The sequence below is a fragment of the Lytechinus pictus genome, chromosome 17, assembly GCF_037042905.1.
Source record: "Lytechinus pictus isolate F3 Inbred chromosome 17, Lp3.0, whole genome shotgun sequence".
Classification (NCBI taxonomy): Eukaryota; Metazoa; Echinodermata; class Echinoidea; order Temnopleuroida; family Toxopneustidae; genus Lytechinus; species Lytechinus pictus.
The window spans coordinates 21,542,156-21,602,502 of record NC_087261.1 but is presented as its reverse complement, the minus strand read 5'-3'; the positions used below and the strand labels follow the sequence as shown (position 1 = coordinate 21,602,502).

General features: G+C 37.1%; 1 protein-coding gene across 1 annotated transcript; it reads right to left on the bottom strand.

Moving 5' to 3' along the window:
• Positions 1-9,427: 9,427 nt before the first annotated feature.
• On the bottom strand, positions 9,428-54,763 carry LOC129280113 (uncharacterized). Its single transcript, XM_064112033.1, has 18 exons — positions 54,596-54,763; positions 53,884-54,095; positions 51,569-51,700; positions 50,177-50,348; positions 49,362-49,490; positions 47,667-47,756; positions 46,792-47,036; positions 44,903-45,014; positions 39,137-39,261; positions 37,177-37,384; positions 33,374-33,536; positions 32,100-32,292; positions 30,451-30,599; positions 21,286-21,368; positions 19,652-19,763; positions 15,969-16,111; positions 14,241-14,358; positions 9,428-13,710 (listed from the first exon to the last, which is right to left on the bottom strand). The coding sequence occupies exons 1-18, from the start codon at positions 54,632-54,634 to the stop codon at positions 10,715-10,717; spliced, it is 5,421 nt and encodes a 1,806-aa protein (XP_063968103.1). The 5' UTR covers positions 54,635-54,763; the 3' UTR covers positions 9,428-10,714.
• Positions 54,764-60,347: the final 5,584 nt, after the last annotated feature.

Sequence of the window (60,347 nt, the reverse complement as noted above, 5' to 3'; positions counted from 1 at the left end):
GAAATGGAACGTTTTAGGCACCGAGTGAAATGTAGAAATTTGATGAAGAGGATACATATCTAAATGATTGATCATAATAATAATAATAATAAAAAAATAATGATGAGGATGGTGATGATGATAATAATAATAATAGTAATTCCTGATTTGTTTCAAATCGAGACCTAAAAACAGAAAAATTCTAAGCACACTTCCATTGTATTCATAAACAGATCGTTTCTCACTCTCCGAATATTGCGAGCGTAAGCTGGATTTTTTTTAATATTTAGAACTAAAAAGGGACGCATTTTAAGGACTAGCTGCTTGTAGGAATTCGTGAAGATCTCACGAATCGGTTATTTCGAGCGCGAGCTGTAAATTTGTTATATTCAGACCTGAAAATTGACATTTTAAGGACTGTTTGTAATAGGAATACATGAAGGCGCATTAAGGCAAGCACGAAGCGCAAGCTGTAGTTTATTTTATATTCCGACCTAAAATGTGAATATTTTAAAGCACTTTGTCATTGAAAATGAGATGCGTGTCACCGAGTGTTCAAAATAAAACTCAAAGCGCGAGAAGGAATAATTGTTCGACTTGAAAAGGGGATGTTTCAAGCGCCATCTAATCCTCTTGGACGGTGATTATGTATAGCATTAATCGGTCAATTCGTGAGCCGAGAAAAGTAGACACATTCCCCTAAGCAAATTATGTTCCATCAAATCCTGAATTTTTTTTTTCCACTATGATAACATTTTCCTCCCGACCCACCCCCCCCCCCCCCGTTTCTAATTTATTTGTTTGGCCAGGCAATTGGGGGGGGGGGGAGGCAGGGGCATGTATAATGTGTATACATTTTAGGTGATTATTAATAATAGTAAATTTACTTAAATCTGACCAACTCTATTGTGTGTGGGTTTTTTATGGGGGGGGGGGGGGGTGCATTGACATCTCACTTGCCATAAAATTGTCCCATCTACATGAATCGTTGATTTCGGGTGAATGAATTTTATATTTTTGTGGTGGTGTTTTATTCTGAATCATTAAAAATCTTAAGTTTGGTTAAAAAATGGAGGTAGATACTTCCCACTTCATAAATATTCAATGACCAGACTGATGGTGTCATATTATCTCCACTTATTCTTTTGTATTTCATTATATGAATTATGATTTTTCAAATTTTGTCCATCAAGAACTAAAAAAAAATGAATTGACAAACTGATAAGCGCACTAGATAATCACTGTGTAACTTTTTTTTCTATAAGGGAGACATATATCATACACTCATGAAATAATTATGATTTCATGTAATAAGATAAGAAAAAGGAGAGTTGGTATGTGACATCAACAGTCCATCTTATGAAAATGTGCACAACTCTTAGCTCTTTATGCGCCTTGAGCACAGAGTGGATTTGGCGCTTTACAAGTCACATTATTATAACTGTTTTCACAAAATATTACTAAGGGTCAAGGCCACCCCAGAATAACGTTAATTCTCCTGAAAATATAGGGGAAACACGTCCTCGGGATTTCCACCTATGGTAATGGAAATCTTAGTAATTGCTGTGAGAACGCTATATCCCACCAACAGAAACTATCTGTATCAACACAGGCAGTATACAGTGCGTCCCAGAAAAAACGAAACCGAAATTTAGCGATGATTTATCATAACTTAATCATAAATAAAATAGACAAATGACCTACCAATGTAAAGCTTAGAATCTCCTCTTTCATCTGGTATTACTTAGATTATTCCTCATTCACGCATGATTGAGCAAAAACAATTCGAAGAAAGGATGCCAAAAACTCATTTGGCGGGGGGTATCTGAATTTCAAAAAGAAAATCACATGACTAAAAAGTTCAATATCTGCTCTTTTATTTGAAACCTAAATCACAGAAAATGGTCAAGTAGTAAAAAAGTTATGATCCCTCGAAACAATGCTTGTATTTCCATAATTTCATTAAATAAACGTGTTTTCACCGGTTTCCCACAGAAGCTATCGCACGGTAACAAAAGACTTAATGCATGGCTGATCGTCAACAAAACGGAGTGTCGAGTGAGTTTGAACGCTAGCCTGTAAAACCTCTTCATTTTATGAAATTATTGAAATTCAAGCCTTATTTCAAATAACCAGAACTTTGTTAAATCTTGACCATTTTCTGTAATTGAGGTATCAAATTAAAGAGCAGATATTGGACTTTTAAAAAATGTGTTTTTCTTTTTAAAACCCAGATACGGCCCGCCAAGTGACTTTTTGGTATCCCCTTTTCAAATTGTTTTTGCTCACTCATGCGTGAATAAGAAATAATTTAAGTTATTTCAGATGAAAGAGGAGATTCTAAGCTTTAAAATGGTAGGTCATTTGTCTATTGTATTTGCGATTAAGTTATGATAAATCATCGATAAATCTCGGTTTCGTTTTTTGTGGGACGCACTGTATATACACCCATTAATCCTAGTCCTACATCTACTCAAACCAAACACCCTCGAGAAAAAGAACACACGACTATCACAATTAACCCTCATCAACTGCCTTACAGTTCCACCGGTTTATTGCCAATGGGTCTCATGCCAGTTCATCTAATTACCAACTCATCTCCTATCATTTGGCCTACCATCAGTTCGTCCACTATCCACATGGTTTAGTTGCCATTTCGTCCACTCACCATTTCGTATAGTAACCAGTTGGTCCAATAGCCATTTAGTCCATAAACCATTTGGTCTATTTAAAAAAAGTGTTAACTGGGCTAAATGAATGAAAAGAAAATGGGTATTAGACCAACTATTCATTAGTAATGGTCATAAACGAACTGGTGATTAGACAAAGTGATACTTGGACCAAATGGTTGTTATACGAAATGTTGATGGACGGAATGGCATTAGACTAAATGAAGGTAGACCATGTGACGAGTGGACGGGTTGGCAAAAGACGAATTGGCAGTTTACCGTTCCACCACCAAGGGTGGTGATTAAAAGTGTTCCTGCAGCTATACATTATGTTGGGGTGTTTGCAAATGCATTATGATACATGTCAAGAAACAGACTGTTGGACTATTGACTTGTTTCTCACCAATAGTTTTATTTCATCTATATTTTTGTCTTCAGCTATATAATGTGTTGCTATGTCATTCTTAAGAATACGTCTTCTACCTCATTTGGCCCTCACCATAAAAACACTGAGGTGATTTACATGTTTGAAAGACACTCAAAGTCTCATGAAATACAGGGCCCCGTCTTACAAAGAGATGAGATTGATCCGATCAATCGCAACTATGGACGGCCAGCAACGTCAACATATAAAATACATTTTTTTTTCTAGATTTGAATGTATATCCATAAATTCATTGATTTCTTGACAATTTGGTGCGCGTTCTCTTTTGTTTACAAAGGACATTTGCAAATTTCCTGTAGAAGTATTATGACACTGATGAATTTCCATAGAGTTACGATTGATTGGATTGATCGTTACTCTTTGTAAGATGGGGCCCTGATTTCATGTTGTTTCTAAGATTCTAGGGAAGACCAAAATTGTGCAAAAAGAAACATTAAAACTATGACATTTTTCTGGGAAAATATCAAACTACCAAATATATGGTGGCAGGAACAGATATAAAAGTGAACAAACTTGAATAAAAAAAAAGAATACCCGTACTTATTCTATATTATATCCCTTACTTAAGATTGTTGTATTGAGAGTGTACACAAGGAGAAAAAGAATAGTTTTACTACGAAAAACGTTTGCCATGAAATAGTTCATTTTCCTTGCTGACGTCACGCATAGTCCATTTTTTCCCTAGGGAAAAAGTGAACTATACGTTTTTTGACCCCGCCCCCTACTCGATTCGCGAGCTGTGCGGCGCGATGCGAGCAGAGCGCTGCTCAGCCCAACGGTACTCTCTACTGCATGCCACGGGAAACTTTCGGCGAGCTGCACTAACCAGGTGGGCTCGCTGAACAGACGATCAATACGGCAAGGCTTATTGTTTTCTCAACTTCTCAACGATTGTTCCATCATCGACTTATTAAAAATCGTTTTGCTGTAAAAGTCGGGTATCAACGAAGAATATCGTATGAAGAATATACATGAGTGGAAGGGATATAAAACAAATATACAATGACCCATTCTCGGAACTGGCTAAAACTATTTGCACTCAGGAACATCACATAGTACTATACTCCCTCGGGCCGATGGCCCTCGGGAGAATAGTACTATATGATGTTCCTTCGATGCGAATAGTTTTAGCCAGATCCTCGAGTGTCATTGTATATTTGTATACTATGGCCTGTATTCTAAAGCCTAGTTTAACAAGCAATTTCACGAGAAGCCAAACTTTCAATGAAGTGCTTTCCAGCACCCCCACTGGTCGTTTGATCTACCAATAACTTTACCTAGATAGGGTTAAGGTTTTATATTGAACACAATTTTTTCCTAATCGGAAATTCGATATTAAAAGAATGTTTAGATTTTTGTCAGACACCGTATAGCATTGATTTGTCTCTATTTGCTAGTTCATATGAAATGGTATAGTTCTTGCAGTTGATCACACTTGGATTCATGAAATTGGAAAAAGCAGATATCAAGCATATAAACAAGTTGATTATTTTATGGAATCGCCCAAATACATTTCGTTAAAAAAATTTAAGTGAAAATAATAGTCACACTTTTAATATAAAAAGTCTCAGCCATAAATTAATACATAAGCTTATATACAGCTATATATAAAACACAGCCCCAGAAACATTGGCAACTATCTGTGCCTTTTGCGTACCTCATATGACAAATCTGAAAGACCATTTTTGAATAAAAAATGTAGCTATGTTTTGATTGCATATCACAAAAGTACTGTTCCTTATCCGGACATATGACATTAGTACTGTTAAACAACCTGGATATTTATCGCATTATACATACATGAATATATTGAAAACAGCTTTTCTGTACATGTTGAAGTGAGATGTTGACACGAGTTGATAGCAATCCATTGGATTTAGTAGCAAGCAAAAGAGAATTGAAATCCTTGTACATACATGTACTATTGAGAAGAATATTCACTTAATACAATTATTTTGAATTGAGAGCTGATCAACAAATGTAATAATTTTTAACTTCATTGGCTAAATATCCACTAATAATCTAATCAAAGATAAAACATATTACCGTTTCCTCGGTAAGCCAAACTTCTAAAAAGTTTCGACAATCTTTTCTTGATGCATGAAAAATACAGAGTAACTATCTCATAAAATTGAAAAGACACATGAAAAAAAATCACTGAAATTGTATTTCTGTGGGAGAAATATGAACCAATTATTTTCTAGATATTAATTTTGACTTAAGTTTGCATAAGAGTAACTCCCGACAATTTATTTCAAGAACAGAGAGAAGAGGAAGAAAACCTAGAAATGCAAGAGGATAAAACAAAATAGGCATTGAAGATAAGAGGAGGAACGAGGGGAAGGGGAGGAGGAGAAAGAGGAAGAGAGGAGGAGGATAAAGTGGGAGGAGAAGAGAAGGAGAGGAAGGGGGGAGGATGAGAAGGAGGAAGCGAAGGAGATAAAGGAAAGGAAAAGGGAGAGAAAAAAAGAAGTAAAAATGAAAAGGAAAATAAGGAGTAGGAGGAAAAGAAGTACGAGAAGGGAAAGGACAAAAAAATGAAAAGGAAAATAAGGAGTAGGAGTAGAAGGAAAAGAAGTACGAGGAGGGAGAAAAGGAGGAGGAAAAAAGAGGGAAAGGAAAGGAGGAGGGAAAGGAAAAGAGAACAAAATGAAAAGGAAAATAAGGAGTAGAAGGAAAAGAAGTACGAAGAGGAGGAGGAGGAGACAAGGGAGATAAACGAGGATGGAGGAGTAGGAGAGATATGAAGAGAGAGAGGAAGAGGTGAAGGAGGAGAAATAGGAGAAGAAGATATGATTACGATAAGCAAAATCAGCTACATCTATTAAAAAAGAAATTACATGTTTTCTCAATGGCTCTCTGGCTAGACAAGCAGAATGAGAAACAAAGAAAAACAAACAACAAAAGCTAATATAACTATATTGCTTATACCACATGGCAAGTTTGACTGAAATTAATGTACACAGCTAAAACTTACAGAAGTAAAAAAAAAAATCACGAGTGACAAGTCATGGTTGAAAATATGTAACGCAAAGTAAAAAAAAAAATTGATAGATCTCTCTGTTTAACATGTACATACTATTATGTAAGATTTCTATATGGTCAGTCACAAACAACAATACGACTTATTAAAAATAAAAGCTATTAAGCATCTACAGAGAAAACTAATCACATATCTGAAACCTTTTATCAATATCAAGACACAAGGAAAATGAAGCAAAGATTGATATCAATAAAGTAACAAATACACATACTAGGTGCTAAACCAAGGCAGTGAATTGTTCTATACACAACAAAAAAAGTAAGTCCCCCCTAAATCAAATTGCTGTAACTTTTGAACGGAATTATTTTGAGATATGATATTTCGTAGGTGGTTTTCTACACTCATTAAGCAACCTCTGGGGAAAAATGAGATTGATCGGTTGAGTCATGCATGAGTAATTAAAGATTGAATTAAAAATGACCATTTTTGAAAGTCACAAGAGTCGTTTTTCAGATTGTGCAAATACAAAGGTGGGCAAAAGTTGTTTTTAGGTGAATTTTATGGTGTTAATGCTGTTTTACTATCCATCATTTAGCCACTCCACACACAATTTTGATATCGTATGTTTATGGTTGAGTGAGCACAATAATGCAGGGGCCGCGGGGGGGGGGGGGGGGGGGGCTCAGCCCCCACTTTTTTCCAAAAGCATGTACAAAAATGTAAAAATGACCATACGATTGTGATTTTTTGCATGGTTAGCCCCCCCCCCCCACTTTGAAAACCGTTCCGCGGCCCCTGTATAATGACGTATCATCAAAGGGGTTTATGGCAGTATCCTCTACAACTTGTTAGATCATGTTAAAATTTGAAAATGTTTGTGGCTCCCCCGATTATAGGCCCCTCCCCCATTTTAAAATTCTGGATCCACCACTGATTTGTCCATAAATTAAACTGATCATGAGAATTTGTAAGAAAAAATACATTTATGCAGTATAAAGAGTATTCATTCCTAAGTTTTCGAATGTGCTCGCTCAACCATGCAAATTTTAAAACTTCGGAAAGTGTGTGGTGATAGAAATGATGGATAATAAAAACAACATCAATTAAAGTCACATTTGAAACCGAATTTGCCCCCAATATTCACTTTATTACCATTTAAAATGGGTCTGTGACATTGAAAATACCAAATTTCCCACTTTGATGTGTGCTCACTCATCCATAAATAAACAAATCGATTTCATTTTTGCACAGAATTCAGCCCATAGGTTGGTAAACATTACTGCCAAATTACATTGCTAAAGACAGCCTTGAAAAAAAGTTCCACCACATTGAATAGGGGTAACTTATTCTTAAACATATGCACCAATAATGTACACAAGTCTATGAGAGAGGAAGTCAACATTTTAACAAATATGAAATGAGGGTTTGTTTCATGGACGGTTTTTGTTACTTCTGCCAACAGTTATTTCATGAAACTTCGCACATGGCTTCAGTGTAACACTATCCAAAATGTGCGCACACCAAAATAACCATTTGATACGGCACAGAGTGGGGCCAGGGCCTTGAACTTTCTTCTCATTTGCATAATTTTCGAATATTGTGTACTCACTGATGCATTAAACATCGGGATTTTCAAAAAAATAAAATCAAATGAACCATGCAAGGAGGTTTGTGATAGATATCCATAGTTACAAATTGCATTTTTTCCAATAACGTAAAAAAGAGCTAATCACATTCCACATGTTCATTCAAGCGTGAATGTTCAATTAAACGCCTTTGAATCATTGAAGCATGTTAATTGGTCATGAACATAACGAAAAAGTTGAGAAAATATCATTTTCAGTTACCAAAATGAAACAATACTTGCCTATGATATTTGAAAATCGTATCTTTTGTTTTCAATAAATGTTCATTGAACCGTGAAACAATGAATATTGTTGAAGATACTCTTCCCAAACATAATTGTCATCATATTCTATCACTTTTATTGATAGAAATGTGTAAAAAATCCAATTATAGCAAATTTGGACTTGTGTTCATTCAACCGTGAAATTTAGCCAGAAAAGTTGTATCGTCTTTTAGAAAGTACCTTTTACAAGCCTTCTGACTATTTTTCATGATGAGAATGTGGAATTAGTTCCAATAAAAATGGAATCAAAGTTATGACATTTGGCTTGTGACTTTTGAAAAGTGACACTTTTGCCTTCTGACGGTGCTCACTGAAGCATGACGTAAAATACGTCCATAACATTTACTCAGAGGGTAGCCTATAAAATTACCTACACGCTCATGTAAAAATATATTAAAAACTCGCATTGGTTCGGAAATTATTGATGTTTGTTTAAGGGGGGACTTACTTTTTTTGTTGTGTATATTTGAAGATATGACCAACTGGCTTTGTCTATTCAAACATGCATCTATCGGTTTACAACCAATCACATCGCAAAGATGTACGTTTCTACATTGGTGGATGTCAAATGCAGTATTTGTGCTGGTGTTGGACACACAATTTAGATTGATTTCCCGAGCTAAAAATCACTTACTGTCTTACATGTATCTTTCTTACGGATGAAGTAATGAAAAAACTAAATGCGTCACAAAGAAAATAAAGTGATCTTAGAAGACAATATTATGCATATTTTTTTATCATAAAAATAGTGATCAACATTAAAAAGCTTTTATGATACAAGTTTCATATCAAAGTCTTCAGAAAAAACCCTTTCTATTACATATTTAGTTTTAAATGACAAGACATTTGTCAAAATTATCAAATGTTATTTCACACTTTGCAACTCTCCATCCAGGTGTTGAATGTGTATACACAAGCTTTATCTCATATGCAATAAGGGTTACAGTATACAAATTCAATATTTGTAAAAAAAAATAGTGAACAATCTAAAAAGGACCCAAAAAGGTCATCAGTCATGCATCAAACTGTGGATAACTTAACCCTAACTTACCTGGGATATTTTGTGAGTTTAAAGTCCAGGGGAGGGGGGGGGGGGGGGCCTTTAGTCACCCCCTTAAGATCTTGGCCCTGGATTGCGCGATGGCAACAAAAATTTGCACATTGGTAGAGAATGACATAATCTACCCCATTGCATAGGTAAATTGCACTAAATTCATATATTATGCGAATATATTTCTGAAATAACACTTTTTGCTCTAATTCACTAAATAAATCTCCTAGGCTAATTTTTGGTGAAAACATTTTTTTGTGGCATTCCTGAAAACGACAAATGAAAAAAATTCAATTTCCAAAATCAATTTCTAATGTATTTTATTATTTTTTTTTTTTATTTATTATGTATTTCTTTGTTTTTTTCATCTTTTTATCTTTATTGTTTTTTTGACAAAATCAGGGACATCATTTCAGTCATAATTAATATAAAATAAAATGACTGTTGTCAAAGTGAGAATAATCACTCATTTATGAAGTTTAGATGAAACAGATTTGGTATTGACTTTGTACATGATATATGCATTTTAGAGCAATTTTGGTCTGACATGCACTGACATATTGTTGAGTAATTTCGTAACCGCGTGCCCAGGCATCACAAATTTGGTCAAAAAATTTGTGTAAAACTTAAAGGTAAAAAGTCAGCGAGCGGCGCAGTCAAATAACTTTGCGCTGTAGATATATCGCGAAAAACGCTGAGGAGCGGGCTGAATAGCCCCCCCTGTAAGTTAGGGTTAATAGTAGAAAATGCTATGTGAAACACCAACTTCAACATCTCACTTTCTTTAGATCCAGAATTTTGACATAAAAAATAGCTGTATGTATATCATTCGCGAGATAAGCATTGATTGAAGCAGTTGCATAGTAGAAAACACTACTCCCATCCCAACTTTCGCAACCAAATTTAGCTCGAGGCCTCATCATATTTTAGCTTCTTATTCTCAATTAAAAGCTGACCATCAGACTTTCTAAAAACTACAACCTTTGTAAAACTTCCAGGATATATGTTTTCTGTTAACAACTAGAAATTGACTTCTACTTTGGATCAACAATGATGTAAAAATACAAATTTATATATTTACTCTTTTTTTTCAAACCTTTACGTTCCTACTCTTAAATATTACAATCAGCTGACAGGAAGATTGTTGAAAAGCCCCTTGCTCTGTCCAAAAATGCTGCTTAAATTTTAAGAAAATGTTCTCTATTATCAAGTATGAGAATGTTTACATTGTACCAAAATTGTATATTTTCCTGCATTGGATTTGAAGTGTAAGTGGAGCATCTATTTGAATCTATAATATCCAAACATGGCAGTCTGTCCAGAGTCTTTGAAAGACTTCCTGTTACTTGTTAAATCAGCTGACCAGAGGACTGTCTGCAGGCTACATGTTTTCATCAAGAAACACGGTGCTCAAAAGTTAGTGAACCCCACCAGAAAATTGACATTTTTAATGTGTTCTTCTAGTTCTGCCATGTTTTAGATAAATAGTGAAGTCAGGTGATAAAATACAACATTCATTAGAGTTTAATTCTCTGGGCTTGTTGGGCATTGTAGTGTTGTTGTCTACATTCAACATGAAGGAGTGGATATTGTGATGGGGTTCAATAACTTTTAAGTACAACTGTATACTTCTATCAATCTATGGTACTGAAATTGACCCTTCTTCAATATCTGATCTTTACCAATCCAACCACGGAAACCCATTGCCCCCAGTCCTTGCTTTCTTCTTTGGCAAACTCCCTTCCTCCTGCTCTTCTGCTTCTCGTTTGAATACCTTATGCTCGACCTGACATTCAGATCCAGGCATATCATCTGATGGATCTTCAAGGAAGGTAATGCTACTGCCACTGAAGTCACTGCGGGCATCAAAATATTCATCATCATCATCATCATCATCACCATCACCACCACCCCCACCACCATCATCGTCATCAACATCAACATCAACATCAACATCAACACCATCATCATCACCATCATCATCATCATCATCATCATCACCATCATCATCATCGTCATCAACATCATCATCATCACCATCATCATCATCATCATCATCACCATCATCAACATCATCATCGTCATCATCACCATCATCATCATCACCATCATCAGGATTATCACCATCATCATCATCATCATCATCACCATCATCATCACCATCATCACCACCTTCATCAGCGGTAGCATCGACAGAGCGACCGCCATGATCTCTCCTCAACGACTTCTTGGGGTACTCAACTTCACATTCCAAGCCTTCTTGCTCGACTTTACCAGTGGTGTTGGAGAATCTGGAAACAATATTCTCCTTCAGTACCCCTGATAACTTCTTCGGCCAATCAGAGCGATACCTGGCTTTCTCGTCTTCTGCACCTTGAGCGTCAGGACGATCATCTTCTTCATCATCATCACCATCACCACCACCCCCACCATCATCATCGTCATCAACATCATCATCACCATCATCATCATCACCATCATCAACATTATCACCATCATCATCATCATCATCACCATCATCACCATCATCATCACCATCATCATCAGGGGTAGCATCGACAGAGCGACCGCCATGATCTCTCTTTAACGAGTTCTGGGGGTACTCAACTTTACATTCCAAGCCTTCTTGCTCGACTTTACCAGTGGTGTTGGAGAATCTGGAAACAATATTCTCCTTCAGTACCCCTGATAACTTCTTTGGCCAATCAGAGCGATACCTGGCTTTCTCGTCTTCGGCACCTTGAGCGTCAGGACGATCATCTTCTTCATCATCATCATCACCCTCACCACCACCCCAACCACCATCATCATCACCATCAGCCTCAACATCATCATCATCATCACTATCACAAGCACCCCCACCACCATCATCAGCCTCAACATCATCATCATCATCACTATCACAAGCAATCCACTCACCATCATCAGCATCAACATCATCATCATCATCACCACCATCACCACCACCCCCACCATCATAATCATCATCAACATCATCACCACCTTCATCAGCGGTAGCATCGACCGAGCGACTGCCATGATCTCTCTTCAACGACTTCTTGGGGTACTCAACTTTACATTCCAAGCCTTCTTGCTCGACTTTACCAGTGGTGTTAGAGGATCTGGAAACAATATTCTCCTTCAGTACCCCTGATAACTTCTTTGGCCAATCAGAGCGATACCTGGCTTTCTCGTCTTTGGCATCTTGAGCGTCAGGATGATCATCTTCTTCATCATCATCATCCCCATCACCATCGCCACCACCTCCACCATCATCATCATCAACATCATCATCACCATCAGCCTCAACATCATCATCATCATCACTATCACAAGCACCCCCACCACCATCATCAGCCTCAACATCATCATCATCATCACTATCACAAGCAATCCACTCACCATCATCAGCATCAACATCATCATCATCAACAACATCATTGCCATCACCACCACCATCACGATCATCAACATCATCAACTTCATCCCCATCATCATCAGGGGTAGCATCGACAGAGCGACCGCCATGATCTCTCTTTAATGACTTCTGAGGGTACTCAACTTTACATTCCAAGCCTTCTTGCTCGACTTTACCAGTGGTGTAAGAGGATCTGGAAACAATATTCTCCTTCAGTACCCCTGATAACTTCTTTGGCCAATCAGAGCGATACCTGGCTTTCTCATCTTTGGCATCTTGAGTGTCAGGATGATCATCTTCTTCATCATCATCATCCCCATCACCATCGCCACCACCTCCACCATCATCATCAACAACATCATTGCCATCACCACCACCATCACCATCATCAACATCATCAACATCATCACCATCACCATCAGGGGTAGCATCGACAGAGCGACCGCCATGATCTCTCTTCAACGACTTCTGGGGGTACTCAACTTTACATTCCAAGCCTTCTTGCTCGACTTTACCAGTGGTGTTGGAGGATCTGGAAACAATATTCTCCTTCAGTACCCCTGATAACTGTTTTGGCCAATCAGAGCAATACCTGGCTTTCTCGTCTTTGGCATCTTGAGCGTCAGGATCATCACCTTTTTCTCCCTGGGACCGCATCCAATCTATTTTCCCAAGACTCTCATCCCTACATTCTGCATTTTCGTTGTCAAATCTTTCCAGGTTGCCATGGAAACTGGAGACAATTTTTTCCTTGAGTGTTCCCGATGGCTCATCTGCACCATCGGCCTGATCCTTGACCTTGCGTGTCTCAGCACTGTCTTTGCCAAGAGCTGTATCACCACATCCCTGAGGCATCGGGTCTTTATCCTCAAGGCTGTCATTGCTGCATACCATATTTCCTCCGACACACTCTCCAATTAGACCCTGTGAGCTGGACACAAACTTCTCCTCTCCTGCTGCACGGCACGTCTCCTCTGACTGATTGGAGGATGTGCTAATCAAGTCAATAACATCATCAAGGGTCTCACCTTGGACAGTGTCCCGTTTGCTTTCAGTAAACATCCAGTCTACACTCTCCAGGCTACTACTACTGCAACTAGAATTGTCTTGCTCACTCTTGACACAGCTACGGGAAAACTCCAATCTGCTACATATCTTCTCAAGTTTTGATGCTTTCTCTGTTGGACACAGTACAGGTGTAGACTGGGAATTGCTGGTCGGCCCATCAAGATAATGGTTTGGTAACAAAGGTATTTCTGAAATGTGCAAGTAAATATATGGTTAAGGACAGCCATGATAATATTGTATCCATTATTTTAACAGGGTAATGGCATGGGGCGTATCAAAGTGAAGAGTGTGCAAGAATGAGAGGAGAAACATAGAACAAGGTCAGTCCCAACCCCCTCCCCTTCCGGCTCACCCCTCCACTTTCAAAAGCTTTCTGTGACCCCTGTGTTAGCATCATGTTCTAGTGGTTCTGACTCTCCAAATACAATTACAGTGTTTGAATCCTACTCCAGGCTTTAATTTCCTTTGATAAGAAATAAATTCAAATTGTCTGCACTCGACCCAGGTGAGGTGAATGGGTACCCGATAGGATTAATTCCTTGAAAGCTTTACCGCCTAAATGGCGGCTCAGCCACGGGTAGGATAATGGTATGATACCAAGTACAAGTACCCTGGTATTAACTTTAGGTAAAGTATATGCTTATAGTAGCTGCTGTGCTGTATACATGGATCTGTTATCATTATATAACAGTGACTGGATGAACAGATGGAGTTGTACCTTGCAGGGTCGGCTTTCCCTCTATCATTATAGAACAGCTATCCAGTTGATTCCCACTATTAACTGTATAAGGGGCTGCAAGCGTGGAGCCAGGAATTGCAAGTCTTCTCTCTGTAACCTACAAAATGAAAGAATAAAATGAACAAAACGTGCCCGAATAAATAATCTTACCTCACCAATTCGGGAGTGTGTTGGACACTTTGCCTATCCGTATATAACAAATGGTCATGCGTGTGTCTTTTGTTTTGAAAAAGGTCAAGCAAAATGAAAGGCAGTCATGGAACATTGCACATAAGTGAACTGGATGAAGAAAACAATGTTACAGAGACTGGAAGACTACCATTAATTTAACAAGTTACCAATTGCTCCCGGTAAGATGTACAATAAACTATCAAAGTATCAGAACCTTAGAAGTCAACAGGTTAATGGTGGAGTCCTGGGGCCATTTCATTAAACTCGATGTATTACAGTAACAAATGAATTTACAGAAGATTGGTGACCCTCTCTTTTGCTGAATGATACATCCCATGTAACTGATTTTATAGCAACCAAGAGCATGTTCCAGTTGTGTGTATCTTAACCCTAAATTTCCCGGGGTATTTTGATTCTTGTCGTTCCCGGGGGGGGGGGGGGGGGGGGGCATTATGCCCCCCCCCCCCCCCGTTATCTCAGCCGCGGATCGCGCGATCACAACGAAAATTTGGATGATGGTAGAGAATGACGTAGTCTATGCAGCTACATTGGTAAATTTTAATGAATTCATTTATTTTTATTTCATAATAATTATGCTAATTTATTCATGAAATTATACTGTTTGCTCTGATTCACTAAATAAAGCTCCTATAGAATGCTATTTTTTTGTGAAAATATTCTTTTTAGCATTCCTAACAATTGTGAATGAAACAATTCTGGTACCAAGACCAATTTCTTATGTATTTCTTTGTTTTTTTTAATTCTTATGTATTTCATTTTTTTTTACTTTTTTTTAATTGTTTTTTCGATGGAAATCATTCCAGACTTAATTCTGTTCATAAACAAGGCAAAAATAATGAAGTTTAATAGGTAAAAGTAGAAATAATGAAACATTTATGAATTTTGGCTAAATACACAATTGGCATTGGATTTGTACATGAAATCATGTTTATGAGCAATTTTGGGTCTGACATGCACTTACATAATGTTGTGTAATGTCGTAACCGCGTACCCGTGCGTCACAAATTTGGTCTCAAAATTTGCGCGAGACTTGAAAGTAAAAAAGTCAGTGAGCGGCGAGGTCAAAAACTTTGCGCAGCAGATATATCGCAAAAATTAACGAGGGTGGGGGGCATTATGCCCCCCGGGAGATTTAGGGTTAATGTACATGTATACAGCTTTGGAGCTAAAATAAGATAATTTATTAATTTGCAAACATCACGGCCCATATTCTAACTCGGGTTTTAAATGACACCCTGGTTCAAAGTTGAGGTTAAACTATGGAAAGCCAGTTGGTACATAAATCTTTAACAATAGAGGTTAAATTTAACAGCTCATTTGACTCCCAAAACATTATTAACTGCCTGGGAAGGATAAGTATGACAATTGTCTTCACCATTGAATAATTAGTAAAGAGCACAGTGAACTTGAGAATCATTCACTGTGAACAAATTTCGAAACGTTTGGCTTCCCATGATTTTAGCACAGAGTTAGACCATGGTCTTAGTTAACCCATACTTCACAATATATATATACCTGTTGAAGAAGTGTGCTCCTTTCTTCCTTATTGATACCAAATTTTACATCTTGTTTCTCCTCCATATTCTTCACACCAGTGTTATTGATAAGCCATGTATTTGTGTCTTGAGTTGCTCCATGAACACTCTGGTGCAGCAGGTCTGGGTAATGAGAAAGTAGCAAAGGAAATCTTGTTGGAATAATCAAAAATTACTTTACACTTACAGTTTCTTCAATGGTTGACAAGACAATAATTGCAAATATATTATCACCTAACAGGAATACATTTTCTTGAAATACATTGTAAATGTCTCAAATTTGGAGGGGAAAATGTCTCAAATTTGGAGGGGAAAAATAACCACAAAGTAAACCCATGCAGAAGGTTTATTTAAATAAAACAAAGACAAATCATAGAAGCTTAGCAACAACTTCATACAAATTAGACGTAGAATAAGAAAGCTTTGGCAATGTTTTGGAAAGTTTTGCATACTTCACTCAAAACAGATATATGCAAGCCCTAGTCGATAAGCAAGATATGAAAGCATTTATATCACAAAACACCGTTTCATTAAATGTTGTGAAACAAGAAACGTTTTTTTCCTCCTGACAAAATTCACCATTTTGTAGCCATTTTATTTATTTAAAGTGATCCATTTCATTTTGTTCTGATTTAAAAAATTATCACTTTGGCTCTTGAAAATCGGCTGAACATTAGGTTTTTAGTGTAAAAATACCATCCCAAAAGTTTCATAGTATCATATCTAAAGGAACTATTACAAAACTCTGGAGATGTAAACCAAAGTTTGAAAATAATTGGGGATACGTTTCAATGACTACGTGTAGGCCTATACAGCGAATCTGTGCACCACACAAACTCTATATGAAACCAGTATGACCTACATACATTGTGTACAAGGTACGCTGAATGCAGAGTGCAGCTAATAATAGTGTGTGCATACCCTTATAAAAATCGCCAATGGTATCTGAATGGTGCTGAATGGTACTTGAATAGTGAATTGAATGGTAAATGGTATTTAAGTGGTGTTTCTAGGGTACATGCTTAGTGGTAGTGGTAAGTCTGTTCAATTTTAAATGGTATACCATATACCCAATGGTGTCTTAGTGATACGTGCCTCTAATGGTATGATTGGTATGGTGAACGGTATACCATATACCAAATTGTGTCTTAGTGGTATGTGCCTCTAATGGTATGATTGGTATGATGAATGTTATACCATATACCCAATGGTGTATCAGTGGTAAAGGAAAACAAACAGGTCAGATTCGGACGACTTCAAAGTTATTCGTAGTAGGCTAAACAGTAAAGTTAGATAATTTCCTGTGATATTTTTTTCGAAGTTATAGTAGCTCGGCCAGATATTTATTGTCTTAGAATGTTAGAATGTCTTACTGCCACAGGGATTCCCTGCCACCGCCCCTGCCCCGTTGGCGCTGGCCGCTGCTCTCCGGGCCGGGACGCGCCTGGCTATGGCGATATGGGGTGCTTATATCTTGTATTGGCTGAGGCGAGCATTAAGTATTAATTTGGTCATATGGCCTGATATCTATTGTCAATGTTTTACAAAAACCATCTCTGAATACCGGTATGAATTTATGAATGCATGATTTGTTAATGCTATTGTCATGACATTGACTGCCAAAGTGTCAACTTAGGCCATATGTTAGTTACTGCACAAAGTTAATAACTTAATTTTACTGAAATTGACAACTTGCCGAAAAGAAATTGCTCTGGAATTAGGCCTATAATTTGTTGTTGATAGATAATGTTGCTAAATTTAAGAATAAGATGGCATGATCAGGGTAGTATGAGATGAAACAGGGGTGAAACATGGTAAGGGGTCCTAAAGTTTAAAACATGATAAGGTAATTAGTAAAGACTACGCAGGCCCTAAAAAGCTACGCACCACCTATTGCGCATGCAACGTCAATGGTGAAAATGCACACTTTTTGTGTTGAGTTGTGACTGGAGGGAGTGACAAATAATGACATAATTTCCTAAATTTTTATACAGAGGCTACATTAATTATGCAGAGAAAGCCTACAATTGTTTGGAATTTTGGAGTTACATGTATATTCACCTCAATTTCATATTTTCCTATAAAATATGAACACATTTTCAAAATTTTAGGAATATTCTAGAAATATTCCATGATAAATCAAGAAGTGTTCTGAAAACATGAATGGATTTTTGTATTAATGAGCTATGTGATATTTTATTTTTGGTTAAGGTTTATTAGAATATTTACCACATTAATAAGTGATTTGTTCAAATATATATAAAAATTGGCATAGCTAGCACTTGTAAACAAAATGCGTAGTTTTATATCCCCCCCCAAAAAAATTAGGCCCACACTAATCTAAAATAAGTCATGCCAGGGTTGGCAAGATCGAAAAGGCTAGAATGTGCAAATATACTGCGACATTGCACTTCCGGTTTCACGCACTTCCGCCACACACGATATGCTATTTCGCCCTGTATTTTTACAGAAAAGTTAAACAGATTAACACGGCAATAACCACCTCTCTGATATGGTTATGAGTAACCGTATTTTGCACACTGCGGTTTATCAATAAACCATATTGGGTCTGTTTCTTCAGGTCATGATACATGTTTATTCTTAGATACCAAGATTGACAGAGTATACATGTAGATGTCACAGTGGTCCATTTTATCGACGTTCTTGAAATAACGTACGGTTTATGGTAGGCCAATGGTGTGAAGTGAATGGTAAGCCAATGGGAACGGTGTATGGTAGGCCAATGTTGTGCAGTGTATGGTCTGCCGATGGTATACGGTGAATTGTAGGTCAGTGGTGTATGGTGAATGGTGTACAGTGAATGGTAGGCCAATGGTGATCAGAGAATGGTGGCTGAATAGTGAATGGTAGGCCAGTGAATGATGGCTGAATGGTGAGTCATGGTAAATCTGTCTATAGTGGCCATGGTAGATCAATGGTGAATGGTGTTTGATCAATAGTATATGAGTGGTAAATGGTGCTCATGAATATGATAGTAATGTCTCAATCATTTAAATTAGTTTGAATTGTATACCATTGGGGCTTGAATGGTATACCATTGTTGTATGGTGGGTGTTGTGTGAATGGCATTCCAATGGTATATCAATGGTGTATAGTACATGGTAGTCAGTGGTATACCATTAAATTTTTCTATAAGGGTAGGACATACACACAGCAGAACTGCAGAAAGGAGCCCACATATTTAACAGACTTTTTAAATTTGAGAAAAAGGGGCATTAGCTGAATGCGTCTTACAGACGGTTCTCAAAATAGGGCTAATAAATTGCTACTTGTTTTTCCTCCTTCATCTTAGTTTGAGAATTTTTTTAATCAACTGAAGTGAAATGATCCTCCCAAGTCTATGGAGAAATCTAAATTGGCAAAATTCACTGTTATCAAATGGACTACAAAAAAAAGCTACAAAAGGATTATAAAAAAGGGAGAGGAAAATTGCTACAAAACAGCTACAACATGGCAAGTTGCCCAGGGTCGCCACATTATTAACATTTAAAAAAAAGTGCATTAAGGAACCAAAATAAAGCAAACTCTGCACTGTATATACCACTCTTGGTCCTGCGTACTTTGGAATAGTATATCCATTGGCTCTTTTTGCACATCATTCATTGTTTTGCTCTGAATACAAGCTCTATTACTGATACTCACTTGGAAAGAGAAGGGGTTCCAAATCTCTTCTTTCTTGGGGCCCGAAGGGCCAATCTTCTCTGTGCACATTATGCTTGTTGCCAGCTGCAAGTTCACCTTCCGCCATTCGAACCTGAATAGATAAGGTTTATAACAGGTACATGCAAGCTTTAATTACATGTATGAAGCCTTGCTTTAATGATTGTGATGCATGGATGCTAGTAGTGCCACACAATAGCCCGGCTACATACTGCCAGCATCCATTCACCAATTTATGCATGCCGTGACACTGACCTTGAAATGAGCCTGGTGTAAGGTCCACTATCACTTGGTGTTTGGACTTGGATATTGTGATTGGTATTGTGTTTTGTAACCCCCATTGAGTGATGGAGCTAGGTTAGGCAGCCTGAGTCAAGCTCTAAGCACCAACATTAGCAACGACACTGAACTCGACATGAGTCTGACTCAGTCTGTTCAGGACTTAATGTACATCAACAGGTGTTTAGAAATCATGTTTTGTAAACCCTCATTTCATTTGGAGACATGTAAGACAGCAAGTTCTCACCACCAACACAAATATCAACGCTTACACCGACACAAACAATGAACATGTCACTGGTCTGGTTAGGACTTACATTAGCAGGAAATGAATATTTAGATTGGCATCATGTTTTGTAAAACATGCAGCCACTCTAAGGTACCATGGCAGACAGAATCAAGTCTTTCGCGCAGGACTCTCGTTGACAACAGTTCATAACCGATTCTCACATTTATTCATTGGCAAAACCATGGGGAATGCAAGAAAGCTGCTATGAAAAGACACGTAGGCCCGTATTCTGAACTCTGGTTTAAATCAAAGCCTGGATTAAAGTTGCCATTTAATTATGGAGAGCAAATTGGGGGTACAAGTCCATAACAGTACACCTTCCATTAACTCATATGACACCCACAATTTTCAGGATTGTCTGGGAATGATAGCTGAAGTATTTTTTTTCCATTTTGAAAGCAAAAAGGAAACAAAATAGTAAACATAAGAAATATACAATAAAAAACAGAATTTTTGAATTTAGGCTTTCCATAATGTAAGCGCAGAGTTAAACTGTGGTCTAAGTTAAACCTGACTTCAGAATACAGGCCATAGTGCTGTTAGAGGAGGATTCTTGCTAAAGGCCACCGCACACCTTACGACTGTTCGCGATCCGATTTTGGAACAAATCGCATTTTGCTCATTTTCTGAAGATGTGAATGGAACATATCATTTCATTTGAGGTTAAAATTAATTGAAAGAATAATCTTACAACCATTTTGAAAGATTGCAAGCCTTTATTTTGGAGTAAAGGCCAAATTAGTTTCAAATCGTAGCCAATCGTAAGACTGCTATGACGTCATTACGACTAGATATTAAATTCTCTTTTATTCTAAGAAGGATGATAGCATAGTCACAGATTTGATCATAGGTATTCGTACGATGATTTATAACATTACACAGTATGATATTCCATGTCTCAATATTAGCATCCAATGCTACAACATTTTATTCTGAAATCGGGTCGCAGACCAGTCGTAAGGTGTGCGGTCGCCTTAAAAGACACGGCACAGACTTGACAAGGTACCTAAGCACCAACATTAAAACTCGAAATCCAATTCACGCTTACCTTGGCGTCATACTCGTCGCGCTTTGCCCTCATGGTTTTGCAGTCCAACGAAAACAGCAGATCATGATCGCTGATCCCGCTCACTGAAATAGAGATCGAAAAGGCATAGAGATTGTGAATTCTTTCTTTGGGGGCTGTACCGAATGAGAGTTTAACCCTTATTAAACTGGGGGGGGGGTCAATTTGACCTCTCCCCCCCTCCCCTTGACAAATTTCATCACTACGCCGTCACGCAAAGTTTTTTGATCGCGCCGATCACTGACTTTTTCCTCTTAAGTCTTGCGCATCTTTTGAGACCAAAATGGCGACGCCCGGGGACGTGGTTCTGAAATCACGCAACACTTTGTAAGTGCATGTCACACCCGAAACTGCTCAAAAACGTGATTCCGTGTACAAAGTCAATGCAAATTGTGTTTTTGAACCAAAAATCATAGATGTATGATTATTTTTACTTTTGTTGGTTTAAATGGATTTATCTTATGCTATTTATGATCGCAGAAAGGTCCCCGACAAAGTTCATTGAAAAAAAAAAACAATAAAAAACAAAGATTTGAAAAAACAAAGAAATACATATTAAAGAATTAAGAAATAACAATAAAATACATTTTTTGTAGATATTTGTTAGAATTGTAATAATTGATACTCCAACCAAAAATTAGCATTCTACTAGCTATATAAATTGAGTTAAAGGCAAAAACATACACAAAAACAAAATAAGGGTAAATTTCATACGCTTATTTGCATAATTAATTAATTAAAAATAAGAATTAATATAATACAATTCAGTCTCGTAGTTTACATCACGCGATCAGCGGACGAGATCTGAGGGGGTGTCAAATTGACCCCCCCCCCCCCAGTATATACTGGTCTGAAATAGCCCTGTTAAGATAGGGTTAATGCCCGGGGGGGCCACTTACATTGACGAGTGGATACCATGCGCGACCAAAAAAACACGTAAAAAGGATGTCTTTTTCATGATAGGGCACGTTACGTACGTAACGTGATAAGGGTGTCAAAAACACAAAAATAATGAAAAAATGGTATTTATTTCGCTAGGAATATTACGTGTTTAGGGTCGAATTTGCGGGGATGATAAAACAAAATTAAAATGTTTTATAAAGGATGTCCTTTTTGCCCCAACAATTCGTGTTAAGAGTCCGATTCGCGCGAGGTGTAGAAGGTGGGGGTCGTACTAAACCAAATAAGGTAAAGCCGACGACCGAATGACCCTAAACAATAAAACATTCCTGTACTTGTTTAGAGGTTCATTTCAGGGAATATTTTCCAAGAGTATCGTTTTGTTTCCAATACTTGTTAAGGGTAGGGTTTCACACGCTAATACTTGTTAAGGGGTGCATTTTCAGGATATGGAAATTACGTGTTTAGGGTGCTTTTCGAGACCCCATGGTCGCACATGGTATCCACTCGTGAATGGAAGGGGCCCCCCCGGGGGTTAATGCAGCTGTCGTAATTCTTGACCTCTGGGAGTAGTGCGATATAGGCAAGCCATGTCTGTTTACTGATGATTCAAAGTACTGTCAAGAACGCAAGAGGTCAGTCATGTTTATCATCCGTACGTGCATCGATGATCAGTCATGTACTGTGAGTGTGTCAAATTCAAAGATGCGTCTGAGATGAGTCAATGTTGATAAATGGTGAGTCCCTTTCTCTAAGGGTGCGTAATGTAGCAAAAATGTGCATTCACATACATGCAAGAGGTCAAGAGGTGTGTCTTAAAACTAACAGCTGCATAAAGACCAGGGAAGCGTCTTATAAAAGGACTTGTGAGATATTACATCCGACAAAGTCTGTTTTATCCAACAGTTACCAGTGTGGGGAGTGTTGTGGCCAAGTGGATTAGTCTCTGGCCTTTGAAACGGAGAGTCATGGGTTCGGATTCCCGCCATGGCATAATTTCCTTTGGCAAGAAATTGATCCAGAATGTGCTGCATTCAACCCAGGTGGGATGGGAAATATGGATTTTCAGTGTTCAACGGGTTAATCTATTGGCGTTAGACAGGGGATATTAGACCAACTGGGTTTAGCCTAACTGGAAATTTGACAAAATGATAAGTGGACCAAATGGTAATTAGACCAAGACGGTTCCAAGGCATGCCATTTGGAGGCAAACGAAAATTAGAATATGTGGGATGAAACCAAAGTATAGTAGACAAAGCGGGCGTAGACAAGGCCCCTTCTTACAAAGAGTTGCGATTGATCCGATCAACCAAAACTATGGAAAGCAAGCAATGTCAACATTTAAAACGCATGTTTGTTCAAAACTTTTTCTAGATAATGTACAGCATATACATGGATTCATGGATTTTCACAAAAGAGAGAGTACCAGAGATTTCTATTAAGGAATCTGTTTTTATATTACCTCTTCAAAGAAATTTATAATACCGTATGGTGCTTATAAATTCGTGACATTTATGTAAAATTATGACTTTCAAGCGTCTTGACCACTACTTTTCACTTTACAGTTTGGCAGCTTTGGCAGATAATTAAATTTATGTATGTCTCCATGTAATAGCTTCCAGTTCCTGTTTGCATGCTTGAGTACCCATCTTCAGATTGCATGGTTCCACTGCGGGTGACAACTTTGTTTCATACATTGGGTCTGTGTTTGGTGTCGTGTTGGGTGCTCAAGCATGCAAACAGGGTATATTTATATCATATTTATTTTCGCTGATGTGGTTTACGGTACACCATGTGAAGTGTTGTAGAAACAGTGGATAGGAGAGGAGAAGAAATGGATAGGCGAGAAAGTGGAGATATGAGAGTAGAGTATTCTTTCTTGAAAGTAGTCCTGAAAAGGACTGTAAACCAGGAAAGATTGATGAGTTGAGAACAGCTTGAGTAGTAGAGCTAGTGAGGAGATGCTGGCTTGAGTCGGCGAGTAGAGATGATGAGTAGTAGAGAGACTCGACATTTCGGGCAGGTTGACTGTCCGTCTTCAGGACAGTCAACCTTCATATTTATTTTATCTATATATTCATCTTCACATGAATGCATTATTTTTATGTATTTATAGTTTATGATTGATTATTCTTTGTTCTTAAACAATTTTTGTTATTAAGAGTCAGATGACAATTATTGTGTTTTTTAATTGAACATGACAATACAATAAAATAATTGAATTGAATTGAATACATGCACAGTTGTCTTTGGCAAATCAGGGTTTCATCTGTGTTTCCAAAGAGATGCTGTGGCAATGGTCTGTATTAAAAATTATGACATTGATAAATTTCTATAGAGGTTAGGTTAACTGTATCAGTCACAACTGTTATGATTGGGAAATCATAGTAATACTAAAGTGAAAGGACTTTAGTTAATTTCTGTGAAACTTCTTTGTGTGAGACATCACAAGATGATGACTCAGGTAACCACACATTCCAATGAGATGAAGTACTCTGTACTACTCTCTCTATCCATGCTAAAATGAAAGTTAATTGTACAAATGAATTTAGTTCCAATAAAGTAGTCAAACTATACACACGTGTCTCTCAAGCCTCCTAAATATTGTGTAACTGGAACTCTACATGGTGTCAGAAGTTAAAAAACTGACTGTTATCTAGTGAAAATGGATGGCATGCGACCACCAGAAGCCTTTTCTCTACAGGGCAACATCACAGATAATTGGAAGAGGTGGAAACAGCGTTTTGAGCTGTATTTAACAGCTAGTGGACTTGACAAAAAGGACTCAAAAGTACAAACAGCGACACTGCTTCACATTATTGGTGAAGAGGCGTTAGAAATTTACAACACATTTTCTTTCGAGCAGGTAATTTCATCGTCAGGACAACCTGTAGCACCGACATTAAAAGACTTGCTGGAGAAATTCACTGTACATTTTGAGCCACAGTCCAACGTGACTTTTGAGAGACATGTATTCAACACAAGATTTCAACATGAAAACGAGTCATTTGACCAGTTCGTCACAGACTTAAAGAAAAAAGCTAAATCATGTGAGTTTGAGCATCTTCGAGACAGTCTGATAAAAGACAGAATTGTTGTTGGAATACGTGATGATGGTACCAGGGCACGACTACTCAGAGAAAAAGACTTGTCTTTGGAGAAAGCAATAGACATTTGCAAGGCAACTGAAATAACGTCACATCATATTGCAGAGCTGAAGCCCAAACAGAACATTCATGCAATGCAGGCGACATCGATGAATAGGAAGACATGCCCGAAGTGTGGAAATAAGCATCCACCCAGAAAATGCCCTGCATATGGCAAAGAATGCCATACCTGCAAAAAGAAAAACCATTTCAGCTCCATGTGTAGAGATCGGGATCGAGATCATGACAGAGACCGATTATCAAGGAAGGTTCCATTTGGAGGACAAACTCGCAACAAAAAGGGTCATCGCCCCAGCAAAAGAGGGATCCATGACATCAAACAGGACAGTGAATACAGTGATGCCGACAGTGAAGAGTTCCACGTCGACGCCATCAATGGAGTCCAGCAGAAAGAGGAGAAATCGAAAAAAGAATGGTATGTCAATCTCACATTTCTCTCTGACAAAAACAGGCATAAAGAAAAAGCAACAACCAAAAGTGCTCAATTCAAAATTGATACAGGTGCTCAATGCAATATAATGGCTGCTAAGGCTTATAAAAAGCTAGGGATGCCAAAATTTGGCAAGTCAAAAGCAAGATTGATGTCATATACAGAACACGTTGAAAAATCACATTTGGGAAAATGTACCCTAACATGTGTGAGGAAGAACAAATTCCATAACATTGAGTTTGAGGTGATTGATAGAGATGCCCAATCCATACTTGGACTTGAGTCATCTGAATTACTAGGCTTTGTAAAGAGGGCAGATTCAATCAAAAACGATAATTTGGCAAACCAATACACAGACGTGTTTGAAGGCCTTGGATGTATGGGGGAACCACAGCATTTAGATGTTGATAAATCAATCAGTCCAACAATCCATCCTCCAAGGAAAGTCCCAGTAGCAATAAAACAAGGTGTGAAAAATGAGCTCAATAGAATGGAAGAAATGGGTGTGATAGTAAAGCAAACAGAACCAACACAATGGGTAAGTTCGATGGTCACAGTAGCAAAGAAAGGGAAAAATAAGGTAAGAATATGCCTAGACCCTAGGGACTTAAATAAAGCAATAAAAAGACCACACTACCCGATGAAGACAATTGATGACATTACCGATAATCTAGCCGGCGCACAGATCTTTAGTACATTAGATGCTAATTGCGGTTTCTGGCAGATTCCTCTTGATGATGAGAGTTCAAAACTTCTCACATTTAATACGCCCTACGGCAGATATAGATTTCTTAGATTACCATTTGGAATCAACTCTGCCAGTGAGATATTTCAAAGAATTATGACCGATATGTTTAGCGACATAGAAGGTGTAGAGGTTCTGGTAGATGACATTCTAATATATGGCCCCTCAGAAAGTGTCCATGATCAAAGGTTGAAGCAAGTACTAGAAAGGTGCAGAGAAAAATGCATCAAACTCAACCCAGACAAATGCCATATCAGGCAAACACAGGTCACATACATGGGACACATAGTATCTACAGAAGGACTAAAACCAGACCCAAAGAAAATAGAGGCAATCACAAAGATGCCTACCCCACAGAGTAAAAAGGGTGTTCAACAATTCCTAGGAATGGTAAACTACTTAGGCAAGTTTATCCCTAACTTGACAGAGAAATCAGCACCAATTAGAGTACTGCTAGAAAAAGATGTGGCATGGCACTGGGATGACAAAAAAGAAGCAAGTTTCAAAGCGCTTAAAGAAGCGGTAACAAATGCTCCAGTGTTAAAGTACTACGATGTAAGTAAACCAGTCAAGTTAAGCGTAGATGCATCGCAAGCAGGCACGGGCGCAGTCCTACTACAAAATGGACATCCAGTGGCATATGCGTCAAAAGCATTTACCGATGCTCAGACACGATATGCCCAAATTGAGAAGGAGCTAGCCGCGATTGTATTTGGTTGTAAGAAATTTCACCAATATATATTTGGACGCACAGTGGATGTCGAAACGGATCATAAACCACTTGAAACGATATTCAAGAAACCACTGCATGCTTCCCCACCGCGACTCCAAAAAATGCTCCTCAATCTGCAAAAATATGATCTGCGCGTAACATATGAAAAGGGCGTCAACCTTTTCATATCCGACTGCCTCAGTAGAAATTTCCTAGCCAATCAAAGTGATGATGTTGATGTGGAAGAGATACCCATATGCATCATTGACAAACTTCCCATCGCAGACGAACGAATGAAAGAAATAAAAGATGAAACTAAAAAGGATGAAACGCTACAAAAGCTCCGTAAAGCAATCCTAACTGGATGGCCAAATGAAAAAAGGGAAGTCAGTGAAGAAATTCGACAATACTGGGAGTATAGAGAACTACTAACAGTAGAAGATGAATTAATATGCAAAGATGCGCGAGTGATAATACCAAAATCACTTCGAAAAAAGATGATCGGAAAAGTACATGGTCATGCACACCAAGGAATAGAAAAGACTAAGAAATTGGCACGCGACATCATGTACTGGCCCGGCATGTCAGCGCAAATTGCAGACATAGTTGCTTCATGTGAAATATGCAACACATATAAGCAAAACAATGCAAATGAACCAATGATTGGTCACACAAAACCAGACCAACCATGGCAAAAAATAGGCTCAGATATCTTGGAATTAAATGGAAAGTACCACTTAATACTTGTAGACTATTACTCTAGTTTCTTTGAACTTTGCGAACTAAAAAACATGACAACATCAACAGTCATAAAGCACTGCAAAGAGCATTTTGCTAGATACGGGATACCGAACGAATTCGTATCAGATAATGGACCATGTTATGCTTCGAGCGAATTTAAGAAATTCAGCCAGGAGTATAAATTCAAACATGTAACAAGTTCCCCTGGATATCCCAAATCCAATGGGAAAGCTGAAAGCGCTGTCAAAATAGCAAAAAATTTGCTGCGCAAATCTAGCGATATACATCTAGCATTGCTGCAATATCGCAACACACCGTTGGAAGGTTTAGACGCTTCTCCTGCCCAACTACTAATGGGACGAAGGACGAGAACACCCCTTCCAACAAACAAGAGGTTATTAAAACCTAAAACGCAACAGAACATCAACACAAAGCTCAAGAAACAACAAGAAAAACAGAAAATGTACTATGACAGAGCAACACATTCTCTCCCCAATCTGGTTATTGGAGATGTCGTTAGGATGCGAAGTACAAGAAATCCTAAAATTTGGCAAAAAGCAATCGTTGTGAGGATTTGTAAAGAGCCACGCTCATACATTGTACAAGCTGAAGGCGTAGACTACCGTCGAAATCGTAAAGATCTCATCAAAACAAAAGAAAGTCTGAATCCATTACATCAAAATGATGAATACAATAATCAGACTCAAACTCCTCATGACAACCCACCAAATACCCCTCAAAACACATCTCAAAGCACAACCCAGCCTAAGCAAGGTTACACTACCAAATATGGCAGACCTATCAAACCACCAGAAAGATATGGGACATGACCTAAAAAAAAAAGAGAGAAAAGAAAAGGGAAAGTAACGTGAAAAGTGATTAAAATCGTTCAATGTAAGTTTAAGTTCCGCCTGACCCAGCCAAGTTGTGCATTGTTTACTTTGTAGTTATTGTTATTTTATGTATAATGTAGTATTAGACTATTATTATTTTATTACTTATTTTGGAAATTATTTTGTAGTAAAGATAATGCCTAAATATGTCTGGAAGGAAGTATGAGTATGACATATCATTATTATCTGAATAGTTTAAATGGACACTGAATTCAGCCATGAAGAACCCTATGGACGATATACAGAAGTTGAAGAAATTTGAACAATAATTATTAAGAAGAATAAATTGGACACTGATTAACAAACTTCATCTCAGGATAAATGTATGCATGTTTATGTTTTACCAATGCTATGTTTATATGATTCTTTGTATTATTATATTGAAGAATAATCTTTTATTGTATGCTCTTTTATTCATCTTGAGTGTACAATCATACAAAATCAAATTTGTTGAAATGAAATGAAATGTTAATAATCACAGCATCAAATTTCTTTGAAGAAGATTTAACAAATCGTTTCTAAAAACCTTATTGATAATTCTGAATTTTTTAGTTGTGAAAATTCATAACTGAAAAAGGGGGATGTTATGATTGGGAAATCATAGTAATACTAAAGTGAAAGGACTTTAGTTAATTTCTGTGAAACTTCTTTGTGTGAGACATCACAAGATGATGACTCAGGTAACCACACATTCCAATGAGATGAAGTACTCTGTACTACTCTCTCTATCCATGCTAAAATGAAAGTTAATTGTACAAATGAATTTAGTTCCAATAAAGTAGTCAAACTATACACACGTGTCTCTCAAGCCTCCTAAATATTGTGTAACTGGAACTCTACAACAACTTCTTTGAAAGACGGAACCCAGGTGGAAAACTATTCTTTGTCATCTTATATGGTTGGAAGTACCCCTAGTCGACCACCAAATTTTCTAAGCACCGTATGTGCGAAAATATTGATTAGTTTTACCTAGTTTTTGTCTCATTCGTGCAGATCAGATTCCGATGTTTTGATCGGCGACTCTGATTCAATTCGCCTATATATTGGCGAACAAAAAATACAACGATTTTACATTTGCTTATTTGCACCCTTCATTTGGAACCGACTACCCGCGACACACTAAGATTACGGCCGATTCTTGTCGCAGTGGCGAAATATTTTGACCCTTCCAAATCAGTTCTATGATGTTAACATGCTAAATGATCGTCTCACTACTTCCACTGCGAGCTCCGGCACATGATTCGACGATTGACGATAGACATTTGTTCTAAAGCCATATCCTATTGCATTTCCTGGTATGGACAACTGTTTTTCGGCGGGGTTCGAGTCTAGTCAAAACAATTTTTGACAAATTCTACTAAATTATTACCTTTTCCACCTTGTTTTTCTCTTGTAAAATCGATTCTTACCGTTTCTATGGAGACTGCGCTTACTCTCCTGCGCGTATCGTGTGTAACATGCAATCATTTTAATGTGCGCATGGTGGTCAGTTTCAAAAGAGGTGGTCGATATGTGGTGGTCTCACTATACATGTACATGTAACAGGCACTATCATTTACCTATTGTTTTCAGGAATGCAATGTGTTGATCTAGTTCTCTCCAGGACTTTCTCTGCCATGCATGGAGGCCTTCTAGCTGTTTCTGTGTAACAGATACCTCGATATTTTCAAGCTCAAACAGGTCTCGTAGCTCTTGGCTAGAGAAATACCTGGGACAGAAAGAAAGTTCAATTGTCAAATTGCAAACTAGCAAATTTTTTTTCTCATTTATATGGATTTATGTCATATCAATAAAAAGTTCAATAGAAGTTCAATTGTCTAAGTGCAATTTCGCAAATATTTTCTAATTTATACGTATTCATGTCATATCAATAGAAAGTTTGATAGATGTTCAATGGTCTTATTGCAATTTATTAATTTTTGTCTAATTTGTACGTATTCATGTCATATAAAAAAAAGTTACACAGAAGTCCAATTGTCTAATAGCAAATTTGCATTTTTGGGTTTAATTCATACATATTCATGTCACATCAATAAAAAGTTCAATAGAGTTTCAATAGAAGTTTCAACTGTCTAATTACAATTTAGCCAACTTTGTTTAATTTATACGTATTCATGTCATATGAATAGAAAGTTCAATAGAAGCTCAATTGTCTAATCGCAATTTAGCCAATTTTTTCTAATTTATACGTATTCATGTCATATCAATATAAAGTTCAATACAAGTTAAATAGAAGCTGAATTGTCTAATCGCAATTTAGCAAATTTTGTCTTATTTATACGTATTCATGTCATATCAATATAAAGTTTAATAGATGTCCAATTGTCTGATTGCAATTTTGCATTTTTGGGTTTAATTCATACATATTCATGTCACATCAATAAAAAGTTCAATAGAGGTTCAATAGAAGTTCAACTGTCTAATTACAACATAGCCAACTTTGTTTAATTTATACGTATTCATGTCATATGAATAGAAAGTTCAATAGAAGCTCAATTGTCTAATCGCAATTTAGCCAATTTTTTCTAATTTATACGTATTCATGTCATATCAATATAAAGTTCAATACAAGTTAAATAGAAGCTGAATTGTCTAATCGCAATTTAGCAAATTTTGTCTTATTTATACGTATTCATGTCATATCAATAAAAAGTTTAATAGAAGTTCAATTGTCTGATTGCAATTTAGCCAATTTTGTGTAATTCATACGTATTCATGTCATATCGATAGAAAGTTCAATAGAAGATCAATAAAAGCTCAATTGTCTCATCGCAATTTGGCCAATTTTGTCTAATTTATACGAATTTATGTCATATCAAAAGAAAGTTCGATGGAAGTTCAATTGTCCAATTGCAATTTAGTCAATTTTGTCTAATTTACACGTATTCATATCAATGATATTTAAGTCCAGCTATTACCTGCATGTATCTTTATCAGAATCCTTGAAGACTGTCTATGGTAGATCTTCTTTTCCATAGTAGTATTATTACTTAAAGCCACAAGAAGCCACTTTAAAGCCAGAGATTATAAAACGTGCTACATAATATCCAGCTACATGTATTACCTGTATGTATCTTCATCAGAATCCTAGCTTGAAGACTGTCTGTGGCAGATCTTCTTTTCCAAAGTACAACTACTATATAAAGCCACAAGAAGCCACTTAAAAGCCAGAGAATATAAAACGTGCTACATAATATCTAGCTATTACCTGTATGTATCTTCATCAGAATTGCCCGTGGTCTGCTTGATAAGAGATTCCTTGAAGACCTGCCGACGGTAGATCTTCTCTTCTACCGTCCCGCAGGTGATTAGCCGATAGACTATCACTGACTTGGTCTGGCCAATACGATAGGCTCTGCCCACTGCCTGGTTGTCTGTGGATGGGTTCCAGTCTGGATCAACTACACATAAAAAGTCACAACAAGCCATTTAACCCTAATAAGACCCCCGTCAATGATGACAATTTTTGGGTTTTTTAGTTGAGCACAATTAAAAATTGAAAAAAAAAAATTGAATGTTTCCGTTCCAGTTGCGAAAAAAAAAAAAATATATCATGTCACATGCAATTTGCACAGTCACAACTTCTGTGTAAGACGGGACCCAGGAAGAATTACTCTTCGTCATCTTATACATGCACATGTCCTGGGATGAATCAGCCCCCCCCCTCATCATTTTTCGTGATAAATCCGTCGCGCAAAATTTTTTGGTCGCGTCGCTGGCTGACTTTTTACTTTCCAGTCTCGCGCAGCTTTTCAGACCAGAACTAGCATAACTAGCAATGAGATTTTTTTGCAAAAATTGGTCTCATAGTTTTGTAAATAATGCCATGGGTAATGCACGTGCCAATATTTGTCGCGATCAGCGGTCGAAATCATAAGGTGGGGGGGGGGGGCTGAATCAGCCAATAAGTGGTGGTATTATGATAGTTGTGGTGGTTTAGTTAAACCTGGGTTAACTAAGACCACAATGTTATGGAGTGCCAGTTGTAATTTCATTCGCCAATTTAATTTTTTTTTTACCCTGCTTCAGAAAGTTGGTAAAAACCAAATTGAGTCTTGGCACGAGAAGACTAGAATAATACAAAAATAAAGTAATTTTAATACATCGATACATTACAACTGCCACGAAAATGGAAGACATATTATGAAGCCAGTATGCCATAGAAGTGAGGTTTAGAATTATTGTTTAGAATAGCGCCAGTATGAGTTATTTCTATTTATAGTATAACGTCTTTTGGCGTTCCATACATGTCATGGGTGTTGTGATTATGATGCTTTGTGCTAGACGTTGGAATGTTGACTCGTCCAAGGTTAATTAAACTCATCCCAACCTATTCTTGGATCGTCTGACGTTTCACTTATTACGTTCTTGCGTAGGATTAAACCAAGGCTTAATTATCAGAATACTATCAAACGGTTTAGTCATGATATAGACAAATAGACAATGTAGACCAAATGGACGAAAACATTATTTTCAACTCACCAATAACGATCCTGTCTGCGCTTGTCAAGTTCAGCCCTGTCCCTCCTACTTTAGTACTTAGGAGGAATAGATTATAAGAATCATTCTGCTGGAAGTCTTGAATGATCGCTTCCCTCTCAATCATATCATGGATGGAGCCGTCCAACCGCTTCCATCGGAATCGCTACAAGACAAATACAACGCAAGAAGATCACACAAGGACTACTAATGACACTCCGTATACGTCTGGACCATCACAGAATGGAATCTTCTTGGCAAGGATGTCAGAAACTCCAAGGGCATGGGAGCATTCAACTTCAAACTAGATAGTCTGGATATCAACACCTTTGACTCGAAAGAACATTGTCAAAATTAGTTGTGTTTAGCGCTTGACCCCCTAAACCAGCCGTAGTCCTACATCATTGGAGTAAACTAAACTAACCAAAACGTATGCGACAACCAGATGCTGGTGATTGTGTGTTACGGACAACAAAAAGAAAACAAAGAAATATGGAGAAGCAATCTTATACATGTAGCTCCGAACCCTGAAAGCCAAGAAATAAGACCACATTTAAGAAATTTCCACAAATTAGGATCATTTTAACATTTCCTTTGACATAGTACTTAAGTAAAGGAGAAACTCACAGAAAACAGAACCGCAAAGATCAAAACCTATATTCCTTTTTAATAGAAAACCTAGGCAGGTATGCATTTTTGCAGCAAAATATCATCCACCAAACCTCTCAATATCTCTTGGGGGAAATCAAATTCTTGATACTCAAATCTGCCCCACCCCCCTCCCCAAAAAAGCTCTCTCTCCATACATGTGCGTGACATTGCATATTTTTTTTTGGAACACTTGATTTCTAATAGACCTAACAAAATGCCAGTGCCTGGTACGAGAAAAACAAGGTTTAATCCCAATATAAGTGATCATGGGTGTGCAGATCCCTGATAGCAGAAACTGGTAAAAATGACGTCATAATAACGTCGCTTCTACGACGGGTCTCGCGTCATATTGACGACGTAACATGACATCTTAAAGATGGGGTCTTGCACCCACGAATAATGTCATTATGACGTCGTATATTAATGTCATTGTGACGTCTCTAAAAGTGACTATGACGTCTTAATGATATCTTTAAATCAGTTTAACGACGTTTTCCTAACCAGTATCAAGAATCAGATTGACGTCGTATATTGACGTGATTATGACGTCTTCAAGAGTCGACTACGCCATCTTAATGACATCCGTGTAACGTATTCCTCACCGGTTTTAGACGTCATATTGATGTAATCATGACGTCTTTAAAAGTCAACTACGACGTCTTAATGACAACTTTGCAGCGTATTCCTGACCAGTTTCAGAGGTCATATTCATGTAATAATGACGTCTTTAGAAGTCAACTACAACGTCATAATGACGACTTTGCAATGTATTGCTGACTACTACTAGACGTCATAATGACGTTGCATATTGAAATGAATATGACGTCTTTTATTTTCAACTATGATATCTTCACGTACTCTGAAGTGATGACATAAACATTGACATTAAATTCTACATAATAATTATGTGAATACACAAACCACTCCAAAGACCTTGTCATTGAGGATTATCTATTGTTACTGGAATGCTTTAACAATGCCCAGCATTCCTAGTAACAATATAATAATCCTTTATAATGCCAGTGCCTTGCACAACTTCACTCAGTCTGAAGAACATGACTGCTCCATCCCCCCCGAAAAAGAATACAAAAATGGAAAACCAAATCATATACATGTACACATTTCAATTACGAAATCTTGACATACATTCTTTAATAAATTAAAAGTTGCATAACAGCATATTACCAGCAAAAAAGGGGAAAAAAGTTTGAAAACACTTAAAAAAATGCTTATCTACGAAAATGCAGTATTAGGGTCAAAGTAAAAAAAAACAATTGTTATAACAATACATAAATAAATGCACATTAATACATATCACAGGCATTATGAATGATAATGATATCCAAGAATATGGCTTTCTTGTTGAAAATGCAATTGAATATTACTGTACCTTCAACCTTAAGACAACTATGTAGTGTAGGAAAAAAATATAAGAGTAAGTTCAAATCAGAGTCGGGAAAGAGGTGAATATTTTTTATTATTCTGATAGTTTTCAACTAAATTAAAATAATTTCAAGGAATTATGGAAAATAGATGGCCATTTCATGGATTTAAAGATGTAAAATGTGAAATTTTATCTTTTTTTTTTTTAAACAGGAGCGCGATATTTTGTAAACATATTGACCCAGACCTAGTTTCCCCACAGATTAATGAATAGCTACACAGCTATTACATATACGATGTTAAGAAAAATCTACAATTTATCATACTGTATTATATTGAATAGATTTGAGCTCCTCAAAAAATAAGAAGAGCGATTTATTGGGCTCCACGAAATTATAAACGTCAAGGACTGCACCATGCTTTTTTTTTTCAGGATCTATGTGTTGACTAGACCAGTCCCATATTGATATTTTCGTGCTGTGTCACTTTGGAATGCTGTCTCTAATTGCTTTGACTGGTGAGTTGGCAGTTGCACGGCCCATCCCACTTTTCGATCATATTATTACGTAATCTCTAACAACATGACTAAGATATCCACCAGATCAAGAGGCCGCTTGCAATCGGCTGATCCATGTACACCATGCATCATCTGCTCCATCATTGACTGGATCTAAACAAAGCCCAGCGTACCTAGATTGTATTGATACAGTCGTTCAAAGAGCGGTGGCCGTGGCAATAGGACGCGAGAGACAAAAACTCAATGATTCTCGATTAAAAAATATGCAACATCTAATTTCAGGGCAGTCGAAATTCAAAACGGGCGAATATCTTTTTCTAATAATGGCGACTTGCGAATTGCCTGTTGCATGCAGTGCAGCGCGCATGTGCAGGCCCGACACCCGGCAGCGAATTAATTCTGTGGAGTCATTAAATTTGATAGGGGGTGAGCGATCAGGGGTCTGCATGATACCGGGGCATGACACCAATTAAGAAAAAAAAAATAAAAATAGATACAAACTTCTTTGACATATAAAGCTTCTTCTTGCTTGGTTTTGGTTGGCAACCATTTAAGAAATGATTATTTTTGCAACTGCTTTTGAAGCTTCTTTTGCGTGATATACTTTACCTTAAAAAAATTTCTGTACTATTGCATTTTAGATTTATTTTTCCTTTTTTAAGTAGAAAATAGCCTTGCTAACATTCCAAGGTTGAAAAAATGGCAAAACAGTATGCGCTTTGAAAATAAAATTGTAAATTTCCTCGTCGTTGATTGGTAAATGACGTCATAATCATGTCATAATGTGGTCATATGAAAACGTTAATTTCTTCGTCGTTGATTGATAAATGATGTCATAATCATGTCAATTTCTTCGTCGTTGATTGGTAAATGAATGTCATAATCACGTCATAATGTGGTCATATAAAAATGCAAATTTACTTGTCGTAGATTGGTCAGCAAATGGCGTCGTAATCACGTAATTATCTGGTCATACAAAAGTGCAAAATAACATTGTCATTCAAAGTCGTCAAAATGACGTCGTAGGAACGTCGTAAATATGACGTTACGACCGCAATTACCAAATGACGACTAGATTATGACTTCATTACGACCGTGTCTGTAAAACTATACCCTACCCTAAACCTAACATGAAACCCTATCGCATGCCTGACCCGAGCCCTACATTTTAGACAAAGAAAGTCTGGAGCAATCGTCGAAGGAGCATGCAACTATCATATCACCATAAAAAATTAAAAAGGCTGTCTATAATTACCCTTCCTCGTAGTATCTTCTCAATTATATTCAACATCTTGAGTGATTTGCTAAAAACAAGGCATCGATGCCCTTCTTCTCTTAGATTCTCAAGAAGCTTGAAGAGGAATTCCAGCTTCCCAGACTCTTGTATAAGAACATCCCCGCTCACCCCAGTGATGTCGTTAGCTGCAAATTCCATTTCAGACGCTGCCTCTTGCCAGTCATCGCTTTGTATCAAATATGAAACATAGATTGTAAACAAAGACATTTTGCAAATGTTCAGTGAAATTTGATATATTTAATTCACATACATGTATGAAAAGAAAAGTGTTTAGTTGGCATTATCAGAAAATACCAATATACATTTGAGCATGATATACAAAGATTAAATCATATACATGATCACATTTACAGCAAAAGTATAAATCAATGAAATATACAGAAACAAAAACACAGGGTACATGACATCAATTAAAGGGGAAGTTCACCCTGAAAAAAAAGGGTTATGGTAAAAATAGCCAAAAAACAAAATTGCTGAAGGTTTGAGAAAAATCCATCGAAGAATTAAAAAGTTATTAGCTTATTAATTATATGATTTGTGACTTCATATGCGAGCAGCATTCCTACATAGCAAATGGTAAAAAATCAATGAAATGTCATTTCCTCAGAAAATTGAAAATTACATTTTCTGTGCCTCTTGTATATCAATAGACAAATCATGTCACATCCCATCATGAAAAGAATACTAAAATAAGTCATAAGGAACCATAAAAAATGAACTCATGCTTTCTATACTACAGCTGTACATAACATATGTCGCAGCTGCTCGTTTATGGCGTCACAAATCCAAAAGTTAAAATTCTAATAACTTCTGAATCTTTAACAGATTTTCCTGGAACCTTCACCAATATTTTTTTGATTACCTTTTCAAATATTTAAACAAAACAAAAAAAAAATTCCCAGGGTGAACTTCCAATTTAAGGGAACGGTACAAAGATAAATAAACTATAAATACCAATAAGATAAGAGGGTTTCTGGACTTACAGGTTTATTTATGGGATGGCAATGGAATTCATGTTTGGTGTAAAAAAATAGCCAATCAATCATAAATGGGCAAGACAGATTTTAGAAATTTTAAACAAGATTACTAATAGCAGTTTTCCTTTTGGTCATGATACAAAGGATTGAAAGCAACAGCACAATATGTTAAAATTATAAAATTAAGTTGTGATTAATATTTTTGGAAAAAATGAGAAATATGACTAAGGATCGTCTTGGAACCTCTAAGAAACATTCTGATACCTTAATAATAAACCTTGGCGAAATCCTACTTCGCTTTGACTAAAAGCATTTGCCACTCAGTGTGATCTTTCCAGGTGATATCGTTAACCACATACATGTATTGTCTACTTGTTCAATGTGACAATAATTCAAGATGACCAGAGGGCATTTTCATGAAAAAAATATCTTATTTCTCTAAACTATGCCCGACCTCCATTTTCAATATTTTCATTTCACTTCTTGAAATGCTGAAGCCATGATCATTTGAAGGTTTTGCTGAGAACCCATAACTGGGGGTCAGGTGTGCATATGGAATTGCCCTGATGAATATATTTTCTTATAATGAAGTATAATATTTTTGTTTTTAGGGGACATGGGGGCATATATTGAATATTTGCAGGGTATTTTTTCAGGGATGGGGGGGGGGGGGGGGCTACAAAAAGAAGTAAATACAGTATATATCCATTTTGGGTCCGAGAAATGATTTAGGTAACCCGTTGGAGACTGAAAATTGAATGCATTTGCTATAGCACATGTTTTCCATTATACTCCAGCCTAAATACATGCTGGCTCAGTCTCCAAAAAGGTTAAAGTAATAATTAATGATTTATCTGTGAAGATGGAAGATCTTTTTGGCAGATATGAGAGATAGTCTGAATAAATTAATCTCCCCAAGAACAAGGTTTTCAGAGACCTACCTCGAAGGTGGAATGAGTCCGAGCATGCAAAAGGCTCTCTTAGAAAGCAGACGAGGATGATCACATAAAGCTTTGAGAACCCCCAGCTCCGCAAAGACACATTTCTTGTCATTTTGTCTCATTACCTTTTGCAAAAAAAAAACCAACAACAATATCATGAATGACATTATATACAAAGCATGCAAGCAACATAAAAAAAATGGTATATTAAACGGTACCCTACAATCCAGTCCCACCCCCGAAAGCTGAGTAAAGTTCATACTGCCTACATCAACATTCGTTTTAACCCTATCTAGGATTTGCTCAATATTTTGGCCACGCGATATTTTTTACTGCATGTTGAAGTCTAGGGCACTTTTCTAAACCAAAATTTGCCATGCCCGGGAAAGTGATTCCAAAATTATGCAACATTATGCCTGGGAGGCCCCCCCCCCCCCCCCCCACTTTGAGATCTTGGGCGTTTGCCGCGCGATCGCGCCAAAAATTGGCACGCAGGTTGTCTGGGACATCATCTACAAAATTGTAGAGCAATTTATTTCATGCAAATTGCTATTACGTGATTATGCTAATTTATGCGTAATTATAGGCGAGATCATACTTTTCCCTCTAACTCCCTAAATAAAGCTCCAAATGTTCTTATTTTTGTTATTAAAACCCTTTGTTCTTAGCAGGTGTACATGAAAAAAATTGTGATATCAGATCAATTTCTTATGTATTAATTTTTTTTGTTGCAAATTCTTATGTATTTCTTTGTTTTTGGCCCTTTTCTTTTTCATTGTCTTTGTCAGGAAAGAAATTTAATTATAAAATGTTTCAGTTTAAACATGTGTTCAACATACTTGTCCAGGTTAGGGTTGTCTTGTAGACAAGCATATACATACGTTTTGAATATTTTAAAGGCAAGCGTTGGAAACGTTTGATACCCCCCCCCCCCCTTTAGAATACAAGTGTACCAGGTTGATGCCATATTTCGTATTAGGTATACTATAAGCATTTTCATACAGGTGTCATAAATAGTTAATACTGTGCTTTAGCATTGAAGAATGTAGATGTACAGATGCACAGGAAGTCTTTTTGTTATTAAGAATGAGTTGCTTTATGCACTCATCTGCTATTGAAATTCTTTGAATTACGTTATAGAAACTTTACAGTTATTCCTAGTAACGGTAGGGTATATTAGGAGGTTAATTTAAGTAATTCAGGGAGAACCACCTAAGCTAGAATAGACTACAGATGTTCGTATAGGCAGTCTAAGTTAAAACTGAGGGACTACGTCGGTGACGAGATAACGACCCCAGCTGCCACCGGTTCTCCACCGACATGATTCGACACAATTCATGTCATCATTGGGGGCTCGATCTCGTCCACTAATTCGTTGAAGCCACATCTTTGATCTGAGGGCTACTCATTGAGGGGCAACACAGTCTGCGGAGGCCGAGGCCGAGTGGAAGAGACATCGCTAGCTGCGGAGGCCAGGAACTGGACCGACCACCAGGGCCGAGTGGGGCATGTTAGGCCAGATGAGATGATGGGGGCTAGAGTCAACGATTACCGTTAAGTTAAGTTGTATTTTGTTATATCTGTGTATATTTTCATGTACAAATTATTGTAAAACCATCAAAAGAGAACATCAGAAAGATTGAAGAGATATGATTAAATCTTTTTAATAACTGTATTCATCAGTTCTACGTATTCTTTATTTGGTGTCAAGCAGCAGTAAGTAAATAGATTTGATTTTTTCCCCAAACCGCTTGCTCGCTACGCTTGCAGAAATGAAACGTAAATATATAACTTATCAATCAGAGATCACTTAAAAAATTTTGCTCAACTTAATTACTACAAAACACACAACCTCTTTACACAGATGATAATCTTATGGCGAAAATATCCGTTTGCACCAAAATGCCTCTATTGGCCCCTTTTTTGGCTATGCCCCCCCCCCCCAAAAGGAAAATACGTTCCGCCGCCACTGGTTTAAAAACATGCATCGTCTTCATGGCTAACTGCAAAAAGTTCTTTAAATGTCCCCTTTAGATCAGGTCAGAGCTTATATTTTAAATTTCTGTTCGGGCTTCTTGCTAGCAGTTATTATAGTTACATAGGCATCTCGTTTTGAAGATCACAAACATATTGCCCATCATATTAAAAAAAATATATAGCTCGCGCTCGCATTATTTAAAAAGGGTTTATCATGTTATTACATATTTACTTTATTTTATAAGTATAAAGCTAATTATTGACTGTTAGGACTACCCTTTCAAAGAAACAAACAAAAATCAACTTTAAGCTGCCGATCGAGGAAAATATGGGTGAAAAAAAAATTTGCCCCCCCCCCCCTATTTGACAAAAGTTGGATCCGCTGGGAGGGAGGCAGGGGGCACTTGCACCCCAAAAATGAAATAAAAAACAGGGAAATGCATATTTTTCCAAAATGGGAAAGTTCCTTTTTCAAAAATAAATATGCTGTTTTTCATGTTTTTCGAAATAAAATACTCTTTTTAAAGTATACAAGTTAAATTTTCAGGCTGGAATATTGCAAATTTTCAGCTTGCGCTTCGCACTCTCAATTATTCGATTGGAGAAATATGTATCCTAAAGAGGTCACTAAATGCTTTCTTTAACAGGTTCCTTTTCTGGTCAGTATGTTTAAGCTCGCGTTTTGCGCTCGTGTTAATTCTTTAGTTAGATGCACATCTTTTTAATGACAGCAGAAATCTGCTCGGATTTTTAAAAACTTATTTTCATTTTTTATTGAAATACCCTTAAGTTTTAGCTTGTGATTTACGCTCGCAACACCTTGTAATAATGGCATTTTAAGAATAATTGACCCCTAAACGAGTTTTACAACTTCACCTTTAAATTCTTTTTTACCAAGCCGCTCGCTCATTATACTCTCTCCCGAAAAATAAAGCCTAAATATACATTTTGCCATAATAAGAAGTCACTTCAAAAAAGTTTTTCTCTACTTAATCACTATCAAACACACAATGACTTCAAGCAGATGATAATCTTAAGGTGATTATATCACCAAAGTGCCCACTGACCTATGAGTTTCATTTTTTGGCTTTACCCCCCAAACGAAAATTCGTTCGGCCGCCCTTGCCTTCACATCCTCATAACAATTGAACGGCAACAGTGTCCCCCGCCCCCCCCCCCCCTTGCCTCTGCCTCTGCTTTCCCGGTTTTCATTTTTCGGATTAACGAACCTTATTTTGTTTTCGGATTAACGAACCTTATTTTGTTTTCGGATTAACGAACCTTATTTCGTTTTCGGATTAACCCTAATTCTCCCGGGGGGGGGGGCCATAATGGCCCCCCCCCTCGACAATTTTCGCGATATATCCGCTGCGCAAATTTTTTTGACCTCGCCGCTCACTGACTTTTTACTTTCAAGTCTCGCGCAAATTTTGAGACCAAATTTGTGACGACCGGATACGCGGTTACGACATTACGCAACATTGTGTAAGTGCATGTCAGACCCAAAATTGCTCACAAACGTGATTTCATGTACAAATCCAATGCAAATTGTGTATTTAGCCAAAATTCATAAATGTATCATTATTTCTACTTTTACTGATTGAATTTAATTAATTTTGCCTTGCTTATGATCAGAATTAAGTCTGGAACGATTTCCATTGAAAATACAATAAAAAAACAAAAATTAAAAAAAACAAGGAAATACATAAGAAATTCATAAAACAATAAAATACATAAGAAATTGATTTCCAAACTGAAGTTTTTTTTATTGCGATTGTTAAGAATGCTTCAAAGAATATTTTAACCAAAAATTAGCATTCTAGGAGCTTTATTTAGTGAATTAGAGCAAAAAGTATGATTTATGCATAAATTAGCATAATTAATTCATATAAAATAATCTCATTATTTTGGAAAATTTTACCATACAGCCTTGTAGATTACATCGCACACAACCAGCGTGCAAATTTTTGCGTCGCTCGAGCGATCAGCGGCCGAGATCTTAAGGGGGGGCCATAATGGCCCCCCCCCCGGGAATGACAAGAATCAAAATACCCCGGGAGATTGAGGGTTAACGAACCTTATTTCGTTTTCGGATTAACGAACCTTCGGAAAAACGAACCTTATTTCGTTTTCGGATTAACGAACCTTCGGAACAACGAACCTTATTTCGTTTTCGGATTATCGAACCTTCGGAACAACGAACCTTATTTCGTTTTCGGATTATCGAACCTTCGGAATAACGAACCGTCGGAATAACGCCACAAATGTTCGGATTAACGAACCCTTTTTCGTTTTCGGATTAACGAACATCGAGGTATAGGCAATTTACGTGTTTCGGAATTACGAACATTCAGAATAAAGAACCTTCGGAATTACGAAGCTTCGGAATTACGAAGTGTAACCGAATCCTTCACCAACTTTTATTATGTGCTTGACAGGACAAACAGGAAAGGATGTCTCTCAATGGCAATGGTGTATTGAGTCAATTTTGAAGGAGCAAGATATGGCAGATCGGGTAAAAGGTATTAAGAAGTTGTGAAGCGAGCAAGCAAAAGTTTCCACTTTTTTATCAAAATATACCAAATTTTGTGATTTTTACATTACATTGAGAAAATGATATCATATTTCACTATCTATGTTTTCTGTTATTTTCCTTTCCACTTTTGTTCATTGGTCATAATTTTTTATTTGGGGGGGGGGGGGATCACCCCGAGCCCCATCCCCTCAGCATGCCACTGTTCAAAGGCACCATAACATTTGTAGCACACAATGAAATGATTTGAAAAAAAACCCACGCTCTCCCATACTTTGATTTAAAAAAATGTTCTTGCATAAAGAACGAATGTTCAAAGCTAATACGAGAACATTTTAAAAAGGAACAACATAAATATTCAAGCAAATAAGTAGATTTGGAAATGAATTTTGACCGCATAATTCAAAAATTATGGCAAAGATAATGAAAAGGTTAAGAGGAAGTCTGCTGATTAGCAAGAAGTCCAACCATCATATTTATCATTTTATACCATTTTGGCGCAAGCCTCTTTTTTTTTTACCCCGGACAAAAACATTCCGTGTTCGCTCAAGCATGAACGAAACTAAATTATTTTAATAGCATTTGAAGGATAAGACTCCAGAGCACGTATTGACACCAAAATATAGAGATCATAGTTTGAAACAAAAAAATTATAGACTTTTCAAATCTGTCCCGTTTTTTTTTTTGATACGCACTGTAGGACACGTATTGCCTTGGGAGCGTTTCATCAACATTTGTCTTCCAACAAGTTATCAGATCTGACAACTCTCCTTGGTCATGGTCATGGTCCCATAACACAAAGGTTAGCGATTGATCATATGCTTGATTTCTACGATTGATTGTACATTGTAGTTTATGGAATCAATCGTAGAAAAATGTTCTACGATCATTGCTAAGTTTTGTACTACAGGCCCCTGATGGGAAGTAGTAACCCTGCCAAAATTGTAACTACAGTGATAGTCTGATATAACATACTTTGTGTTGGATAAAACATCCGACAAATCCTTTAGCGAATTTTCTCCCCTGGCGCCTGTTGCATAAAAGTTACCAATATTGTATCTTTGCTATCCAATGGCCACTTAAATGATTTTGATTGGCCGTTGAGCATCGTTATCATGGTAGTTACCATTGGATGGCAATTTAATGGTATTTGTAATGGTATTTTTATACATGCAATGGGGTCCTGGTTAGCACGTAGCAGCTGCTGAATTTATTTTCTATACTGGAGATACTAAGACTCTCCGAAGCACACAAACCTTTTTGAAGAATTTAAGGTTGATATACTGGTTGTAGTATAAGATCTGTTTTGGAGAAGGGGAGAGCCACATCACCAAGTCATTCTTGTGAGTCAAAGACCTGGCTTCGTTCCTGAAAAACAAAAGAGAGACAAAAACATCAATAAATGTTTCGGAAAGTGATACCTTTATCAGCAGAATTTTTCAGACTATGATCATGGGTTGAAAACTATTTTTTTATTGGTTAAAAGTAGTTACAATAGCCAATAGGAAGTTGTGAAATCAAGGGCGGAAATCTCTCCCCAAAGGTAGCGGGACCAGGGAATGGAAAATTTGACAAGAAAAAAATAAAATAAGGTTATCACCCCAAATGTAAGGTCATTGAGACCAAAACAAATTTGACCAAAAAAAAGGATATTACCCCAAAAGTAAGGTCATCTCATTCAAAATGCATGTTTTATTTTGATTTTGAATGATGTATTTCTTTCCATCATAAGAGACCAAAAACAGTATAAAGGGGGGGGGGGGGTATTTGATATTGTGTCCCCCCTACTATTTTGGGTGAGGGGGATGCGTCCCCCTGGAATTTCACATATTAAGCATTTAAATCCATAATAATGGGTAGGAATGGGTAGGAAGGACGCTACTCGGTCTCCTTAAAAGGTCTGGAAAAGTGTAGCGGTCTGGGGATGAATCCCAGGGACGCAGGGGTGCTGCATCACCCGCTTAGATTTGTCTAGAGGGAGCTGCGAGTGTTTAACACTGTAAAATGGGAGTGAACAGAACAACACTTTATGTGATCTCACATTGACTGTGTAAGATAAACATTTTGAGATAATCATCAATAATACAAAGAATGAATAAGCCTAGAATTTTGTTCATACAGAGAAACTAAAAAGTTTTAGAGAGAAAAGTACATGTTTGTCTACAAGGTGCATAATAATAACAATAACAATAGTCAGTTCTTGTATAGCGCATAACACATGAATAACATCTCTATGCGCTTCCAAAGGACTTGGTATTCATAACCCCGGCTGTAGCTCAAGCAGCCTTTTCAGCGCTCGGCATTTCAAGGAATAAATTGCTGCCAGGTACCCATTCACCTCACCTGGGTTGAATGCAGCATAATGTGGGTGAATTTCTTGCTGAAGGAAACTGTGCCATGGCTGGGATTGAAACCCACAACCCTCTGTTTCAAAGTCAGAAGACTAATCCACTGGACCACAGCGCTCAATCTCCAACATAATTAGTGTGGTTTGGATGTATTGATTGGTGAATAAATGCTTTTATTTATCATGCATTCAAGTGGGCTTGTATTACGAAACTGCACTGCTCAGAACGTTGCAATATGCAGACCTGGGCCCCGTCTTACAAAGAGTAACGATTGATCCAATCAATCGTAACTCTATGGAAATCCATCAGTACCATATTTTTTTCTACAGGAGATTTGCAAAATGTCCTTTGTAAACAAAGGAGATCAGACCAAATTGTCAAGAAATCAATGAATTTATGGATATACATTCATATCTAGAATTTTAAAAAATAAACATGCATTTTATATGTTGACTTTGCTGGCTTTCCATAGTTGCGATTGGTTGGATCAATCGCAACTCTTTGTAAAACGGGCCCCGGATGTAGGAAGAGGACTTGAGGTCAAGCTATTAAGGCTACTGGGCAGTTTCACAAAGATTTAAGTATGACTTAAATTGCACTTATGCTGTGCCTGATCTTTATGATCAATATGCAGTAGTGCTCGTCCTCTTGGCATGATCTGACCAATGCGATCAGGCCTTTTATACCGCAGCAACTAGGCATTTAAGTGCGACTCTAAGTCATACTTAAATCCTTGTAGAAGATTCACCCCCCCCCCCCTTTATTTGTTTATGTTTTAGATCTATATTGCAACTTACAATGGGGGATGTGAGTCCATTCTCCAATAAGAACAGCCTGGCAATGCATCTTCCTCCTGTTTTCTCTCATTCTTCAGTGATCCTTCGTTCTCCTGCCCTTTCTCATTTCCTTCTATTACTTCCTTCTTCTTCAAGACATCTGCCTTTCGTCGGTGCAAGAAGTACGGGTCTGTAAGTCTCCGCAGACTTTCGGAGAGTGCATTACCCATGGCCTGCATCTCTTCGTTTGTTTCTTTTTTTCTTGACTGAAAAGATAAAAATGTTTGAAATTTAATAGACTTACACTCTAAAAATTCGAATGTTAAATCAACATTTGAAAGGTTGGAGGAGTGACAACCTTTTCCAAATGTTACATCTAACCTTGTATAAAGCTGAATCCAACATTTTAAGTGTTGGGTAGAACCATTTAAAGTGGTAAATGCAACATTTAGAAAATGTTGTCACTCCTCCAACCTGTCAAATATTGAGTTAACATTTTTTTTTTAGAGTGTAGCTTTTTCATATTTGGAATACCTTAAGTTCCACTTTTTCTAGGAGAAACTATAATTTGCTAGAAGATCATTCTTAATCATTGAAAGTTCATCCAGTATATTTGAGTTAATTTTGCAACATACACTGAGAAAGACACTAAGTTTCCACTGAGGAGAATAACAAGGCACTGGGGAGTGGCACACTTGGGTAAAAACACCATATATATATATATATATATATATATATATATATATATATATATATATATATATATATATACATATTTTCTTTTATTATTGTGGCTCTCAAAATGATGAGAGAAGGGCCGGATGAGCCCCTCCCTCTCCTCCACCTTGGCACTGGCATACAGGATGTAAAGGAAGCATTAATGTTCTTGGTCTTACATTTGCAATAGGAGTTTCGTATTCCATCTTGAATGTTTTTTGCTCGCCGAGAATTGATCGTTCAACAAAACTGAAGAGAGTCCAGAATTCCTGTGGGAGATGAGGGATAAAAAGGGTCAGTTACTGATATGACAACATCACAAATCAATAGATGATTTTTGTAGGTTTGCATGGTGGAGTTTATAACATGGCGAAGGTTTACGGTTCACCATTTAATATGAAAAAGGTAAAGGAAATACTGGCAAAAAGTGGAATGGAAAGGTGAGAAAGGATGAAAAAGTGGAAATTAGAGGTATTCTTTTCTTGAAAGTGAGTGAAGTCCTGAAAAGGAATGTAAACCAGATGAGATGAGCCGAGTATGGCTTGAGTAGCGATGATTTGAGTAGTAGCAGGTTGAAGTGAAGAAAGGTTACTTGACGTTTCGGGCGGGTTGTCTATGACATCAAATTCACTATGGACACCCAACTGCACTACTCATTCCCATTCCTGGACGTCCTCGTCAAGAAGACCACATCAGGGTTCCTTTCGCACCAACTCTTCCGAAAACCAACCCACACAGACCGATAACTCAACCACCGCTCCTTCCATCACCCATCCATCCGGCAATCAGTATCCAACTCTCTCATCAGACGCGCCCACCAACTCAGTGACAAGGACCAGCTCCAGCAAGAACTCACTCACCTCCATCAACCAGTACCCCAGGACAAAGGTCTCCACTCAACCACCATGGCACCGGCACACAGACACAACCACCAGAAACCAATCCACCGACAACCAACCTGTCACAGTTGTCCTCCCATACCTAGGCAAGACATCGCACCAACTTCGCCGCATCCTCACTGAGGCCACTTCAAAGTAAGACACCAATTTTTCAAGAACCTTCACTCAATCCTGCACTCCCACAAGGACATGAACCCTCCCAACAAGCAACCAGCCATCTACAAAATACCATGCGACTGCGGTAAAGTCTACATCTGGGAAACAGGCCGCTTACTTCGACACAAGACTCAAGGAACACAAGTCCTGCCAACGACTCAGCAACTGGAACAAGTTAAAACATTATTTAAGAAATCGGAATTCCGATTTTAGTCAGGAGAATATCATAACTGTGTTTATTTTACTTCAAATTAATGTTCGTTTTATGCTTTTTAATAGAGTATGCAAAACATTAGAAGTGTGCACTTTTATGTAATATTCGGTGCCTCGTTTTTATAGGCATTTGATTTCAAAGGCATTCTAATCATCTAACCTGCATTCATATGTTCATGTATGATCTGTGTATATTGATTCTATTTTAAATGCCAGAATAAAATTAACTGAACTGGTCATACTAGAATTGCCTGTTGTGACATATGAGACACCACTAATAAAAAAAAAAAATTGCAAACCAATTTTATCCATCCATTGTGGTTTGTAAATGATGTATTAAATACATGTATCTTATTTCACTTTACAAAAATCGATTGATATTGAGCTAGATTATTTTACTACGATTAATTCGAGGGCATATTGGCATTAGCCTATATAATGCCATCTCCAGTTTCACAGACAAATGCTTCCAGAGCTCTATATCAAGCTGATATTAAATCAAAAGAATATATATATATATATCATAAAATGAATTGGCTAAAATAACGATCCCTCCGAAGGCCATTACATGCAATCTACCAATTAGAGTAATATCAATATCCATACCATAAGATTATTTTGGATGGGTGTACCGGTCAAGATGAATCTATGGGTGGCTGAGATGGCACGAGCTGCCTTGGTCGTTAGAGCCTCTGGGTTCTTGATCTGATGTCCTTCATCGCAAATCATGTAGTCCTAGAAAAGTTTTTTTTTTAATTACAAAAATAATAGTATTAATAGTGGGTTCTTACACATAGAGATCATGATCTCTATCAAAAGGAGAACAAAACCTCAAAAGAGAAGCAATCTTATTGGAAAGAATAACATGAGAGGAACAATTCAAAACAAGTTTCATCAAATTCGGTTTTGAAATAAGCGAGTTATGGACATTTTAAAATGGTATTTTAATGGTATTTTCTATGGGGATCCTCAAATTAGCCAACGTGCTTGAGAAGGGCAGATTTTGAGGTCAACTCTCCATTTGCTTTGTACACAAATTTTCAGATTTTCCCCATCATCTTTTAAAATGCATCTTGCCTTCTTCTGAGCATAACATATGTCATGAGAAAATATAATTCACACCACATATGTCAAGGTCAGGAGGAGATAATGTGAAATATGTAAAATAACAGGAAAAATCTGAAAATTTGTGTACAAAACGATCTCCTTTAAAGTTAGTTATAGAGAATCAGACTGAATCTTCAAGAGAACGATGAATGTAAGAAAATACATCATATCTAGACAAAATATTTTGAACAAATTTGCATTTTGGATGTTGACGTTGTTGGTCATCCATAACTTTGTGGCTGATCGGATCAATCGCAACTCTTTGTACGATGGGGCCAAGAGCTCAAATTAGAATCTAAGGACTTGATACTCACCCAGACAAAGGGTCGTCTTTCCTTGTTGAGGCTGAGTTCATACCAACATGATCTTAGAATGCCATAGCTGGTAAGTAAAACGCCGCCCGTCATATGAACCTTATCTAACAGACGCCATCTCTTGCTCATTGACTGATCTCCATGCAGTTTGAACAGGCACATCTTTGGAGCCCTATTAAATGATTACAAATTCTTTAAAGGTCAAGTCCACCCCAGAAAAATGATGATTTGAATGAATATAGAAAAATCAAAATAGCAAAACGCTAAAAAAATCATCAAAATCGGATGTAAGATAAGAAAGTTATGACATTTTAAAGTTTCGCTTATTTTTCACAAAACAGCTGTATGCACATCTAAGTGGCATGCAAATGAGACAGTCGATGATGTCCATCACTCACTATTTCTTGTCTTTTTTATTGTTTAAATATACAATATTCCATTTTCTTACAGATCTGACAATAAGGACCAACTTCAATGAACCATATGTAGTATTAAAACAATGCTAATTCCACGTGTTCAGGGAGAATTAATCTTTGTTTCAATTGACAATGAGGAGAAAATTAGAATAATTCATATTTCATATAATAAAATACTAATGAAATAGTGAGTGGATGACATCATCAACCTCCTAGTTTGCATACCGACCCACTTGCGTACCTACAGTGTTATGTTTGTTGGATTTTTCTCTTTTTATTCAAATCAACTAAACGGATGGGTGGACTTGTCCTTTAAGCCGCTGGAGCAACGTTGTATCTCAGAAATTTTCAAATGTTCAAGCAAGTTAAAAACGTGGTAAAAACGTGGTTAAAAAATGGTATTGAATGAATTTGACTATGACGTTGCTTATCGGTAGGCTACTTATTAGCTTCATTTTTTAAATTATAATACCGGTAGTATTTGGACTAGTACCGAGTCAGTAGTGCAGTTGAGCGCATGTATTGAGTCTGACTTTATTAATTGTCAAACCCAGCATCGGAGAAAAATAAATGAAAAATCTTACCTGATTATAATAAAATCAAATAAATGTCATTATGTAAACTGGGTTCCGAAGAAATCAAACTTTACAAGGGCACTGCACAAATTCCACTGAAGTCAAAAGGAACAGTATTTTTACAAATGCTAGCTTCAATAATCTTTGGTAAGCGCAGCCATCCCGATCGGATGCTCAAGCATTCAAAGGAATTTCTTCCTACAAGCCAAATAAAAAAAGGTCCTAAATTGTATAGACTACATATTCCCATTAAAAATATATGGTGTGACTTTTAAAGGGGGGCACACTTGTGTAAAAACGGCATATATACATTAAAAACTATTGATTATGGCGCTCAAAGGGGGGGGGGGACAGGCGCCCCTCCCCCCAATCCTCCACAAGTATTGACCCTATATACCTACCAATTCTTGAACTCTCTTATCCAGTTTTCAATCAAAGTAGTGGGTAAAACAAGGAGCACTCTCAGATTTAATGATGGTATTGTTTCTGTCAAACTCCTCAGGAATGCAATCACTTGAATTGTCTTGCCGAGTCTGGGGGAGGGGAGAAAATACAATATAATTTATATTGCAATTTACAAGTAATTTATGCTGCAAATTGCAATACAGATAATCAGGAAGAGATGGTATATGATAGACGTATAGGACCTTGGCACGACCCTCGGCATTGTCCTTAAATTCAATGAAAATGTTGAAATGTGCATTGCTGAACCATACAAAAGCATCACATGGTACGACCCCCCCCCCCCCCCCCGAATCTCTGTACTGAAAATACACTATTTTCATAACGAAATAACATTTAAAGATTTCATGACAATAATAAGCATTTATATTGCACCAGCTATCTATAAATAACCTATTCCCAGGTGCATTGTTATTATCATTACCCCAGCTTTAGTTCAAGCAGCCTTCCAGCGCTCAGTGCATTTCAAGGAATTAATCCTGCTGGGTACCCGTTTACCTAACCTGGGTTGAGTGGAGAACAATGTGGGTAAATTTCTTGCTGAAGAAAAACACGCCATGGCTGGGATTCGACCCATGTCCCTCTGATTGAAAGACGAGTCGTATTAACCACTAGACCACGACGCCTTCTGATGATGATGTGTACTGATCGAAGCTTATCAAAGTTCATATCAAGAGATCAATAGATCAATAAAGATGGTGCAGTAAATAATGTTAATTTAATATAAAAAATGTTTAAGTACATACACTAAAGAGCAAATGCTTTTTAGATGTGAAAAATATATAAGGTTACTTTGAATCAAGAAGTGCAGGACAGGAGAAGAGGTTTGCCACGGCAGAAAACGATTGATAGAAATCATGATGATGATAACGATGATGATGATGATGATGATGATGAGGGTAAATTGCCAATTCGTCTACTGCCAACTCGATCACTCACCACATTTTATTTTATTTAGTCAAATGCCATTTCGTCCATCCACATTTCATCTAATAATCATTTGGTCCATTTACATGTACCATTTGGTCCGATCATCACTTTATCTAATAATTGACCAGTTCGTCAATGACCATTTCGTCTCATACCCAGTTGGTCTAATATCCATTTCATTTTCATTCATTTTGCACAATTAACACTATATAGTCCATTTAGACCACATATAGTATATGAACTAAATGGCTATTTGACCAACTGGCTATTAGACGAAATGGCATTAGACTAAATGAAAGTAGACCATGCGGTGAGTGGATGAACTGATGGTAGACGAGTTGGAAATTGGACGAATTGGCATTAGACCAATTGGAAATAAACCTCTTTGAGGAGGAGGATGCTGGCGGCGACTGGTTATCATGTCCATGACTTCGATGAGAATGATGACAGCTATGATCTTGGAGGTGACAAAGCAATATGGTGCAGATTCTATTGACAATTACTAGTATGATGATAATAGTTGACTTGGGGTTATGAAAATGTTGACAATGTTGGTGGAGGTGTTGACAATGATGATGAATTGTTGATGCAGACGATGAAAATGATGAGGCCGGGTGATGATCTTCATTTTGAAAAAATAACGTCCGTGATTATGATGTAGTGGTGGCGGCGACAACAATGGTGCAGATGAGAATCATAATAATTTTCAATGAGGTATGATAATTAAGATAATGATGATGATGGTGGTGTTGTTCGTTATGATGATGGTAATGGGCATTTACATAGCGCAATCTATCTACAAATAATCTATTCCCAGGAACAGTGTTTATTATTATTATCATTATTATCCCAGCTTTAGCTCGAGCTGCCTTTCAGCGCTCAGTGCATTCCAGGAATTTGTCCTGCCGGGTACCCATTCACCTCACCTGGGTTGAGTGCAGCACAATGTGGATAAATTTCTTGCTTAAGGAAATTATGCCATGGCTGGGATTCGAACCCACAACCCTCTGTTTCAAAGTCAGAAGACTAATCCACTGGGCCACAACGCTCCTATCATTGTGATGATTGTGATAATGATGGTGGTTAGTGATGATAATGATGGTGGTTAGTGATGATAATGATGGTGGTTAGTGATGATAATGACGGTGGTGATGATTATGATGAGTATAGATAAGGACGATGTTGGTAGCAAAAACATGTTGGCGATTATGATCATGAATACACATGTGATGCATATCTATGGTGATGATAATGCTAATCAGCCCCCTCTTCCTTACTATCATCCTTCCATGTTCATCCTTCCGCAAATAAAACCCCATCTTACCCCATATCATCACCGAGAATGCCGCCCTTTTTCTTCCGGTGGAGGTCCCAGAACCAGAGAAGAGCCTTTTTCTGGTAACCGTATAGTCTCTCGTAAACATCCTTATTGAGGTAGAGACCTTCCCCAACGTGAACATTGCCGAATATATCGCTTACTCCGATAACATTAGGATAATCATTATCATCCACTAGTATGATCTCTCTTTCACTTGCCTGCATTTGAAGAGAAGGTAAAAATTCTTGAATAATATCAACATGAGTTCAAATTTAGAGGCAGAATAGCCGCTGCAAATCATTTTAGTTTAGTTTACAAAAGATGAACTATAATGTATAATTCTGAATTTCTGACTGAATACAACATCAACAGGGATAAAATTCATAACACTTTAAAATAGAAGAAAACTATAGAATCTTTAATAAAATCTAGCATTTCTGGATGGAATCTATGGGGGAAAATATGCTGAAAAAAAAGAGGCATCCAAGCCATCCACGCAATAATTAATTTAAAAATCTAAATATGACTAAAAAATATTTTAACTTCTATTTTATTAAATTTGAACCCCCAGCCCCCGGCCCTTCAAAAAAAAAAATCATGACAATTGACATCTTTAAAGCCCTTTTGCCATACCAGACTCTCTTGGCTATTAGTAAGATGGAAGCTAGCTAATTTGATCAGTTCTGTGTCATAATTTTCCTGATATAAACAGCTTTACCTGAAACCTGGTTGACTCTTCCATCATGCACGCAGTCATCCTTAACAAAAATTGGAAAAATAGATCTCCATCATATCAAATTTTATTGAGTCACAGGCAAGATAGTTATAGCTATCAGGCAACAGCCTAACAATATTGCGGAATAATCAAGTTCAGCCCAATTTTAGTGGGTCCAGAGCGAGATGGGAAATCCCCTTGGGGATTTCCCATGAAATTCCCCAACCAAAAGAATGCATGCATTCAAGCACAGCCCGCCTGATTGATAGTCTGCTGTGCAACATATGCAAACCCTTCCGAATTTTTTAAGGGCCCAGCTTAACACTTAAGGGCCAGGGTCTACATGGTCTAAATATATGCAGTCCACAAATGCCTTGTGTATACTGAGAGTCTGAATGAAGGCTCTGTTGCTCTAGGTATCACAGGCCTAATTCAATTCCCATAGACTCTTGTGTTAAAGTGGCACTTAAAAAGAATTCATTAAAAATAAGGAGGAAATTCGAGGATTTAATGTTTACTACCAGTGGATAGGATAAATGTCTGACATTCCATGTCTGACCAGAAAAGGGTACCTCGACCGGCTCATTTAAAAAATAAATCAGCATTTATGAAGACTACACCTGACGGGATCAAATTCATCACTTGAGAGAGTACAATGGCCCTAATTCTTCCGCCAGTAAATATATAGCTCCATAGTGGTGATATATCTTTCCAATTTGGAAAAAGGAAGTTCAGTAGGTAACCTTCCTAGAATCAGTGTTAGATTGTCAATCATATTCATTCATTTTTGTCAATCAGCAATATCAAATTTAAAAATTGAGTTCTAATGGGTTGGGTCGAATTAGACAGCTGGCAGCCGTCTGTTTCGAGGAGTTTTTTAACATTTTTTTAATTTCTCCTCGTACACAGACGGCTCGCTATCGTGCAGCCACCATTAGGGGGTTAACAATGCAAAATCCCCCCGACCGGGCTCATCAATTTAATATAAAGTACATTAATACAACAATAATGAGATGAAAAAATATTTACAATGATAATCTAGAGAAAATAAGAAAATGGGTCAATCCACGTCAAATCAACCAATTTTCAGACAATTTGTCACCCGACCCTCTTCGATTTTCTTTAAACTCGGATCAAATGTTGCCCCAAGTGTCTGACGGAAAAAACTCAAATATTTTGCCCCAAGGTCAAACGGTTGCTAAGATACGGCCTCCCATAGCAACCAATGCGCACTCAAAGAAATTATTTTAAATAAAATTGCCTATTTTTGATTGACAACTGCAGAAAAATGTGATGAGTTACAGTCCTCATTTTAAGTAAATTGGAAGAACTTTTTGGTCTAAACATGCAGAGTATAGTATTGCGCGGACCTGTCGACCGGATTTCGCACACGAGGTCACCGAAAATGGTGTTAAGCATCCATGTCAATGTTTTCAGAAGCATGTTTGGAGGCTCATAAATCAAAAATTCAATTAGCTTAGAACCAAATATTATGCACATTTATGGAATTTCAAAAACTCAACAGAATTACAAAATATTGACCCAAGAGTGTGCGTCGTTTTCTTGTAGGGCGCCCTCAAAGTTTGATTTTTTTCAAAAGATGCCAAGTTCAAGGTCACGGATCACCTCCCGTCCCAACAAGGAGGGGGACCAATTTCTGTGTTTTGATAGACATTACCCATATTTTCAAGTGTTACTTTAGAAATTTTGCGACTGGAATGTTTAGTGGCTGATTTACGCATTCCAAAATGGTTGTAAACACCCTAAACTTAATGTTAAATGACACATATGCTTTTCAACACTTTTCAAATTGTGATAACTAAAAAATGAAGAGCCAAGAGACAGTGATATCTTCTGTGATGATAGTCTGTAATTAGTATTAAAAGGATATATCTTCAGAAATAGTTTGTATTGTTGGTAATGGTTACACTTCGTAATTCCGAAGGTTCTTTATTCCGAAGGTTCGTAATTCCGAAACACGTAAATTGCCTATACCTCGATGTTCGTTAATCCGAAAACGAAAAAGGGTTCGTTAATCCGAACATTTGTGGCGTTATTCCGACGGTTCATTATTCCGAAGGTTCGATAGTCCGAAAACGAAATAAGGTTCGTTTTTCCGAAGGTTCGTTAATCCGAAAACAAAATAAGGTTCGTTTTTCCGAACGGTTCGTTAATCCAAAAACGAAATAAGGTTCGTTTTTCCGAAGGTTCGTTAATCCGAAAACAAAATAAGGTTCGTTTTTCCGAAGGTTCGTTAATCCGAAAACGAAATAAGGTTCGTTAATCCGAAAAAAAATATAAGGTTCGTTAATCCGAAAAATGAAAACCGGGAAAGCAGAGGCAAGGGGGGGCGGGGGACACTGTTGCCGTTCAATTGTTATGAGGATGGGAAGGCAAGGGCGGCTGAACAAATTTTCGTTCGGGGGGTAAAGCCAAAAAATGAAACTCATACGTCAAAATGGGCACTTATTTTCACCTTAAGATTATCATCTGCTTGAAGTCATTGTGTGTTTGATAGTGATTAAGTAGAGAAAAACTTTTTTGAAGTGACTTCTTATTATGGCAAAATGTATATTTAGGCTTTATTTTTCGGGAGAGAGTATAATGAGCGAGCGGCTTGGTAAAACAAAAATTAAAGGTGAAGTTGTAAAACTCGTTTTGGGGGTCAAATATTCTTAAAATGGCATTATTGCGAGGTGTTGCGAGCGTGAATCACAAGCTAAAACTTAAGGGTATTTCAATAAAAAATGAAAATAAGTTTTTAAAAATCCGAGCAGATTTCTGCTGTCATTAAAAAGATGTGCATCTAACTAAAGAATTAACACGAGCGCAAAACGCGAGCTTAAACATACTGACCAGAAAAGGAACCTGTTAAAGAAAGCATTTAGTGACCTCTTTAGGATACATATTTCTCCAATCGAATAATTGAGAGTGCGAAGCGCAAGCTGAAAATTTGCAATATTCCAGCCTGAAAACTTAACTTGTATATTTTAAAAAGAGTATTTTATTTCGAAAAACATGAAAAACAGCATATTTATTTTTGAAAAAGGAACTTTCCCATTCCCAATCTTTTCATGATTACAAAAGTACTGAATATGGAAAAAAAATGTTTAGCTTGCGCTACGAGCTCCCATCATTTGATTGGAGAGATTTATATCCCATTCCTGGACTCCAAGTAATAATCTTTGAAATATCCACTTTTCTTGTCAGTCGGCCACTCTGCCTATATATATATATATATATATATATATATATATCAAATATTTAAAACTCTTTGCATTCGCATTAATTGTTTTGTTTAGATGCTCACCCTATTCATGATTACAAAAGGAGTTTAAGTTGCTAGAGCTAAATCGCCCATGCTCCAAAATCTTGCTCGCTCCACTCATGGGTGGCGGAACCGGGGACAGGGGGGGGGGGTGGATACTTGCCCCCAAAAAATCCCGTCGGAAAAAAGTGACCTTTTCAAAATGGAATACCCTTTTGGGCTCGCGCTTATTAGCACTTGCATCAATTTTTTTTTTTTACAAGAATGCTTAGAATGTCCAGTTTTCAGGTTGGAAAATCAGAAAAATTTGGCTCACGTTTCTCGCTCGCATCAAGTATTGTTTATTGAGGAACTCATTCTATTCCTGGTTACAAAAACATGTATAAAATGTCCAGTTTTCAGGTTGGAATATCACAAATTTTAAGCTTGCGGTTCGCGCTCTCATTATTTAGTTCGTGAGATATACTATTCATGAGTCAGGTCAGTATATCAACAAATTACAGCTCGCGCTTCGCGCTCGCGTTAATTCTTTAGTAAGATACACATCTTTCTCACGATTACAAAAAATGCTCAGAATGTTTAAGTTCAAGTCTTGTTACATAAAATGTCTACTAGTTTGAGCTTGCGATTCGCGCTTTCAACATCTCACAAGGATCATTATTAGTATTATTTTTATTACCAGCAGAAGCTGTTATTAAAAATGACACCCCCTCCAATACAAATCCTATTATCTGGCAGTTACTCGCACGCGACCAACAAACTTAATCCCCTGCATCCTTTAACCATTTGCTAAAGGCAGCAATTGCTCAGATAAAATCGAAATTAGCCTATGCTTGATCCGGCCGCCTATTCTTAATGAAATACATGCTTTTTGGCCAAAACACACGCATGTATCATCGATTATTACTATCATTGCATAATATCGTGTTATCTTATAATGACAACACCGTGTTTGTTACCAAAATGAATAATTTTCATTTTCGGAAATACGAACCTTCTTTAATTTTCGGATTAACGAACCTTCGGAATAACGAACCTTATTTCGTTTTCGGATTAACGAACCTTCGGAATTACAAACCTTATTTCGTTTTCGGATTGACGAACCTTCGGAATTACGAACCTTATTTAGTTTTCGGATTGACGAACCTTCGGAATTAAGAACCTTATTTCGTTTTCGGATTGACGAACCTTCGGAATTACGAACCTTATTTCGTTTTCGGATTAACGAACCTTCGGAATTACGAACCTTCGGAAATACGAACCTTCGGAATAACCAAACCTTCGGAATTACGAATGTATGCGGTTGGTAATGACCTTGAAAACACACCTAAAATTCGATAAAAACAATAACTTGGTTAATTTTCCAAAATCATATGGCATTCAAGTGTGTTTACATTGACTTTCAAATGGGTGTCATTTCAATACTAAGGGTAATTTAAGCCAAAAATTGAAAGATATGTTCAACTTTTGTTCTACTTTTAGCAACATGAAAAAAAATATTTGAACTCAAAACCATATCATTTGACCTTGAAATTATTCCAAATATTGCTATCTGTGCTCCATAAGTAGCATATTCAAATCATGCATGTACTTTGCAACACATTTCAAAGTGGATTTTCTCGTAAAGAGAATACCTGATCAGGTTGATATTTGCTGTATTTGTAGTCTGTAATGAGTACTTGGAGGATCTAGTTTAAGTAAATTTTCTTTAAAGATAATGACCTTGAAAATATAGCTTAAAATCAATAAAATCAATAAATCTGACATTTTTCATTACCGGTAATAATCGAATGTTTTCATCCACTTTTTAATTGTGTGTCATTCCACCTTAGATTGTGAGTTCATGCTGATAATTGCAAATCATGCTCTACTTTTGGTCTACTTTAATCTACATGAAATATTTGAACTCAAAACCATATCATTTGACCTTGAAATTTTTCCAAATATACCTCTTTGTGCTTCAGAAGTAGCTTCAAATCACGCATGTACTTAGCAACATATTTCAAAATGGATTTTCTCATAAAGAGAATATCTGATCAGGTTGATATTTGCTGTATTTGTAGTCTGTTATGAGTTTCTTGAGGATCTACAGATTGAGTAACTATTCTTTCATGACAATGACCTTGAAAATACAGCTGAAAATCATAAAAAATAATAAATCAGACAATTTTCATTGATAATCAAGTGCTATCATCCACTTTTGATTGTGCGTAATTCCATCTTAGATTGTGAGTTCATGCTGTTAATTGCAAATCATGTTCCACTTTTGTTCTACTTTAAGCTACATAAAATATTTGAATTCAAAACCATTTCATTTGACCTTGAAATTATTCCAAATATAGCTATTTGTGCTTCATAAGTAGCATATTGGAATAGTTAAAAATCACCTGGCCCAGTAAAAATCTACTGGAAACCAGTAAAAAATTTACTGGTCTTATTGGTTTTTCCTTCTGGGCTGTTTGAAGGGTGACCCGACAATTGCTCCGC

What these genes read in the sequence shown, in the direction of transcription:
- LOC129280113 (XM_064112033.1), bottom strand. Translation starts at nt 54,634, where the DNA reads ATGACTGCGTGCATGATGGAAGAGTCAACCAGGTTTCAG. An exon ending in ATGGACTCACATCCCCCATT is followed by an intron (nt 45,015 to 46,791) that starts GTAAGTTGCAAT and finishes TTTGTTTTTCAG; the next exon opens with GAACGAAGCCAGGTCTTTGA. An exon ending in ACCTTAAATTCTTCAAAAAG is followed by an intron (nt 39,262 to 44,902) that starts GTTTGTGTGCTT and finishes TTTTTGCAAAAG; the next exon opens with GTAATGAGACAAAATGACAA.